Below are 72,089 nucleotides of genomic sequence, written 5' to 3' on the forward strand. Positions count from 1 at the left end.
GGCATTCAATCACAAATGATAATTATTGAGTAAGTCCCCACAAGGATGGTAACACATGTTCAAGACCCCACAAGGATGGTTCTGTGCGCAAGATTAAAAAACAATATTTTTGCAAATTTGAAGCAGGATCCTGTTTTATGAATTTTTTCTTAATATATTTCTGTTATTGGCATATTTTTAAACCATTGGGAAAGGTTAGTCCCCACAAGGCAGGTGTTCACACATAGTCCCCACAAGGATGGTAACACGTGTATGTGTGTGCAAGCTGGCTCAGGCATGGAGGCCATTTTGCAAAGACGTGACAAACTCTGTTCCAAAATTCCTGCCCATGCATCCACATGCATGCCTCAACAGCCATCTGGAAAAGGCTTTGGCCATACATTGTACAAAAGCAAACAAACACTGCCAGACCTAATAGATCAGTTCAAGGACCTTAAAGGTGAGCCCTACTTGCTTTGACAATGCTTGTTTCATCTTACCTTCAGTATTTTTTAAATTCTACCTTAACTTTCTTAGGTATGTTCCATGTAATTGGACTGAGTTTACCTGACTGTTATCCTTTGTTGTTATTGTCTTTTATATCTCTTTATCAGGAACATCTCTAACTCCAGCTTCCAGTACCTTGCTGTTTTCCTGACCTTTTCCATAATTTATGTTGGGTATGTGTCATATAGGAGGAGCAGCATGGTGATCTCTGCCAGGTGCTTTTTTCCTGACAGCCTCTCCCACTGGAGAACGCCTAGCCTGGTTGCTCAATGCTGACTGTCTTATAAAAGGACTTCAGAATCATTCAAAATCCAGTCAACTCCTGAAAGGACAAAGCTTTCCCACCATCAGACTTTGAGGCACTTGACTCGAGCTTGAAGTAACAGGTGAGGAAGGTCTGTGTATATATATATATATGTATGTATGTATATATATATGTGTGTGTGTGTGTGTATGCGTGTGTGTGTGTGTGTGTGTATATATAAATATATATATTTATATACATATATATTTTTTAAATCGATATCATATTGTAGTAATGGACTTTACTGTGGATTAATTGACTAGAAAGACAGCACAACTTCTTGATCGAAGCAAGGACAGCTATCCAATTTGCCAGGCAGTTTTCTGGGAGTGCTTGGACTTTAAGTACTTTGCATTTAGAACGTGCTGCCTATGAGGAGATCAATTTGGCTTCAACTTTACCCCCGACTGCGTGATGGACAAATAACAGCTTTTAACGCTCTGAGCAGAGGGCAATAATTCTGAAGGAGATTATTCTCTCTCACCCTCTCTCTCTCTCTCTCCTCTCTCTCTCACTCTATATATATATATATGAGAAAGTAAATATATAAACTAAAGTCCTATAGGCCATAACAGTCGGCTGTGTACTGCTTCCCACTTGAGCACTAGGACTCAGTTCAGCCAGTCAAGATGTTGTGATGCTCCTGAAAGTGGGTCAAACTTGTTCAGCCGTATTGAAGTTTAGCAGCACATTTCCGCACCGCTAGCTATTTTACTAAACTGGCAAGAACATTTTATATTAAATGTTGTAGTTATTGAAATGTGTGTTGACTGGCGCTGCGATGACCGGGGAGCAGCAGTCGGCTGCTGCGCTGCAGGGAAGGTGTGGCCGGCAGGCCTAGGAATAAAGCACTCAGGACAAGTGGCTTAGGGGCATATTAACAAGCGGCAGCGATACGCATCGCTGGCCGCTCTCAGCGTGAGTAATTTTATCACCTGCTATCGCAGGAAATTATCGCCATGCTAGCGTTGTATTAACAACGCATAGCGCAATGGCGATAATTTCCCAGTGATAGCGATGTTTTCCATAGAACATCGCTGGATGTTCCATGGAAAACAGCGATAACCTTGCTGATACGACCCTGTGTTCGTATCAGCATAATCCACCCCCAAAGGTAAGTATAGCTAAGTCTGCATTTTAGCAGATGTTAGTTTTTGGAGAAAACAGCTGTGTTCTCCCAAAACTAACGTCTGCTAAAACGCGTGGGCAGCCTTGTGAATATCGCGATGTGTACATCAGCGATATTTAGAAGGTTGTACGGCCCAGTGACGCCCACTTTGCATCTCATTAGAGATGCAAAGGGAGGCGTCGGGTAAAAGGGTGCTAACATGCGCTAATGCATGTTATCACCCTCTTGTAAATAAGGAGATATTTTTATCTCTGCTTTTTTGGCTTTAAAAGCCAAAAAAGCGGAGATATGGCCCTTGTAAATATGCCCCTTGGTTTTTAGCAGTGGTGGTGCAGGTGGTTCTAAACTGGCCCCACTTGCCCGCGCCCACATGTATTACTTGTGACCCACGCGGTACGCGAGACCGCACCACCACACCCCCGGGCCGAGTAACATATTTAGGACACACATGCTGCACACGGGTGCGTCCTTTGACTACATTCTACCAGTTATCTCACTAGCGGAACATTACAAAAGGGATGGTGAATCAGGTGTGGGGATTGTTCGTTTTTTGTTTTTCATAAACAAATTGGAGGTTTGTGAGTTTGTTTCTGAATAACAAAATAAAATGTTTGTGAAGGGACGGGAAATCTGATGAGGGCTGTCTAGCAAACACCTGCACACTAAAAGGAACCATTGTACGGTAATGACCGCAGGGACAGCATGCCTCTCTAAATTTGGCAGAAGGCAGTTCATCAGGGTGGGAGGCACCCTGACGTGTTATCTTTCATCCGTAAAACGCACAATCAGACCCTTCGAGGGGCCTTTACAGGGCCCGTGGAGTTGCAGTGGGTTTCGCATGATTATATATTTGTAGCATTTGCCACGTAATCCATCATCGACTACATAATCTGCAGAGTTTACCAAAAAATGTTTTCTTTCAAGCGCAAACACATAAATAATTTCAAAAATTATGGAGAGTTGGGTTCCTGCACACCGGAACCTTTCTCACAAAGGTTGGCTGGTAATCTTGAGTTTACTTATTGCTGTATTTGGGAGTTTAATTTTTACTAATATGGTGAACTCTTTTCCTAGGCATTATAACCACGTGTAAAAATGACAAAATAATGAACTAATACTACTACAAAAATGTGCGGCATTATGTTGTATAACTATCTTTTTCTTGTTGCTTAATGTGTTTAACACTGCCACATAATTTGGTCCTCCTCTGCCGCATAATTCGAGTGTCCCTGCCTATAAAGAGAAGGTGTAGAAGTGGGTGTGTTAAGGTATGCCAGTGGTTATATTCAGGGCTTGGCAGAATGTGAATGCATACCTGCCAACGCACATGGTGCCACCGTGTGTCACACGACATTGGCTCCCATCACACGGTCCCGCAGTGAGGAGCCGATATCACAAGGAAGCAGGAACAAGCTGAAAACTACTTTAAATAGTGTTTTTGCAGCTCATTTTCCGAGGCTTTGAACTGCTGATGTCCATGAAGGTGTGGAACAAAAACCCAGGACACTGGCACCAGCCTCAGCAAGATGTTTTTTATTGTTTCGGAGGAGGGGGCTTGGCGATGGGGTGCGGAGCCTCGTAGGTATTTCTTGGCATGAGGCCCGCCCCTTTCAAGGTTCCACCCCCTCCTCAAACAGTGAGATTTTTCTGCAAGTTGGCAGGTATGAGAATGAGGCAGGTGCCAGCTCTGATGCAACATTAGTTCCTGCAGAGTGAAAGCTGGGATACCTGATGACGAGTCTGGAACCTGTATTGCAGCTGGGTTTCGTCTTCACCCTTGGCATCCACATATGCAAATCGTGGGTATGTATAGGACGCTGATGTGTATGTCATCCTGGTATTAATACATCTGTTTGACTAAGATTTGTCCTCCTTGTAACACATGGGCATGGTATGTTAGGAAGCCTCTTACATCATAACATTAGGTATGACACAAATACATCCCATTTCAAAGGAAGCTCTTGTGTGCCACTCTGCTATCAGTAAAAAGTGTATCTTTGATTGTTTGTCTTTGTAACACGTGGCTCCTGCCCATATGCAATTCTGTGTGGAATAATATTTAGTAACATCATGCAGAAGTTATTCTAAAATCAGGACAAGGGAATGTGTGTCTCTATTATTTCACATACTATGTGGAAGATTCGGTACATGTATGAGAAGTAACCCCAGCCTCTGTATTAGTGTAGGTGGTAGCGCAGATTGCAGGGCATCCATCAATATGTAGATATGCCGTTAAAGGTTCTCCTAATCCACCCTCGTACTCCTACAGAAGCTCTTAGCTACCAAAGGGCTGCGATTCTGGATGACGTCATGCTGGCAGGAAACAGAAGAGGCCCCGGCCTGCATTGCAGTCTCATGCTCCATTTCTATGCTATATATGAACAATGGCCTATAGATTCACATTCCAACATCTCCTAAAGTGGTAGAAATGTGAATCTTATCTTTGACATATAGGGGCCCTAAAGACATTTACTTTTCTGTGCAGTTCCCAGATGTGAAGTGAACATTGGGGTACATCTGGCGGCGTCAGCAGCCCTCCTCACCAGAACTGATGCATTGCTGGACACTGGGTGCAGGCATGGATGGCCAAGGCGGAAATGAGAGTGCAATAGACACTCGCTCCCTGACCCTTCTTCTACCTGCAGGTCCCCTTCTAGAAGTAGGGCCTGTTGCCTTTGAAACTTCAGCTGAACCTTAGCAATGGACTAGATGGCCCCTGCTGCAAACCACTAGCCATAGACTCATGAATCAGGGCCTACGACCTCTCAGTAGTTTTCAGAATCAAGCTGCATACCTCCTAGTCTCCTCACAGAAATGCAGGCTGTCCCTGAAGTTGTACTTTAGTCTGTGCAGCCTGAAGACATTATAAACAGCTGTCAACAAAAATGACCACTGTCGAGGACATCAAAGACTCCAGTGGATCTGGCCACCTTAATTACCCCTGCAGTGCAAGCCCACATCATACGAGAACATTAGGCCAGTTAGAATATTCCCTAGAATGCTGGGTATTTCTGTGACAGTGCAGTGAAGGGTACCATCTTGCCACCTGTACCCAACCTCAACTGTTTAAAATTTACAACTTTGCTCTCCTATTTTCCTGTCTCCGTTAGAACAATCCCAGCAGAGGTACAACAGCTGACCTTCAGGAAATCCATGGATCCCAGAAAGTGTATCTTGCTTGTGGCAGGTCTTCTGTGCCTGGAGATCTCTAGCCCTGTGGAGGCTTGCACATGTATCCCTTCAGTTCTACAGAACAGTTACTGCTATACAGATGCTATTGGTGAGTTGAAAAAAATAAAAGAAAATGAAATTCTTTACTTCTGTTTTTTAAGAAATTGTTGCTTTTTAATGTCTGGCATTAGGCAAGACCCTTTGATTTTACTAAAATTATATATTTAATATAGTTCTACTTAGGGGTTCTCAGCCAGAGCTCTTCACCCATTCATCTGCTGTTGTGTCCTTCACATGTTTCTTATATATTTAATATACTTCTACTTAGGGGTTCTCAGACAGAACTCTTCATCCATTCATCTGCTGTTGTGTCCTTCACATGTTTCTTATATATTTAATATACTTCTATATAGGGGTTCTCAGACAGAACTCTTCATCCATTCATCTGCTGTTGTGTCCTTCACATGTTTCTTATATATTTAATATACTTCTATATAGGGGTTCTCAGACAGAACTCTTCATCCATTCATCTGCTGTTGTGTCCTTCACATGTTTCTTATATATTTAATATACTTCTATATAGGGGTTCTCAGACAGAACTCTTCATCCATTCATCTGCTGTTGTGTCCTTCACATGTTTCTTATATATTTAATATACTTCTATATAGGGGTTCTCAGACAGAACTCTTCATCCATTCATCTGCTGTTGTGTCCTTCACATGTTTCTTATATATTTAATATACTTCTACTTAGGGGTTCTCAGACAGAACTCTTCATCCATTCATCTGCTGTTGTGTCCTTCACATGTTTCTTATATATTTAATATACTTCTATATAGGGGTTCTCAGACAGAACTCTTCATCCATTCATCTGCTGTTGTGTCCTTCACATGTTTCTTATATATTTAATATACTTCTATATAGGGGTTCTCAGACAGAACTCTTCATCCATTCATCTGCTGTTGTGTCATTCACATGTTTCTTCTTTTAACATGCAGCACAGTGCAATGGGCAAGCCCACTTCATTCACTGATTAACATCACCGTGAGTGACATCAGCTGGCTCTTTCACAAGGAGCACATCCATACACAAAGTAGTTCCTTTCAGTGCCAGGGACCACTATGTTAAAGTGTGTGCATTTTGAGACCCCAACAATATATTTTTGCTGTTCACCACTGTTTTGTTTAGGTAGAGCTAATCGGACAGCACAGCTGTTCCAAGCTTACCAAGAGCCCATCTGTGGTTTTAGCCTGCTCATTGCTTACCACTGGTTAGCTTTAATGCCACTCATATTGCTTACTTCTTATTCAATGGCTTTCCGTATTGTAGCTTTTCAATCTTGTGTTTGTCACTCCACTGGGGCATAGCATCTCAAGCAACTGTCTGAGTGACTGGCATGTTATCAATCAATCAATCAATCAATCAATCAATCAATCAATCATTCTATCGGGGATTTATAGAGTGCAAGGCTACTCACAGAGTGTCCTGGTGCTAAAAAGGATTATGTTCAACTGAACCCTCTCACACTAGTGTCCTCACTGAAAAGCTGCATTGAAGAAGCAGGTTTTGAATGATGCCTTAACCCCTTCGGTGCCACGCCCTTTCCCCCTCCTGTGCCGGGCGTTGCATACGCGGGTGGGGTTCATGACGAGATAGTCTCGTAATGGGCACTGCGCGACCGTGCTCCATGACAAGACTATCTCGTCATGGGCACAGAAGAGGTTAAGCAATTTTCCTCCCTCGATGCACTCTTGGATGAAGGGCATTCCACTCCAGTGCAGCAAGGTGGGAGAAAGATGAACAACCGCATTTGTTTCTGACTAGCACTACATGTCCCAATATGAGGGAAGGGAGCCAAACAACAAGATCTCTGTATTCTGGCATTAAATTGTAAATTACTAGCCCACATCCACTGAAAACAGCCACCAGACAGTTCTTAAATGTCTTCGGTCCTTCAGGACAGTTGTTTCTATGGAAAGAAAAAGTAGTGTGTCATCAGCAGATGACACTATCCAGACCCCAAAGAACTCAACTAAGGAGGCCAAAGGAGCCATCTACATGTTAAACAGAGTTGGGCTTAGAGCAGATCCTTGTGGGACCCCAAAATTGGTTACTTTACGGTTGGAAGCATACAGAGCCATCCAGAAACACTGGTTTCTATTGGTGAGAAAAGAGCCAAACCATGCCAGAACAGAACCTCTGACTTCGATGTCTTTCTTTCAGCCTGTTGTGCATGATCAAGTACCAACTTGATGGAACCTGTTAACTCCACTAGTACTGATTCGGTCTAAATCTTGACTGTGAGTAGTGTAACAGCTGCCCCTGTTCAAAGCTTTTGGAGAGCTGCCCATTCATGAGCTTCTCCAATATCTTTGACACCGCAGGTAAAAGGGAAATCTGCCTGAAATTACCAAGCACTGTACTGTCTGCCAACAGTGTTTTTTTAGTAAATGAATTAGTTTGGCCGGTTTCCAGCAAGTTGACAGTGGCTGATTGGATGAAACTATTGAATAATTGATTCAGAAGCAGATTGATCATCTTCAAGCTAGCAATTAAAACCCATGGAGGGCATGGATCATTCGGTGAACCAAAAGCGATTTATAAATTCCACGGCTGACTTTTAGCAACCGTTTTTTTCTTTTATCTTAAGCACTTCATGAGTGTGAGTGTCTTTTTCATCTGTCTCGTCTGCTTCTCTTCCTCCACCCCCACTTATGTTGCTTTCTCTTGCCTGTATACAATGCCTCAGTTATGGACTTGTAAATACTGGAGCTGACACTATTAAAGGTTGCGGTGCCAAATACAAAGACTGTGGAGTATTGATTACCCCTCATGCTTCTTTATTCTGAGGCATGAGAGAGGCAATTGGCCAGGCAATGCCTGACCTTTATCTCAGTCTTGAGGGTTCTTTTTTATTCCTCAATTCTCCCATTGTCTCTATTTTTCCATCTTTCTCTACCTTCTTTTTTCATCCTTTTGTATTTTGTATTTCCTGCTCCGCTCTGGATCAAAGTTTTATAAGGAAAAAATAAGTGCCAGTGGGCCCCACCTGCAACCTGCAGCTCAAGTTAAGCACTGCCCAAATATTTCTCCCCCACCTTCCCCAGCATTCCACTTTTCCACTGTTCTCTGGTTGCTTCTCTGCCCACCCTCCTTGTGCTTCTATGACCCTAGCTCTCTGTGTTACTTTCCCCACCCTCCATATTGCTTCCCCTGTTTATCTTCCTCCATGCAACATTACCATGTGTTGCTACCCCAATCGCTCCTCCTTGAAAAGAAGCCTTTGCACTATTTGTTTTTTAATTTGCTGATCCATTGTGAATTGGTAAATAAAAAGAAAAGTAAAGGCCTATGTTTTGTTAAATAAAAATAAAAATAAGGGCAAATGTACCTACAAAATAACACATCCACTGCAGTTATATGATCACACCTATTTTTAGGTATGCTGCACATTATCAGTGATGCTATACGGCATAGCTAAAAACATTGACAAAGCCCACAGGTCCCAAAGGTGAGACCTACTGGGTTTGCCAGTGATTGCTTTTATGTTGGTGAAAGCCAGGATGCAACCATTTTAGATTTATTCCTTGCATATATGAATGACCTAGACATCCAAATAAATTATTCAAAATCCTATATTATGACTTGAGGTCACCCATTCACTAAGCCCAAGCTTTTTAAAAACTTAGTAAAGGTGAAAGATTTTAATTATTTATGAATTATTTTTATTCAGTCACTTAGTTGGACATCACTTTTAACATTAAATCTTCAGTCCTTCAGTAGGAACATTGAGGCCATATTTAGATTTGCTCAAAAGTCAAAAGCAAACCAACCATAGAAATGCTGAGTTTGTATAGGAGCCACATATCATGGTGAGAACATATGGTGCCGGGCTATGGGGCTACAGTAAAACTGGTATTCTTCAAAGAGTAGAAAATCATTTTACTCGCTATTGTAAGTACCGGAAGGCACAGGCGGTTAAATATGCTAGAAGGAACTCAGGATAACACACGTGGAGGATCTGATTGATTTGGCCCCTTTACTACTCCGGGTCAAAATCTGGGAGTCACCCGAGGCCCGCCTATCTAGCACATGCATTACTGACTGACTGTCACTTGAAAGAATTGAAAGAATAATTTAAAAAAACGAGGTTTACTTAAACCATAAGAAAATCCCTGTATAATTGGGCCAGAACATAAGCTATGCATCAATGAATGCATCTTGGAACACCCTATGAATATTCATCTAGAAAGGCTCAGACTTAAGAAACAATTGTCAAATATTCCCAAGTCTCAACAACACGCAGTAGAGAGCGTTATTTAGGGTGGATTAAAACCCTACATATTGCTGTTGGCTAACTCTCTTTAGACTGCGCATATTCCACTTTAAATTTGCCTTTTCCATGTCGGGGTCATGGAAGCAAGATTTACCGCCTTCTGTATACGATTATGCCTCACAGCACTACACTAGTCACTTAACTTTGTTCTGTACGTTGAACACAGGGCATGAGACACTCTTTCCTGGCTCCGATTTTGCATGAATCAAACCTGAGACACATAAAGGAAGGATTAATATGTCAGTCTTTAGGATCCCCAGAAATTTGTTATGCGTTATTAAATTTTATCAAATTTGCATTTTGCATTAGTAAACGATATAGACCATAATAACACATAATTTGATGGAATGACTCAATTGACAGATATGTATCTTCTTAACTTTCTTTTATTGTTAAAATGACAATGGTCTCGGATCTTAGTGCAATCAAAGAAGGGCTTGTTTTCAATCTGCTGGGAAAATTATTTTTAAAAGTGCATCATGATTAAATTTTAATATATGGGTTTTAATGCTGACATTTTTAAATGTATTTTATTTCTTTTGCTATGCTTTTATGGCTCCGACCGCATAAAGACTTGTTTGACTTACTGAGTAGGGTGTTAACCCCCTAAGCAACCGCCACAATCCCTGCCAGGGTGAACCACAACAATCAATAAATTAACTTGTGTTTAACCCTCTGTTAGCTTGGCACAAAAGCAGTCAGGCTTATCTTAGTGGAAATGTGCAAAGTATTATGCAGCACTTGAATAGAAATAAAGTAAAAACACAACACAAGAAAAATCCCACAGCAATTAAAAAACTAGAGTAAATTTAAATAATTTTTTTGACACCAAAATGATAAAAATTCAATTAGTAAATCCAGAGCTATGAATTTTTAAAGCTGCCTGCCTGAACAATGCAGGGGTGACAAGTCCTTCTGGTGAAGGCAAAGCACAGCCTATTTAGTTATTTAGTTACAAGTGGGGCTGCACCCAGCTCTGTCCCACCACCCTGCCAGTTGATAGCCCATCCAGGCAGTTCAAATCCCTCTATTTCGTAACTGTCTCGGAGGAATAAACAAAGTTCAACTGCCAACTACACCTAGTCAAGTTACCCAGTAACAGGCTGCAGGCCCCAACTAGTTAGGGCAGGAAAATGCCAACTTTCTAAAAGTGGCATCGTAAAACTTGTAACTTAAAATCCTATTTTACCATTAAAGAGGATTTTTTGTTGCAATTTCTCAAACACCAAACATGGAAAGTTCACTTCCCAATCAAAAAATTGCAGTTATTAAATATAATAAGGCAACCAAATGTTATCCTATGAGAGAGGTAGGCCTCACAGTAGTAAACTTAAAAGTGCATCTCCAACCTTTTAATTATAATGCACCGGGGAACAACCTTTACAACGCAACTTTTACAACGCACTACCTTTACAACGCATTTTTTACAACGCATAATCCTTTACAACGCATGATATTACAACGCATGACACTACAACGCATTTTTAAAAACTACCTTTACAACGCATTCCATTACAACGCATACTACCATTACAACGCATACCATTACAACGCATAATATTACACTACACTATCCAACACTTACCCTACTGTTGCACCCCCTGGAGTTAGAATAGTAATTTTTACCCCTATACTATCCAACACTTACCCTACTGTTGCACCCCCTGGAGTTAGAATAGTAATTTTTACCCCTATACTATCCAACACTTACCCTACTGTTGCACCCCCTGGAGTTAGAATAGTAATTTTTACCCCTATACTATCCAACACTTACCCTACTGTTGCACCCCCTGGAGTTAGAATAGTAATTTTTACCCCTATACTATCCAACACTTACCCTACTGTTGCACCCCCTTGAGTTAGAATAGTAATTTTTACCCCTATACTATCCAACACTTACCCTACTGTTGCACCCCCTGGAGTTAGAATAGTAATTTTTACCCCTATACTATCCAACACTTACCCTACTGTTGCACCCCCTGGAGTTAGAATAGTAATTTTTACCCCTATACTATCCAACACTTACCCTACTGTTGCACCCCCTGGAGTTAGAATAGTAATTTTTACCCCTATACTATCCAACACTTACCCTACTGTTGCACCCCCTGGAGTTAGAATAGTAATTTTTACCCCTATACTATCCAACACTTACCCTACTGTTGCACCCCCTGGAGTTAGAATAGTAATTTTTACCCCTATACTATCCAACACTTACTCTACTGTTGCACCCCCTGGAGTTAGAATAGTAATTTTTACCCCTATACTATCCAACACTTACCCTACTGTTGCACCCTCTGGAGTTAGAATAGTAATTTTTACCCCTATACTATCCAACACTTACCCTACTGTTGCACCCCCTGGAGTTAGAATAGTAACTTTTACCCCTATACTATCCAACACTTACCCTACTGTTGCACCCCCTGGAGTTAGAAAAGTAATTTTAACCCCTATACTATCTAATACTTACCTTAAATGCAATTTAATATTATGCGTTGTAATGGTATGCGTTGTAAAGGTAGTATGCGTTGTAATGGTAATGCGTTGTAAAGGTATTTTTTTAAAATGCGTTGTAGTGTCATGCGTTGTAATGTCATGCGTTGTAATGGATTATGCGTTGTAAAAAATGCGTTGTAAAAGTGTTGCGTTGTAAAAGTGTGCGTTGTAACGTCATACATCCTAATGCACCCTGTCCTATGGCCTACCTTAAGGGTGACATATCCAATAAAAGGGGAATTTAAGGCTTGGCAATGGGGTTATGTTACCAAGTCAAATTTGCAGTTTAAAATTGCATTCAGGCTCCAATGGCAGACCGGGAACATATTTTAAGGAGCTATTTAAGTGGGTGGCACAATATGTGCTGCAGGACCACTAGTAGCATTTAATTTACAGTTCCTGGGTGTATGTCATACAATCCTACAAAGGTCTTATAAGTAAATTAAATATGTCATTCATGTGTAAGCCAATTTTTCCATGCTCAAATGAGAGAGCATAAAAACGTTAGCACTGGTTGGCAGTGGTAAAGTGCACAGAGTCCTAAAGCCAACAAAAACAAATTCTGAAAAATAGGAGGGGTAAAGGCAATATTTTGGAGATGGTCCTGCAGAGAGGGCCAAGTCCAACAGTGCTTCACACACTATGCACTTGCAAAACAAAGTTAGCTTACTGGGTCAGTTCACATGTCCCTTTAAAGCATACTCTGGATAAGTCCAAGTATGGCTTCCTGCACAAGAGATGCGAACTAAGGGGCCAGTATGGCTTTTGATAATAGACAAATTACATATATTTAATAGTCTAGGATCTTCACATGTGAGCATCGATAGAGACTAACAATGAGAACATTCCAAAACGAATACATATGTGTAATGCCATTATAACATGTCCTAATTCTCAAGACCCACCAGAATCAAGGTAAAGAAACCCCTCTCCAAAGGTATAGACATCTTAAAACGTATTAAGTCAGTTCAGGCTGAATGCAATGGAGCAAGGGCCAGATATAGGAGCCATGCAAGGCCTGCTGAACAAATGGAATGGCATGGTGAGCAAAAAAATGATGGATTTAGGCCCAGATCTCTGTACTGGGGTGAATGTATGACATTGTTCTGCATTCTGTCCATCAATTTTTGTTTTTGCAGTTGTCACCCCGAGTGGGAAGGGTATGCTCAGACGTGAGTCCCTTGCTCTCCATGCCACTGGAATCAAGCTATCCTGGCTGACGAGGGCTGAAAGCCCGAAACCGGTCCTAGGATGCTTGTTTCCAGTCCAGGGAGGACCTGGCTTGGCAGTTCGGGCTGGACTGTTCCCATGGGGCACAGGGTCAAGACTGATTTGCATATGGCTGGGTTCAAACTGGAATGGCATGGTGAGCAAAAAAACGATGGATTTAGGCCCAGATCTCTGTACTGGGGTGAATGTATGACATTGTTCTGCATTCTGTCCATCAATTTTTGTTTTTGCATTTGTCACCCCGAGTGGGAAGGGTATGCTCAGACGTGAGTCCCTTGCTCTCCATGCCACTGGAATCAAGCTATCCTGGCTGACGAGGGCTGAAAGCCCGAAACCGGTCCTAGGATGCTTGTTTCCAGTCCAGGGAGGACCTGGCTTGGCAGTTCGGGCTGGACTGTTCCCATGGGGCACAGGGTCAAGACTGATTTGCATATGGCTGGGTTCAAACTGGAATGGCATGGTGAGCAAAAAAACGATGGATTTAGGCCCAGATCTCTGTACTGGGGTGAATGTATGACATTGTTCTGCATTCTGTCCATCAATTTTTGTTTTTGCATTTGTCACCCCGAGTGGGAAGGGTATGCTCAGACGTGAGTCCCTTGCTCTCCATGCCACTGGAATCAAGCTATCCTGGCTGACGAGGGCTGAAAGCCCGAAACCGGTCCTAGGATGCTTGTTTCCAGTCCAGGGAGGACCTGGCTTGGCAGTTCGGGCTGGACTGTTCCCATGGGGCACAGGGTCAAGACTGATTTGCATATGGCTGGGTTCAAACTGGAATGGCATGGTGAGCAAAAAAACGATGGATTTAGGCCCAGATCTCTGTACTGGGGTGAATGTATGACATTGTTCTGCATTCTGTCCATCAATTTTTGTTTTTGCATTTGTCACCCCGAGTGGGAAGGGTATGCTCAGACGTGAGTCCCTTGCTCTCCATGCCACTGGAATCAAGCTATCCTGGCTGACGAGGGCTGAAAGCCCGAAACCGGTCCTAGGATGCTTGTTTCCAGTCCAGGGAGGACCTGGCTTGGCAGTTTGGGCTGGACTGTTCCCATGGGGCACAGGGTCAAGACTGATTTGCATATGGCTGGGTTCAAACTGGAATGGCATGGTGAGCAAAAAAACGATGGATTTAGGCCCAGATCTCTGTACTGGGGTGAATGTATGACATTGTTCTGCATTCTGTCCATCAATTTTTGTTTTTGCTGCTGAACAAATGTACCTTGATCCCAGTCGCACCAACAAGATGTGGGGTGCAGCAGGGCAATGCATTGGTGTTGATGTCACAGTCAAGGTGATGTGTCAATGTTCTCAATGCAATGATGGTGATGCGCCGGTTCCGAAGACAAAGCGATGGGTCTGTGATGTATAAAATATAATAGGGTAATTCCAATGTTATGCTATGGGAGAGATAGGCATTACAGAAGTTTAAAATGAATTTTGGAATTTTTCACTACCAGGACGTGTAAAACTCAAAAGTATATGTCCTACTTTTTAAATATGCTGCACTTTGCTCTTGGGGCTATCCAGGGTCTTTCTTATGGGTGACATATATTTATTAAACATGAAGGTTTAGGCCTGGCAAGGGGTTGAGCTTGCCAGGTTGAGATGGCACTTTAAAACTGCCACACGACCTCTGCAGTGGCAGGCCTGAGACATGATTAAGGCCCACTTAAGTGGGTGGCACAATCAGTGCTGCAGGTCCACTAGCAGCATTTAACTTGCAGGCCCTGAGCATATGTAGTGAACTTTAGTAGGAACTTATATGCACATTGAATATACCATTTTGGGATGAACCAATGTTGCTATGTTTAGAGAAGAGAGAACATGCACTTTAGCACTGGTTAGCAATGGTAAAGTGCTCAGAGTCCTAAAGTCATCAAAAACGAGTTTAAAAAAAGAGGAGAAGGAAGGCAACATGTTTGGGGTGGCCATTCAAAGAGGGCCATTTTTCAACAAGAGAACATGTAGCCATGAAACGAGCAGTGGTGGTTGCGGAGATGGAACTTCATGCTGGCTCGTGAGCTAACTGATGTCTCAAAGGTCAGTTTGTTGGCTTACATAACATCAGAACTACAGGAGGGACCAGATGTTACTCAAATGACTGCTGAGACCATCGTATGATATGAGAGCATGTCATCAGGCTTGATACATCTCAGGAGAGGCTCAAAGAACATATAATTGAGGATGCAGGCACCATACAGACTACCTACGTAGGGGTTTACCCACCAGCCCTGACTGTTGCACTGGAGAGGCATTCCCTCATGTTTTGAATTTTTAAATGGCAGCTGCAAACCCGTTGCCCTAGTAGCCTGGGTGGGGGTTGGCTCTTTGTTTATCAGGGTTTACTGTTTATCTTGTGTCTGGGTCAGCACACAATGAGCACTTAAGCAGGAATCAAAGAAACAAAGGGTGTGTGAAAAGGTAGTGCTCAAACGAGCATAAGAGGTGGATTCGTCCTCCTCTAATCAGTACATATATAAACAAAGGGATCCACCCTTATAAACAGGAAAAGTAGTATTCTTACAGATATGTGTGTCTCCTACGATGGTGGAAAGCACTCAGCTGTGTTAAAATACCCCTCACCCATCAAAAGGACCCTTGGTGGCATGCTTCATCATCGGGGTTTATAGTCAGACAGTTATCAAGGTTACCTCCTCGCCTGGCAACTACCTCCTCATGGCTTCACAGAACTGCAAGGAGGTAGTTGCCAGGTGAGGAGGTAACCTTGATAACTGTCTGACAATAGGTGCTCCTTCCCTCTCGTTTTTCAGGCTCATGAGGCATTTAACGGGCTAATAAAAAAGCCATACCAGTCAAAATACCATAGGGTCTGGTATACAGTGCATGTAGATTTTTATATGCATCACTTAGTACTTACTTTGAATTTTCACACATTAATCTTACAATTTAGAGTGTAGAAGGGATATCCTTTAGGTCCTGGTGAGAAGCCAGGGGAGGGCTTCAAAACATGTTGACACAGGAAGCACTGCCCATTAAAGCTAAGTACTTCTGTCCTATTCCCCACTTTTAACAAAATCAAAAAGTTTTTGGGTTTCCGCAGAGCCAGGTATTGTTTAATCGTACACCACTGTCACATACTTCTGACCCTCCCATTCACACTCCTACAACACACATAGTATTGTTACAAAACCAGTGCTCCCACGTAGTCGTAGGTTGCAGCACGCCCCGCAGCAGGACGGGAAGACCCCGATGATGAAGCGTGCCACCAAGGATCCTTTTGGTGGGTGAGGGGTATTTTAACAAAGCTGTGTGCTTTCCACCATTGTAGGAGACACACATATCTGGAGGAACCATACTTTTCTTGTTTATAAGGATGGATCCCTTTGTTTATATATGTACTTAAGCAGGAATATCATGATATCATGGGGTAACACAGCAGACCCCTTCCCCACCGTTCTGGGAAGTACTCCTCGCCGCTAACACACCCAATGGTGACGGACAAGAAGAGGTGGGGAGGTTAAATTTGTGTACTTCTTACTAAAAATATGCTATGGTTTCCTGATTTGGATAGTACCCTGGTTACCCTTTACTGTTATGTGCTCTGGCTGGTAGTGCTTTACACCCCAACACAGCACCCTCCCTATGAGTAGGGGACTTCTTCAAGGTGCATTAGACCGATTGACTCCCCCTTTATGGGACACCTATGCGATATAGGCCTCCAGAAACCAGTAAAAATGGGCCATGCATACTCAAGAAGTTGAGCAGTGGCGGACACACCACCTAGAGAATAGAGCCTTCTTTTTCAAATCAGATTTACATGACCTGCATAACAGTATTGATTTATTCTAATGCAAAATGGAGGCAGGGTGGAGAGTGATGGATGGGGAATATCTGGAATGCACACTGTCAGGTCAAAATCCCCTAACACGTTCATTCTTTTGGGGTCCCACCATGCTCACATACACCCAAATGCACCAAAATCCAGAGGCACTGAAGGATCAAGGTTTTCAGGAGGTAGTGGGGATACACAATGCTCAAAACTTTGCTAAGAATGAGGGCACTGCCTCAGACGCCAGAATGGAATGGGACGCCTTCATGGCGGTTGTCAGAGGCCCATTCCTCAAGGCCACATTTGGGCAAGTTAAGTGACTGTAGAAGGTCTTACAGGGAACTTCCTCACAAACTAAGCCATATCGACTATATGGAATATATATTATGTTAAAACAGGGAGGGCGACAGAGCAGGCAGACTATTGGCTTGGCTACTCAACTTGGAACAAACTAAATTCCCATCAGAGTCATCCACACACACCAGGGAGATCAAGACAGCACCCAAGAGGGTATTAATGCAATCTTGATAGTGCCCTGAACTCTGCCCCAGAAGACACAAAGACGTTTTAGAGTATTACTGCCCTGGCTCCTAAAATGCAGGGCTTTGTTCTCGAGAAACCAACCTTCCTAGAGGAAAATAAACAGTTGCTTAAACAAATGGCCAAAGGTAAGACTCTGGGCAACGACAGCGTACTTGTTGAATTCCATGTGGCATACGCCTCACATATAGCACAGCTGTTGCTATTAGTTGCTATTAGTACTAGAACAGTCAACACTTAGACGTCTCCTGCCTGCCCTCCTGTATGAGAGAGGCCTTGCTAGTAGTCCTCTCAAATCTTAAAGGGACTCCCCTATAGGTCAGATACTACCGCCCACTGTCTTTACTAAACCTAGAGTGCAAGACATTGGGAAAGTTTCTGGCAAACCGGTTCATGCCTATCATATACGTCTTGGTGCAAAATGGTCAGAACGGCTTCACATGGGGCACAAATCATTTAACTTATAAATGCTCTTCATATTCATAGACTGAGCCAAGGTTGAGAACCAAGACCACTGGGCGCTCTCCTTAAACACACCTAAGGCCTTTTATACGCATATCTGGCCTTTCCTGATGCAGGTACTTCCAGAAAAAGGGTAGGCCAGGGGTTGGATGTGTCTCTTCTATGCGCAGCCATTGACACGGATCAGCACTGGGTAAGTGGTCTCTGATAATATCCCTATTGAAGGGGGAATATACAGGGTTGTTGACTCTCGCAGTTTGTTTCTCCTCCGGCAATGGAGTCCTAGCACGCCTGCTACAGAGCTAGAATCTGGATTGGGGTCTGTAAATTGTGAATCAATGGAATGTAATCTCACTGTATGTCAACAATTCTCTAGTGTGCCTCCACAGTGAACACCACAATTTACTACTCTTGATGGCCTCCATGAATGAGTTTGGAGAACTATCAGGCCTTCCTATGAGCTGAGGGAAATTATGCTTATTCCAGATCCCACCTCTGATGGAAAGGCAAATGTGCTCTATACCAATGGTAGAGTGCAATGGTGATTTGACACATTTAAATAGCTGGGAGTTACCACGAGGAGTGCGACCTACTTGATGGTAATCTGGACAGGGCATTGGGGACGATGTGATGCTCAACTCCCTTCTGGCACTCCCCGCCTCTATCACCAATGGGTAGAGTCGATATCGCCAAGATGCTCATTCTTCCTGTTATATATTTGTTTGCAGCTCTGCCGGTGGTGATCCAACAACCATTTTTCAGGGGACTGTGCTCTCTGATGACAAAATAAATATATATTTTACTATGTCAAAAGGGGGTAGGCCCAAATGCTGGCAACCATGCAACTCGCCAGGCGCCCTCTGTCCTGCAGTTCAGCCCCTCAATAACATTTGTTTTTCAAAAACAAACTTCCAAAGGTGTGCAAATAAAAACACTAATACATCCGACACCTTCCGATATTGTTTTTCAGGGTTTGGTGGCCATTTGTGCTTTTTTTCTGTGCAGGATCACAAGGCTTTTCCAAGCAAGAATCTAGCCTTCCTGGATATATTTGAAAACACATCTCCTACCAAACCAATTTTTGAGAAGCATTCATGTTGTATACAGCCATCTTCCAATGTTTTGAAATTTCACATGATCAAGGGGAGAGAATTTGAAAGATGGCCATCCAGGGAACAATGTCACAATACATCTCAAACCCCAAGATGACATCATCAAACAAGATAACATTCTAGAATGCTTATCGTGGTGTATGTTTGAAAGATGGAAGACTGGACAAAGAGGACTCTTGCCTCTTGCACTTCCACACAATCAGGCCAGGTTCTAGTAGTTCTTCCCAAAGCCAGTACAGAACAAAGCCAGAAAGCTAGATGAAATTGGCATCGTTTTTCCCCTAGTCTTTCAGGTAGTAATAGAAATCTTCCTTGGGACGGTAATACTTCCTTACTTAATAGATTTTGGGATGGTAATTGGGTGCTCATTGTCTCTTTTTTTGTCTGACAGTACTCCAACTTAAATTCTTGGAACCCTCCCAGAAGAACGGATCCAGCCCTACGGATATGGTGGAGGGCTTTAAAGTTCAAATCGAAAAGGTAATATGTTTTTTTCTTTTTCACATTATTTTGACAGTATGGCTTTCATTAGTAGAGGGAAAACAAAACAAAAGCAGACCATTTCCCTGTTGTTTGAGCCGGGGACCAGTAGCAGCCTCACGGCTGATCACAAACCCAAACACCACCGTTAACCTCCAACTGAACATTGTTGTAATCTGGTTAAGAATACTGCTGAGCAGAACTATGGTATGTCATAGAATGTTGTCCTCTAGAAGGAGTCATATTATTACACACATCTTCACTAATCTCCCACTTAGATGAATTTGAAGAATATATCTGACTAAATATCTTAGTTAGAAGAAGGAAGCCCTGTATTTGACTGGGGTACACATAGAATGGAAAACTAAGGGCTCAATTGAAATTTTGGCAATCCGGTTGTCCTGCGCCATGGCAACAAAGTAAACTACTCCATCGCCCTGGCGGAGGACCTGACTGCCAAACTTTGAAATGCTGATCGGACCGACAGATGTTTCTGTCATTCCCAGGAACATCTGCCAAGGAGGTTTCTGTAAAAGCGTTGGAACTTTGTCCTACGGCAAACAACGAGCTCCTTAGGGATAAAGGGTTTGCCTGGTGGTGATGGACAGTAAAAAAGACCCAACATTTATATCAGGCCCTTATTTTGGAGGATGTAAAGCACCGCATGAAGGCCATTTTATTCTGTCATTAACAGCACATAAAACAGGCTTTAGCAGACACAATACATCTTGGCTTTAAAAGGCCAAGTTATTGACTTTGGAAGTGATTTGTGCCAATCGCTAGATGCATGCACACTCTAGACTAGCGATCTTGCAATGGGTTTCTCATAAAGAAAACTCATTCTGAGTCGGATACTGATGCACATGCCTGTGTAGACACATGCACAAACATGGGGCATGAAGATTGCATACACATGCAGTGTGAAGCATGGTTGCCATTTTTAATGCGTTGATGGAATGTGGCAACTTTAGTACAGTACAGAAAAAACGAAAAAAACAGGTATGTATGGTGGCACTTTGCAGTTTCTTAGACTTTATGTAAAATAAAAAATGTAAACAAAAAAATTACAAATTTCACTTGAAAAGTGGTATGGAGGGAAGGGGTGGCAGTGAGGTTGTGGTCCGAGAAGCTGCGATGGGGGGACGGAAAGGAGAGGAACTGGTAGGGTGTTAAGGTAGAGGAAAACGCAGGGTAGAATGTAGGAAAACATATGTTCTCCAATGGAGTGCTGCTTAATAAATAAACACTGGCGAAGACACTAGATGTGGCCATAACTGGATAGCTTTGTATTATTTCCACCTTGAAGGTGTTAAATACAGTGAACACAGAGTTTCTTTTGAGGTGTGACCGCCATCTTTTGACTTTTAATGTTTGGGTTAAAAGACAAGACCAAATGACGTTACTGCATGAGAGATCGCCTTAGAGACAAATGGGAAAAGGGTAATGGGAAGGGAGAAGAGAATGAAAGAGAAAGGGGATAGTGAGAGAAAGTAAATAGTAGAAGCAAGCAAGGGGAAAAGGGGAAGGGGAGAAAAAGAAAAAAGAAGGGAAAGAAATTGAACAAAGTTGAAATGAGATAAAGTAGAGGAAAGCGAAAGAAGAAGAGTAGAGAAGAGGCAGAGAGAAAGAAAATCAAAAAAGAGCAGGGAGAAAAAGAAAAGCATAAGAAGAAAATAGCCAACCAGAAAGGTATACATTGAAAAGTACAGAATTGAAAGAACCCTGAGGCATATCTACAAGGCGGCGATATAAAATTATCGCCGCTTTTGCGGCCGTTTTCGTCCGAAAAGTGGCGATAATTTTATCGCTATATCAGCAAGGTCACGCTATCGCGTGAAACCTTGCCTTAGCGCCTGAATTCCTAACGCCCATCTTTGCATCTCTAATGAGATGCAAAGTGGGCGTTCCTCCCCATGATAACGGGAGGAATGTCGCTAAGCGACATTTCACCTATTATCAAGCCTCACGCAAAGCAGCATAGCGACAAGAAAAGTAGCGATAACCTCTGTTATCGCTACTTTCCTTACGCCTGCTTTGAAACTGACTTAGCCATGATATCCTATGGAAGGTGGATATCATGGCTAAGTATGTGAGGCCCTATCAGCAAGCTATCGCCAAACTTCGTGGGATTATCGCTGGGTTTCCAGCGATAATCTCACATTTGGCAGTTAGGGCTAGGATTTTTATCGCTTTTGAGATAAGCGTTGCTAATAGCACGCTATCTCAGCGATAAAAATCCACACTAGCCGGCGATAATTATCCTAGCGCTAAGTGCGCTTAGCGATAATTATCGTCGGTTGTTGCTGATATGCCCTCCTGAGAGTAAGTGAAAAATGAATAGGGAGTAAACGAGACAGAACATGTAATGAGGGAAGGGAATATGAAGTAAAGCGAAGTATCCTTAAAAAGAAGAGGATTGAGATTTATGTAAATTGTGGAGAGGAGAAAGAATGCAAACACGAAAGATGGATTTCTAAAAGAGAAGGAAAATAAAGCCGAGAAAGAAATTGCAACAGGATGTTTGAGAATTAATGTAGATCCTAAGCGTGCTGGTAGAATACAGGTTGCTTGCTACTAGCGAGCCTCTGAATTACCTTTACCACAATTTCTATTAACAAGCATTGGCAAAACCAATTGGTCTGGCCTTGGCAAGCAGTTTCAATGGTTACTTTTTTTTCCCTACATTTTGCATTGCAAGCTTATGGCAGAGCAATACAAAGAGAATAAAAGACATGGCAGGGAAATGCGTCCTATAAAATTAGAAATAAAAAAATTACCATTTTAATGAATGTCAGAGGAAAATATGGTTCTTATTGGTTTAGAGTAAATATGTTATTGGTTTATAATTATGTTAACATGAAGGCATAGTTTAAACACACATGGATGACAACATAATTCAAGCTATGGCAAAAAAATGGAAAGAATAAAAAAAATAAAAAAATTAAGTATTGGCCCGCCAGCACTGACACTGAAACGCATTTCTTTTGGGTGAATGTACACACACATGTGTGCGAGTGACAGTGACAAATATCGTCGCTCACAGTGTCTGACAAGAGCCAATTGGGAAAGTTAATTTTAATTTTCTTTTTTCTCTTCAATGTGAGAGATAATTCACCCCCGCAAGGCGAGTTTAAATGATACAATAAATAGACCTGTCGATCCGAAATTTAATAGGAAAGACTCCTTACAAAAAATACACGTGGCATCTACCCACTCCCGACCCTGTGGTAAGCTTTTGTCAAATAGCTATCTGGCAACGGAGGGCCAAAATCTACATAATTCTATTTCGATCTCAATAATGAAATGAGCAGAAAAAAATTCTGCAATTAGAGCAGATGAATTAAATCTCTTCGAGAAACAAGTGTATCATTTTAAAGCATGATTATTCTCTTGATAAAATCTAACAAGACATATTCTTCGTTCGAAAATGTCATTAATCTTGTGGTATATAATTCTTCTTCTTATCTTTTTTAGAGGAGTCCAGAATATATGAAAGGTGCTTTAAACGTTTTGTAATTGTAAATGCATATATAGCGCCTACCACCCCTGACGTTGTTGAAATGCTCTGCACCAGAACCCAAGGATAGTGGTCAGTTCATAATTATTGGGATTACCCTTGTGTGGATGTATGACATTACAAGTACAACGCGGGTTTTTACCACGCGTGCAGTTACATCGCATGCATTACAACGCATGCGATGTTACAACGCTATGCCATTCCAACGCAAGTCTTTACATCGACTTGCGCTAGATGGCGTGCTAACATTAAAAAAGTGTAATTAACTATTCCAACTCCAGTCCACTTAACAGTAGGGAAGGTGTTGGGATAGTAAACTACACTATTTGTAATGTTAGCACGCCATCTAGCGCAAGTCGATGTACAGACTTGCATTGTAATGGCATAGCGTTGTAACATCGCATGCGTTGTAACGCATGCGATGTAACTGCACTGCGTGGTAAAAACCGCGTTGTAATGGCTGTTCCCCGCCTTGTGTGCTCAAGTAACCCATACCATGCATTCGCTCCAGTTTCTATGTGGTAGGTTAAATTAATAGGAGTTTGTTGTGATCATTAGTGGGGGAGCTGTATGTAGGTTCATGTAGATGTTGCCATCAATACCACACATATCCAGCCCAACGCTTTACTTTTGATAAGCATGACTAGTTCTTTAAAAATGTAGGTCAGGGAAATGCAAACTTATCATGCAAATGCCTAAAAAGCATCCTGCAATCAGTGCCAGCTTGCAAAGGAACAGGAAAGCCATCTTGAAGTTGGTGTTGCACTTTATTGTGCTTTTGGGCTTTGCTATACTTCTGACTCACAAGTAACACGCCTCAATGCCTTACAAAACCAATCAGAGGATGGAAACTGTTCCAGAGCATCTTACAACTGCTGAGTGTGTGCACTGCATTTAGCAGAACATTGTGTCTGAAAACATATACATCGTAAATGCAAGACAGTACTTCCTTTAATTAGCCGTGTGCCAGGTTCAAGGGCTTATAAGAGGTAGCCAATTCCTGATAATGCCACAGATCTAGTTGTGATTAATCAGCGCATTTTGGCACACCATCTATGGTTTGTTGCACTTTATCATGTTTTGCACATTTTACTTGTTCATTAATTGTTTATACCGGTTGCGTTTAGTCATTTTTAGGTCAAGCCTAAGTGAAGCGCGCATGCGCCGCTCACTCTGCGAGTCATGCTAAATTAGGGTATGTACTGGAAGCCCCGCCCACTCTCCACCCCTATTTTTAATTGGCTTGCGTCATTGTACTTGGTAAAGGCTGGCTTCCCATTCGTTATTAGGCTTGTTAGTCCCTCCTGAGTACCACCCTGCTTTCTGTTGTTGCCTTGCATTAGGAATGGCCCTTTTACTGGTGTCCTAAATCGGGTGCTTTCTTTAGCAATCCCAAGGACTATTCCCTTTATTATTTTACACCGAACTTAAATGATGCCAGCCTCAGCTATGGCAGCTGCTTCCTAACACAGTTTGCACGTGTATTTCTTTCTCCGATAAGCAAATCAAGCACAACTGATGGCTGCTTGCATTTTCCCGAGATGCTATCTATTTATTTTTAATAAAGAGATCCAGGCAGGAGATAAAAATTACCGCCCACACCTAGGCTCAAACCCTGTTCTCCAGCTCCTAAATTAGCAGTCTTGGATGGGAAGCCACCTCCTCGGTGGAAGGCATTGTGCTTTTTTCAGAGGGTTTATCTTGGTTTCCCTCACTGAGTCACCCTCCCATCATGCACTCACCCTTAACCCCTTCCTCCCTTTTGCTTCCCTGAGCTCCCCCAGGAGTGCATGGGAAGTGGCCTCGCTCCCTTCATTACACAAAGGTGTACAACAAGCACTTTCACTTTCACTTTAAATTTTAAAGAGCCTCACGTCGATTCTCTCTTCCAGAGCCCCTCCCTGCCAGCCCTCACAACATCCACACACCACGCTTTAGAGGGAGTAAATTTTAGTTGCTTTCTGCCCAGCCCGCCATTCGGAAATGATTGCTTTGGTGCTTTTTAGATCTCGCCTAAGCTGCGCATGGGTCTCATGTAATCGATTCTGTTTTTGCCCTAAAAATGTGCATGCGTTGGATTGCTTTGAATAGCAATGCGTGCAAGTTTGGTGATTCCCTTGTGGGAGCGAGCGGCGCCATATGGTAGCAATTAGCGTGCTCGCTCACGCAAGGGAAAAGCTGTGCGTTCCTGCTCTCGGCCGCACTCCCCCCACTTGTTTTTTTGGTATCTTAGACTCCAGCTTGTTTAGGACTTGTGCCCTGGTCACAGCAGTTCAATTTTGCTCGCGAGAAAGTCACTCATTGATAGTGGTTGAAATGTCACTCAGAAGTACACCGAACTTCTGAAATTGGCGCACATAAGCAGTCTGATGCCTTGGCAGCCATGTTCCGTTGCTTCAGCTTTGTGAGGAAAAACGGACACCGTGAGATTGCAAAGACAAAGCCAGGTCTTTAAATGTTTTTTTTAGAAATCCGTGGACTTGAATGTTTGCGTACCGAGCTTGCATTCGCTGGCCTCCTCCCTGCTGACAGAAAGCATCTACCGGTAGCCACTAATTCACCCCGACCCGTGGCACCAGGCACTTCTGTGAAAGGAGGAAGTCTGCAAAAAACTAAGTCTGAATGTCAGCTTGAAGTGGAATCAAGTGGCGGAGTGTTGAGACTCAGCCGCATTTCAGTTGCCAGCTGCATTACTTCCAGCCCCGGGCCTACCACGGAGAGTCGGTGAGAAATTCACGTCGCTGTAACTCTTCCCGGAAGTAGCGCCATTCAAAACAGTGTTATTTCAGAGAACCGTGACACGGCCGGAGCCCGCCAATGCCTGAATAATGGTGTCATTTAACTATAACAAGCAGGGCCTCGCTGATATGGCAAGTTCTTTTATCAACATTACATCGTGCTGGTTCAATCATGTAAATGATGTGAGTCCTCCAATATTCCTAGAGAGATGACTAGTCTCTGCGCGCTCATTCCCGACCGATACAAGGCAGTTTTTTCGCAGGCAGTTCGCTTAACAATTTGTATTCCTGGAGTGCTCCATGCTTCTACAGGCCGGTAAAGGCCCGTAGAGCAACATTCCAATGTTTTACAAAAGCCTCTCGAAGCTCGAGGGGATATAAATCTCCTCGAGCTTCTAGAAGCCTTTGTTTAATTTATTAGAACATTCTGCCCTCTAGTGGCAGAATGTTCTAATAGCCTTATAGCCCTTCGCAGCAGGGCTATACCGCTATTAAAGTCCCGCTGCTTTTGTTAAATTCCCTCGCCTTCAGCTCGGGCCTTTAACGCTGCAGCGGGCCTTTAATAGCCGGTTTAGCCCGCTACGGCGGGCTAAAAGGCTATATTAGAGCATTGGAATGTTGGTAGCTCCATTGAAAACAATGGAGTGCTCCGGGCTTATAATGACTGGTATAAGCCCGGAGCTCCAACATGCCAATGTGTCTTTGTTCACAGCTCTGGCTGTGAACAAAGGCTTCAGGGAGCCTGAGGGGATTTCAATCCCCTCGCGCTCCCTGAAGGCTTTGTTTTATTTGTTAGAACATTCTGCCCTCTAGTGGCAGAATGTTCTAATAGCCTTATAGCCCTTCATAGCAGGGCTATACCGGCTTTTAAAGTCCCTCTGCTTTGTTAAGGTCCCTCGCCTTCGGCTCAGGCCTTTAACGCTGCAGCGGGCCTTTAATAGCCGGTATAGCCCGCTATGGCGGGCTATAAGGCTATAATAAAGACAAAGCTTATTATGCAGTGACGCACATTAACACCTTTATTTAACAAGCTTCAGAGGATATTGTTTTCTGCCGCTGCCCGTATTTTATTGTTATGTGCGTATGTGGCTTAATGGCTAGAGCGGCCGATTATGAAGCAGGGGAACCAGGTTCGAGTCTGGCGGGAGGCCCAAACATCTTGTGATTCTGGGCAAATTACTTAATCTCCCCCTGCCTAAAAACAATGATACATGTATGTGTCAGACTGTAATGCAACTGGTGCTCATGTAAAGCACTTTAATACCTTGTGGTCGAGTTCGTGCTATATAAAACTGCCAAAAAAGCTCAATGGCTATCTTTAAAAATTGGGGAACGATCGAAATTAGCACAAATCCTCCGCCAAAATGACCTGCTACTATGGATCCGTATTCTTGTGCCTAAGAGGTAGCACTCCTTTTAAGGAAAGGGCACTAAAGCAGAGTGAAGATAGGAAAGGTTAGAACCTGCAGAAATCCACTGGGGAGAATTTTTACAGTTTTTGACGCAGTATAAGCATTTTTGTCATGCACTCACTATCCACCAAGTATTGGGTTATTTTCCACATTTACCTTTTTCTTTACGAGACCTAGGGGTAGATTTATGAGGCCCGTTGCGCCATCGGAACGTCACTTTTTGTGACGTTCCGTGGCGCAGAAGCCTGCGTGATATTTATCAGGCAGCACTGAGCCACTTTTTTTGGCTTAATGCTGCCTCATAAATATCAGTCCCTTTAATGCAGTGTTCTGCGTTAAAGAGGCGTGCAATGGGTGCTGCTGGGGGCGTTCCCAGCAACATCCATGGCCTTTTGACACTGCCCCAGATTTACGAGAAATCGTAAATCTGAGGCAGCGCCAAAAGCTTCCGCCTCCCCAGGGGAGGCGTAAGGGAGGCGCAACGGGGAGAAATATCTTTATTTCTCCTTGTTTTTCCTTTTTCTATGTGTGCTGCATTCTGCAGCACCCATACAAAGAGGAAAAACCTCTTGTGATTATTTTTGTACAGAAAGGTTTCCCTTCCTGTACAAAAATATTCATCTCCGCAACGCAGGCACCCTTGCACCATGGTGCAGAGGTGCCTGCGTTGGCGCAGGGGAAAAGGACAGGAATGCGCCGCATTTTATAGATACGGCATATCCCTGCCCTTTTCTTTTGCCGTAGGGAAGCGCAGCAGGAAGGCCTGCTGCGCTTCCCTACGGCAAAACCTCATAAATCGGCCCCCTAGTATTTTAATAAGCACGTCATTATTTTTCATTTACATCTTATTGCTAAACAATCTCCTAGCTCTTAACAGAAGAGTACACTGAAATGTGCAAAAAGCTGTCCTTTACAGCCCACCTTAGAGCTCCACACCCTATGCAGTCAGGCTATGCTGCAATTGAAGCATGATATGCAACATTGCTGCATTTATTTGTGCTGGCATATGCTTTGTACAGTAGCAGGCACTAAAGCATACTTTAATACTCTTACAGTTAGGGGTGTCTGATGTTGGCTAACAAGAGGCCTAGGGATGGCAATTTCCTAGGATTTCCTCTATGTGAATCATTCTGTTTTGGGATTCATTGTACATGTATCTCATATGAATAGCCTGAAACTCCGGCCTGGCTCCGCCTTTTGTGGACCAACGGGGGACAGTCCTCGGGAGGGCGCGTACTTTCTCTTTATCATGTTTTTATAACTTCCAAAAGTTACTCTTTTCTATCATGAGATCCTTGGAAAAGTTACTGCAGAGTTTTTTAGAACCCATAGCCTAGACAGTCTAAGTTGAAACTGTTGAAGCAGAAGCTCCTTAATGTTTGTGAAGCATGTCCTACATTCGATCATACCGCCCCTGACTGGACACTCTGAGATTATGACCTCTCGCTGCACTCAGCACAGAGAGGGGCACTTGGGAATACTAAAATAACAATCTTGGCATTATCCATCATCCATAATCTAGGTGAAATCAGGATTAGGAAAAATACACAAGACATCACAATAATCTAAATGCTCCAATCAGGAGAGCTAGCAATCTCTCTTACTATAAAGGTTAAAAAACAGTAGATTAAACTTTTAACTAGATGTACTGTACCCACCGCTGCCCGAGGGTATTGCCATTAGGTTTTTACTACACAAAGCATTCCTTCAGACCCCCCCCCAACCCCAACACACACCACTGCCCTACATCCGATCAACCAGTATCAAAAAACCCCAGGCCTAACTGCACCTCAGCACCAAACGACTTCGAGAGCCGCCATTGTGACTGAACCAACACTCCTGAGTCGGGCAAGAAAACAACTCTTAGCCTGTGCAACTCACAAAGGGCTGGGTGTTCTGGACAGTCAACAGCCAGCCAGGCGGTGGCCTCCTTGTCAGGGAGGGGCGTCTGTGCTTCAGGGGTGTGGGGAGGAGCCAAGATCCAAGCGCGGAGTCCTGTGCGGCGAGCAGGAACGAAGAGACCAGCCCGCCACGTCACAGATCCTTTCAAGGGGCATGTACATCACCCCGTGACACTGTAAGCAATTAAGTGGTTCCGGGGCATTGCCTAGGTGGCTAACTCTCGCCCAAGGTCAACCCCTGGCCCAGGGTGAGTGATGTGGCCTCACACCTGTCCCCCGGCTCCCCGCCATAGTTGGGAGAGACTTGGTTAATTCCAACAACCTCTCTTGACATGCCCCTGATAGAGATCTGGGTATCTAAAATGTTCCCACTACCACGGATAGAGTGATTGCACAGTTACACGCACATACATTCATCATACGCTAGGGCCCATTTCACTAACATACATTCAAAACTCTACCAGCAATAAACCTGTGGGAAGAAAACCTCCTGATCACCCAGCATCTATATCGAGGTCGATAAGACCTTGGTTTAGTGACTATCTTTGCACAATCTATACAACATGTACAATAATGATCAAAAATATAAACCCAATAATTGACAAAAATGAATAATCAACACCATGTTTAAAATTATATTGCTTTATCTAAAATTAGTCAAAAGTAAATCAATCAGAGTAAATCATTTCTCATAGTTACCTATTCTAACTAAATGTCAGAACGGGTCAGGACCAGTCTCTCGGTAAAGTCTTTAAGACGAAGTCCCTCAGCATCGATCCTCAGCAACGCAAGTTCATGCAGCAAAGGTAAAATGGCAAGTGGCAAAAAACCCTCCCTAGGCTAACATTCTTATAGTAAAAACTACAATGGAAATACACATAACAGTTTGTAGCATCCGCCGAATCACTAAGCAAAGCGAGAAGGAAGGAATGTATCATTGCTACATCTGAAAATCTTCGCTCAGGAAAAGTTCACAAAATATAAAACTACGGAACAGGAACCAAGAACTACAATGTATTTAATAAGTTCCGTCTCTCCTCGGCAATCGAGCCACAGTTCACAAACTTTCTCCAAGGCTCCTTTGTTTTACTGAAATCACCAAGGACGTTCCGTTTCTTTTGGAGATCCTCCAAACTGCTGATGTCCTCATGGAAAATTACACAACAGGGTCCATGGTTAGCTGACTTCCAGCAGAGGTCTCTCTTGTCACATCACAGAATATGCCACAGCCACCAAGCTTCAAAATTCAGCTATTTCTTGTACAGGCCTCCATAGGCCGCAATAGACCATCTTAATTAAAGAGACAAAATAAACGTTACTACAGCATAATGATTAAACAGTGTTAACCCCACTAATACCCTTATGTGTATATATTTATCTAGCTTCGCAACATAAAGAGCATTAATTCGACAAGCGTTTTTGTGCTAAAAAATAAACAGCACACAGCAACGTTTAAACATGAAAACTTGCACGTTATTATTATTAACAGAAACAGCACACGCATGCTAACCCTCGTGTAACTTTCTCTTATGTTAAGTCAAACAGATTGATTAGTAAAAACACACTTGCACAATACAAATAATTAATTGTTAATTATTAATAAATTAATAAAACGCATAGACATGCTAGAGCTTCAAAAGGCCCTGAATTTTCTAAATGAAAACTCTGCTCCAGCAATCCCCCCTTTGGTGATTTTATCACCAAATAAACCCAAAAAAAAAGTTAGTGAAAATTTAGTCCCATTTTAGGAGAAATCAGAAATGTCTCTTCCCCTTACACAACATTACACACCAGTCACTCTTTCATCATCCCTCTTTGTCTCCAAATAAACACTCTCCCTCAATTCTTCCAATTCAATTTCTTGTGGTTCTCTTTTCAACCTTTTATTTTTCTTTTCTTTATTCACTTTCTTTTTCCCTCCCCTGTTTTTACAACACACACACACTAATCTCAGTATCAACAAAGCAACAATCATACAAGACAGAGGAAACAATATTCTACCTATAATAGTACTACCTATTTTTGCAATAAAATCCTTAACAGCTATCATCTTATTAGCTATTTTAGTCCACAAATTCCCAGCTTCAAGTGGTACTAATTCTTCATGCAAATCAGTAATATTTTTGATATAGACCTTCAGGTCTTTACTTTCGTCAGGAATGAAAGTGCAACAATGTTGAACTTTCAGCATTCCACAGACTCCACCCTCCTTGGCCAATAGAATATCAAGGGCAAGTCGGTTTTGCATAGACATAGCACGTACGGCACTTAATTCCGTATTCACCAAAAGAAACCCTCCTGCGGTATTTGTCGATAAGCGATCAACCACTGTGGACAGCTTCCGAATTCCATAAGCATTTAAAGAAATTCCCACTGCTGGAATCAAAACCCCAAAAATGTCACCCACAATTTCAGACCAAGTTTCTCTCTTAAAGCGTGTTAATATATTAATATCTTCTACATCTCTTATTTTATCTGTATGAAAAATCTTAGGAAAAACTAGGCCCACATAACACGTGCCATACCAATGGTCAGGCAACTTGTAATAAGCCTTGTTCCCACAAACATAGTACACTCCTGGAAAAACTGTATCTTCTCCACCTCTAAAACCCCAACCTGTTGCAATGAAGTATGTATCATGGCACTCACTAGTTCCAACAAAATATGTATCATATTGGGATTTCCTTCTGGTAATGCAAAGTTTACCCTTCTGTGGTGTATCCAAAGCTAGTGTTGGACTAACCCCATTTTTCAACTCTTTTCCCATCTCAATGTCCCAAATTGTCTCACTCACTTTATATTTCCCTGCTTTCTCATGCATGTTCAATCTCCTTTCTTCTACCATATCCAGAAAAGCTCTCTCCTCTTCTTTCAAACTGCAAGTTAAATTATTCTTAAAAATGTAATCTAATGTTAATCCTTTTTCTTCAATAAAAATCTCACCAAAAGTGTTAGCTTCTTTAGCTGGATTCAGCTCTTTGTTCATTGGCAAGTGCCCAAAAATACTATCTCTGTTAGACATCTTATAATCTACTTTCCTTAACAAATAAAAAACACTACTTAAAATACTACAAGAAATGCCATATGTAGCTGGCAAATGGTGATAAGTAACACCCTCTGAAACAGATGCAGGTAATTGCATGCAAATATAGCAATCCCTTACTTCCATTGTCTTCACATATTCATATAACAACTTTGAAAAAACATTACTAGAAAAATTATTAATTGACCTATCTTTGTGTATGTAAGTATTACTCATTCCAATTGGAACTACTTTTTGTGAATTCTTCTCTACATTAGTCATATTCTCTGTGTTCATCTCAAATTCTACTTTGAAAGTAACTAATAAAATTAAAACACCCCATAGAAGCATTAATAATCCAGTACAACAGCAGCACATCCTACACCACCTTTTAAAGAAGGCACATCTATTTTGATTATTCTCTATGTTAGCCATTTTTACTATTTTGCTTTAACCTCTACTAATTCTTTAGCGTTTGTTCCAAACTCTTCAGTTTCTCCAAAGATCTTTCCGTTCACTCAATCCAAGTGAATCCTTCTTTTACTCAGTTTGGATATTCATCATTTTTCACTCCAATTTCTTCAACATCAAACTGTATTAGATCTCCAGTATCACAATCCCCAGTCTCTGACTCTTCTCCAATATCAGTCAAGAGTACTTTCAGGATTTCACCAGTATCTTCCTCAACCACTTTTCTCAAGACCACTTCCGGATTATCTCGAGTCACTGTTTCTTCTTTTCCTTCTTCAGACAGTGTCACATAAGACCATTCCGGTGATCTGTACTTTTGGTTAGGTCTTTTTACTCTTTTTATTTCTACTGGTTCTTTTGATTTCTTTGATTCTTCTCCTTCAGCTTTTGAAGTTTGACTTGATACTTCATTCACTTGTTCAGCTTTCGATGTATTTTCTCTTATTATCCTGTATCTCAGTCTTTTAACTCCATTATTAGGCCATCGATCTCCTTTCACAACCTTTTTCTGTTTCGGCCTTACTTCTTTCTTATTCTTCTCTTCAATCCAAGTTCTCTTTCTCAGAACTCGACCTTCTGTTTGTTCATTTTCATCATCCAATTCTGTCTCAAGTGCCTTTTGTTTTCGTTTCACAGCAGTTTTCTTTTTCTCCACAGATTTTTCCACCACTATTTGAGACTTCCCTACTTCTTTCCCTCCTCGGGTCTCCGACACGCAATCTTCTTGCTGTCTACTTGTCCCTTCACCTAGCTCCTCATGAATGTTCCCTACACCTCCTCGGGGGTCTTCCGCAATCTGTCCCTCTCTATCTTCTTCTGACCCTGCTTCTTCAAGTACAATCTCAAGTGGTTCTTCAATCTTCTCCTCTTCTGATTCAGGAGTAATCTCTGTGTGATTTCTCTTTTCTTTTCTTTTTCCTCCACTGCTGCTTGAAACTTCAGGCTCTTTTACAGAATCCGATCTTCTCTCTGATACTCGCAGTGAATCTCTTGAAGCTCTCTCTGCTTCTTTTCTCACTGATTCTGTATCTTCAGTATCTTCACCATCACTGGAATCTGACTCTTCAAAATACTCTTCACCAGTCCCTTCTTTTGGATTTGGAACTCTCAGAGTATGACTTGCATGTACCCAGTGCTTCACTCCAGCACACTTTACTGCAGTCGTCGTAGTCAGAATAACTTGTCTTGGCCTTCCCCACCTTGGAATCAAGCAATTTCTTCTTCTGTGCACCTTAATCCTCACCCAGTCTCCTGGACTTAGATCATGGGCCTGCTTCTTCTCAAGTGTGGTAGCTTCTTCTCCAACCTGGTGAAACACAGAATGGACTGCGTCAGCCAGGCCTTTACAGTAATCCAAAATCATGTCATCAGTTATTGTCACCAACTTATTCACAGGCACAAATGCATGGCGCATTGCACGTCCCATGATTATCTCATGCGGGCTCAAACCTGTGGTTCTATCTGGAGTAGATCTCATAGTCATCAGAACTAGAGGTAAAACATCTGGCCATTTCATGCCAGTGGCGAAACACATCTTTCCAATTCTATTCTTGATTGTGCCATTGATCTGCTCAACCACACCAGAAGCCTCTGGTCGGTATGCACAATGTAGCTTCTGTTGTATTTTCAATGCTTCACAAATCAAACCTATGAGTTCATTTTGAAAGTGCCTACCTCGGTCAGACTCAACTGTAACTGGAAACCCGTACCTAGGAATCAACTCCCTCAACAGTAACTTTGCCACTGTTAATCCATCATTTCTTCTAGTCGGGTAAGCTTCCACCCACCTTGAAAACAAACAAACTACCACTAGAACATACCTCAGTCTGTTCACTTGGGGCATTTCAATAAAATCAATCTGCATTCTCGTAAAAGGACCTCCTTCTCTGCCTATTGTCCCTAGACTCACCACTGTCTTTTTCCCAGTGTTAAATTGCTGACAAATTAAACACCTTTGACAGATGCTCTCTGCAATTGTCCTGAACTTTGCATTGTACCAGGTTTGTTTAAAGGACCTTACCATCGCATCCCTCCCCAGATGTCCCTGGCCATGATACATCCTTGCCATTGACGACAAGATAGAGTTTGGCATTACTGGTCTGCCATCTCTGTAGACCCAAACATGGTCTGTTTCTCTTGGAGCACACCCTGCTTTAATCCAATCTTCTTTCTCTTCCTTTCCTGCCTCATCTTGTAACTGCTTTACTTCATCCCATGTTTCTAAGACATTAGTAAACAACACAGAAAGAAAAGACATTTCCTCCATTCTATCCCGATTAATGGATTGATTTGTCTTAGCACAATACTGCGCCACATCGTTGGCGTAACGGTTTCCAACCGTGATAAAATCATCTCCTGGACCATGGGCAGCACATTTTACAACTGCCAATTCCTTAGGCAGCTGTATCGCCTCAAGCAATTTGCCAATCAATTCAGCATTCTTTATTGGAGTTCCACCCGATGTCAAGAAACCTCTTTGTAGCCAAAGTTGACCAAAGTCATGCACAACTCCAAATCCATACTGACTATCAGTCATCACAGTCGTCCTCAAATCTTTCCCAATTTCACAAGCTTTTGTCAATGCCACCAATTCAGCAACTTGCGCAGATTTCACTCCTTTCAATGGTGACGCTTCCATGACCTCTGAAACTTTGCACACTGCATATGCTGCACATAACACACCATTATCATTTCTCAGGCATGATCCATCCACAAACAACACATGGTCATTTTCAGGTAAGGGAATATCCCTTATGTCTGGTCTTGGTTTTGTGCAGTACTCCAGTACATCCAAACAATCATGATCATCTTCCATTTTCACACCTACGTTTTCAATATCCGGCAAAAGTGTCGCTGGATTCACATTCACACATCTCTCAAGAGTCACATTTGATGCTCCCAGAATCACCTTTTCATATTTGGTCAAACGACTATGTGACATGTACTGAGTTCTGCTTCTTGTCAAAAGAATCGCCACATTGTGAGGTACGAATACCCTTACAGGATATCCCATTATGATTCCCTCACTTTGTTCCAGGCTTCTGCATGTTGCAGCCACAGCTTTCAGACAACCTGGTAACCCCACAGCTACAGGGTCAAGTGTCGATGAGAAGTACGCAATAGGCCTTCTCAGTAATCCATGCTTCTGAATTAACACTGAAAGTGCACATCCATTCCTCTCACTGCAGTACAATTCAAACTCTTTCTCATAATCAGGCATACCCAAAGCTGGAGCCTCACACATTCTATTTTTGAGCTCTTCAAATGCTGCCAATTGTTCTGCATCCAGATTTAATGGATCTGTCATTTCACTTTTTGTCAATTTAATCAGTGGCTTCGCAATCAGTGAAAAATTAATTATCCACTGACGACAATATCCCACCATACCCAGGAACATTCTCACTTCCCTCTGGGTTTTTGGAGCTTTCATTTCTCTTATTATTCTGATCCTGTCATTGGTCACTTTTCTCAGACCCTTTTCAATATTGTGTCCAAGACAATGCACTTCTTTCTTGCAAAATTGCAATTTGGCTGGAGATACCTTTAACCCTCCATCTGCCAGATGATTCAGTAAAGCTATGGTATCCACTTCACAAGCTTCACGTGTCTTTGATGCCACCAATAGGTCATCAATATATTGAACTAGCACTGAACTCTCGGGCATGATCAAACTTTCCAACAATTTCTTCAATAACTGATTGAATATCGAAGGACTCTCCGTATACCCCTGTGGGATACGACACCATGCTAAAATACGCTGGCCAAACCTAAATGCAAAAATCGGCTGGCTATCATGATGCAATGGAATTGAAAAGAACGCATGACACAAATCAATCACTGTATACCACTCAGCATCATGTGGAATTTGATACAGAATCACTGATGGATTTGGCACAATCGGACAACATGCCACCACAATTTGATTAACTTTTCTCAAATCCTGCACAATCCTAAATTTACCATTGGGCTTTTTTAGTCCCATTATCGGTGAATTACATGGACTACTCAGCAGTTCTCTCAAGACTCCTTGCTGAATCATTTTCTCAATTATAGGAGTTATTCCTTCAATTATTTCTGGTGTCATTTTGTACTGAGGAATGTTAGGATATGTGATTCCCTCTTTCACTGCAATTTTCACTGGATCTACATTATTCATCAATCCCACATCCTCTCCTGTGAAATCCCACACTGCCCTTTTCACTGTGTCTCTTAGTTCTTGAGGCAAATCCTCCGGATCAAACACAGCAAATGCACCAATTAACTCACTTTCTCTATTTTCTAGAGTCATTCGGTACAAAACATCCTCATCTGGTGTCTCAAAAGCTATTCCATCCGGTGTACAAAAAATTGTGCAGTTCATCTTGCACAACAAGTCCCTACCTAACAAGTTCACTGGACTCGTGTCACAGACAATAAATCTGTGCATGTCTGAAAATTTCCCTATCTGTACTCTTACTGGTTCAGTAAGACGTGTTCTGATCTGTGTATTGGCTACACCAACTACTTGGATTGCTTCATCCGAGAGAGGAAGATTTTTAACATCTGTTGACCTGACAGTTGATCTTGTCGCACCTGTGTCTACCAAAAAAGTAACACTCTCCTCATTTATTTTCCCATCCACAAATGGTCCTGCCTGGTCTATTTCTAGAGTTGCACCAAGTATGCACTCTTCCTCCTCTCTTCGGCACCGTCAATAATCACCCTCAGACTCACTCCCTTCACTCTTTAACAGGCACTGCTGTACTTTGTTAGTACGTTTTTGTTTGTTTACCTGCTCATCATTGTAGAATCCCGAGTCCTGATTATATTTTTGTACCCCTCTATTCTGCGGCAATGGCGGTTTTGGCTCCTGATTCTGCTGCCTCACAACTTTCTGTTGTTGCTGTTGATTATTCCCTTCATCCTGCACCTGTTGATTTAAAAATGTATTATCATTATTCACTAATGGTGGATTAGGACATTCCGACCTCCAATGTCCCAGTTGGCCACAGTTGTGATATGGGAACTTTTTTTTCGCTTCTTCCAGACTTCCTTTCCCTTTCCCTGCAAATCTAGGTCTATTCCCCACATTATTTCCTGGATTATTCGCTTGTTCCACTAACTGTGCTTCTTGTCTCTCCGCAACCTTTACTTGTGCCCACATCGCTTTCTCTTTCAGCTTTCTTTGTTTCGCTTCAATCTCATCACTGAAGTATTTTGCATGTCTCAGAATCTCATCTACTTTTTTACTCTGCCAATCCACTGTGTGTTCACGAATTCTCTCACTAATTTCAGGTCTGAGACCATATACAAACCTGTATACAAAATGACTCAAATCTTTGTCACCCAGGTGTTCATCTCCACTGAATTGTTTAAATGCTAGTATCAGCCTTTCGTAAAAAGCATGAACTGATTCTTTTGCTTCCTGTTGCGTTCGATCTATTTTAACCCAGTCTGTCTCTTTTGGAGGAACTTTACTCTTCAGGTATACCATCACCTGATCGTACTTTCTCATTACTTCTGGATCTGGTGCCCCTGTTCTTTGATCTCTTGGATATTCCTCAGTAGGCCAACTCACAACTATTTTACACTCAGTCCACAAGTCTGCTGGAACAATTATATCAAACAGACTATTCAGATCAACCCACAGCACTTTTGACAATTTCACAAACCTATCTACCTGCCTATACCACTCGACGGGCTTTTCTCTCAATCGAGGGAAATCATTCGTAAATGATAATATATCCTGTCTGGTCCATGGAACATGTACATATCCTCCTCCAGGTATTTCTCTCATGGGATAATTACTCACTGGTTTCTCCTTCTCTCTCACTGGAAATGCTGAATAAGTCGTTCTATCTTCAGATTCCTCTCTTTTCTTGTACCACCTATCCTTCCACTTTTCTACATCACCCCATCTTCGCAATAATGCCACCATTTCTTTAATCTGTCCTGTTCTACCAGAAGCATTCAAATTTTCTATGTCCTTTTCTGTAAAATCCATCCTGTAGGTTTTTTGTAAAGCCTTCACTTTATCAATGTCAACTCCTAACTCATTTGCTATTGTTCTTAGTCTGTCATGTGTATGTCTTGCTCTCCATGTTATGCTTTTACACATAAACATCAGCTCACCATCATGATGACTCTTCAGGATTTCTGTTGGAACTGTTCCTGTAACAAGCTCTTCTAATTCTACACGCAATTTAGCCACATCAATTGTTTGTAAGTCTTTATCCTTTTTCTGAAGAACTTTCATCCAATCATTCAAATCATCAACTGTTATTTCAGCAGTTTTTCTCACTGGAACCACTCTCTTTTGCGGCTCTAAAATCGGCATCCCTGAACAACTAGGTTCACTAGCATCCAGTATTTCACTACACATGTCATGTCCAGATCGTCTCAGGTCACTTCTTTCCGTCCTCTTACCCGAGTCTCCTGAAGGACCAACTGCATTTGTCAAATCATTCCAAACATATGGAATCACCAGTCCATTTTCACCTGTCCTCTGTTTGTCAAACACAGGCATAACCGGACCTATAGTTACAGGCACCGTAACATCTTCCAAATTTTTCGTTAACTCCCTAATTTTCTCAGTCAGCTCTGTTGTAGTTCTGGCTAATTGTCTGGCATTTTCGTCATTACCTCGATTACTACCTCTAGCTTCAGGTGTCACCTTCTCTGTCCCAATAGTACAAACTGTATCTCTTATCGGAGAAACAACTGGTGTACTCTCATCTGGTTCTGGTCTATATGGAGGTGGTCTTTTGTAAATCATATCATTCAAGACCTCATCTTCATACTCTCCATATCTTCTCATATCTGACTCAGGAACTTTCTCTGCTCCTCCTTCAACTGTTCTCATCGGATATAACCCTTCTGTCATACTAGCATCTCGCCACCTTTTCATCCGATCATGATGAGTCTCACGATCATATCTTCTCCCAAACATGTGTCTGTACTGACCTCCAGATCTTTGTCTTTCTTGATTATGTACTTCTTCTTCCCATTCCACTAAAGCCTCGAACTGTGTAGGTCTTGGCTTCGGGTCCAGACATAACATCTTTTCCCGTAGATTTCTCAACACGGCTAGATTAAATGAACCATGTTCTGGAAATGCTAGAACACCATCTTCTTTAGTATACCTAATCCAATTCTCTAACCATATACAAGTATGTAACCCATATCTTGCAGCCATGAAGGATGCAGGTGTTTTCGCTGGAGGTAACAACTCACCCTCTCTTGTTTTAACCTCTTTATCCTTGCTAAACCACTTTTTAACTTTTCCAAAAAACGTTTTTTTCTTTTTCTCTTCTTGGTAATACATTTTAGCGCTTACCAAACTCTCTACTTTTTCTCCGTATTATAAATATACAATACGAATTTTCAACCAATAGCAGCGCGACTCACACTAACGCACCAATCCTGGAACGTCTACGTCACTAAACAGCTCTTCCAATCCCTGCGCGACTCACACTAACGCACCAATCCTAGCGCGAACCCTATTCTGATCCACTATCCAATCAGAGCGCGGTCTTTCTGACGTCAGCAGTCGCTGCAGTTGCTTGTCTCCTGTTTTCTGTCACTCGTCTACCCCTCCTTTACAAAATCTCCTCAGTAGACTTCGTATCACAATTTCTACAAATCTATTAGTTACAACATAAAAACATCTCCATTGTCTGCTTCGCTAACCACAGAATAGTAAAAGAGTCTATTTCTCAAGAATCAACAACTTTCATACATCTCCTAACTGTTTCCTCCAGGACTTATCCAAAGAGTCTTACAGTCAATAAATGTATATGCATCCACGCACATTCATACAAGAAAAATATAGTACATACACACAGAATCCTGCTTCCCGAGAACAATCCGTCCTGCTACAGAATTATAACATACATCAACTAAGCAGCTTACCTCTGCCCAGTTCCTCAAACAAGCTCAGAGAATACCTATTACTCCTCCTGCGATAAGCTTTAACGGTAATCTTTACAGATCCCTGGGACTTAAGACCAGAGTTTCACAGATAACCTTCACTATCATACACACTCCTTATATACTAGAAATATATTCTAATAGTAACATACAATAATGTCACTGATTCCGAACCCAGACAATGTGACGCGCAACTTCAATTGTCACACGTTATTCCTTACAATTCCGTCTTTCCCGAGAGCAGCATATACTTCCCTCTGCTCTACTACGAAACTGTTACCAGCTTCCAAATTCCAGAAGCACTACATATAACTCAACATTACGAATCCAACATATAGTATTAGTACATATACCAACATTAACCAAAAATCATCAATAATCAATAAGCAAATGTACAAACAATCTTATCAGATCAAGATAGCCATCTAAACCATCCTCTGCTACCAGGAAATTGATAGAGATCTGGGTATCTAAAATGTTCCCACTACCACGGATAGAGTGATTGCACAGTTACACGCACATACATTCATCATACGCTAGGGCCCATTTCACTAACATACATTCAAAACTCTACCAGCAATAAACCTGTGGGAAGAAAACCTCCTGATCACCCAGCATCTATATCGAGGTCGATAAGACCTTGGTTTAGTGACTATCTTTGCACAATCTATACAACATGTACAATAATGATCAAAAATATAAACCCAATAATTGACAAAAATGAATAATCAACACCATGTTTAAAATTATATTGCTTTATCTAAAATTAGTCAAAAGTAAATCAATCAGAGTAAATCATTTCTCATAGTTACCTATTCTAACTAAATGTCAGAACGGGTCAGGACCAGTCTCTCGGTAAAGTCTTTAAGACGAAGTCCCTCAGCATCGATCCTCAGCAACGCAAGTTCATGCAGCAAAGGTAAAATGGCAAGTGGCAAAAAACCCTCCCTAGGCTAACATTCTTATAGTAAAAACTACAATGGAAATACACATAACAGTTTGTAGCATCCGCCGAATCACTAAGCAAAGCGAGAAGGAAGGAATGTATCATTGCTACATCTGAAAATCTTCGCTCAGGAAAAGTTCACAAAATATAAAACTACGGAACGGGAACCAAGAACTACAATGTATTTAATAAGTTCCGTCTCTCCTCGGCAATCGAGCCACAGTTCACAAACTTTCTCCAAGGCTCCTTTGTTTTACTGAAATCACCAAGGACGTTCCGTTTCTTTTGGAGATCCTCCAAACTGCTGATGTCCTCATGGAAAATTACACAACAGGGTCCATGGTTAGCTGACTTCCAGCAGAGGTCTCTCTTGTCACATCACAGAATATGCCACAGCCACCAAGCTTCAGAATTCAGCTATTTCTTGTACAGGCCTCCATAGGCCGCAATAGACCATCTTAATTAAAGAGACAAAATAAACGTTACTACAGCATAATGATTAAACAGTGTTAACCCCACTAATACCCTTATGTGTATATATTTATCTAGCTTCGCAACATAAAGAGCATTAATTCGACAAGCGTTTTTGTGCTAAAAAATAAACAGCACACAGCAACGTTTAAACATGAAAACTTGCACGTTATTATTATTAACAGAAACAGCACACGCATGCTAACCCTCGTGTAACTTTCTCTTATGTTAAGTCAAACAGATTGATTAGTAAAAACACACTTGCACAATACAAATAATTAATTGTTAATTATTAATAAATTAATAAAACGCATAGACATGCTAGAGCTTCAAAAGGCCCTGAATTTTCTAAATGAAAACTCTGCTCCAGCACCCCCATTACACGTGCTCCCACCCATTCGCCTTGCAAGAATTTCTTTTTTTCCTAAACCATGATTGTGACGATGTGCATACTGACTCTGATATCACTCCTTTCTTTCTCTGAGCGCCTTTAGGTCAAACCTTTTTTCCATGGTTCTCTTTATCCACACAGCAGCGGTGCATGGCACCCTTCCCTTCAACATGAACAAGCATTGGCATAGCCAATAGGTCTCGCCTTTGGGGACTTATAAGTATTTAGTTATGCAGCACAATATCCTTCCTGCAACAACATCAACTGTTGCATGGCTAAAGACTTATAAGGTCCCAAAGGCGAGACCTGCCAATGCTTGTTTAACTAGGACTTGTGTGAACACTTTTTTTGTTCTTGTTTTTCATTGCCTGCATTTCTTTGTACCTGTACAACATTGGCTCCGCTTCCGGTACCTTTACAGTACTGCCTTTTAAATGCTGTACGTTTGAGCAGTGTCTCTGGTTGTGGAAATGTGCTTTCCTCTTTGAACATCCTGGTATAAAATGCCAGCTCAGTTGTGTTGGTTAACGCCCCGAAAACGTTACCTGTCTGAAAGCATCAGGTGCTTTAAAAAAAAAACATGCACCCAAATTTATTTACCCTTCTATAAAATACCAGCCATGACCAAACAAGGAAGAGTTTACTCTTTTCCACTCCAACCGGCTGTATAAAGCCAGAGTGGCGCGTGCATGTGCAGAGTCCATTTGCTCCCTGGAAACACCTCAGTGCTGCTGCACTTCCCTGTGCTCTGGAGAGTTTTCACAAACACCACGGGGCATATCAGCAACAGACGGCGATAAATATCGGAAAGTGCGCTTAGCGCTTTTATATTCATCGCCATCTATCTCTGGAATTTATCGCCCGGTTAGCGCGTTATGAACAACGCGTTAGTCCAGGGCGATAAAATTCCAGAGATATCCAGGGAAATGGGCCAACATCGCTGGAAAACCAGCAATGTTGTGCTCAAAATGGCGATAGCCTTGGTGATATGAACCTGTGGTCGTATAACCATAATCCACCTCCCATGTTAGGTATTCCTTAGTCAGGAATTTAACAGACGTTAAATTCCTGCGTTTAGGCATAGTTAACGTGATGATTATTATCGCTAATGCTCTTTGCTGATATCACGAAGCTGCCTTAGCGATAATTTCCCATGTTGTTTTCCCAGCCACGCCTACTTTGCATCTCATTAGCGATGTTTATCGCTGAGATGCCAGGCATTGGGAATTCGGCAGCTAACATGTGCTAATGCATGTTAGCGCCGCCTTGATTATAGGGCAATAGGAATATTGCCGCTTTAGCGGCAAAAAGTGCCGCAAAGCGACGATAATGCTCTTGATGGTATGCCCCAACATCCTTTATGCCAAGGGCCGTTGGGGGTTGGAGGGGTGCACGGAGCTCACTGAACAGAAGACTGGCCTTTGGAGCCTGGTCTGTTGTGTCTGTGAAATGTGTTAATCGGAAATCACTGCTGTGTTCAGGCAATTGTGTTCTTTGTCTGCATTGGCTGATTTGAAGAGGGTCAGGAGTTGGTATGTTTAGGGAAGTGATTGCCCTATGTCCTCCCTCTTCTCGTGCATTTTCATGCAGGAATGTCTGCTGGGCACCAACCAGGTCTGAAGAAGAGTTTTCAGTACAGTGTTGCCGATGGCTCTCTGATGCGAAAAGGGAATACTTACTTTTTTGGCTACGTCGGTATTAGCATACTGTGCCACTCAGCTTGTGTGATGCTGATGAGAAGTGATTCACAACTTTACTTTCTACTTTCCACAGAAGTAAACGTTTGCTGCCATGTTTGAGGAGTGTAGTTTGGAAGTGTACCTCCTTTAAAAGAGTATCCATTTTATTCTCGTGATCCGAGGCAGCAAAGATTCTGTAATTGAAATTATACTAGGTGGATCTAAAGTTAGTGAAAGACGGCCATATAATTATTCCGTTTTTTTGCTAAACTACCTTGCATTACAACAGTACACATTAAGACCGAAATCGGAACGCAAACCCAAGCAGCCTGAAACTGCAATAATAGGCTGATAAGGCAACCAGAAGTGCTCTTGCTACATCCTATGTTTACCGGGAAAAGAGCGCAAGTACTAACCAATGGAATGCGTAACTACTTTGGCATTGTTCTGTCATCGGCAAGAACAACCTAACCACTTATAACAAGCTTTTGCAATGCAATAGGACTCGTATTTACGTGAGTTTGAGCTGTTGGCATGGTAAATGACAATGATTTTTTTTTATGTTTTGGTTTTTAAAATGTAAATAAAAGGCATTGTCATTGCAAATGTATGTTTATTCGGTTATTTTTACTTTTATGGCTTTGCCTGTGTGAGACTGGTGTTCATTGTATCTTGGCCTCTATACACGATCTTGGTTACTATTTTAATTGGCACGTGTTTTATCCCAGAAAGTTCTTATTTGTATTATAATGTGTGTGCTTTTATGGTTTTTGAGCAAGAAACCAAATAAAGATAAAGATTGATTGATTGATAAAACCACATAAATCCTACTTCTGGTGGAGAATGACATGAACAATTTAAAGAAGTGATCATCAAGCTTTGGATGCAACAAGAATTGAATCAGGTAGACAGGAGACTTATGGAGGGGGCACTTTGGAGGTGTGAGTATTGAGGGAGACGTTTGGAGATGGTGAGTGGTTGACTACTAAGCCTCTATAGCCAGGGCAAGGGTTTATGAAATTATATTGCAACATGTTGAGGTGTGTCCAGAGGAAGGAGTCAGTGTTGCTGTCTGTTCTACTACTTTTGCCCTCAAACCACTGGAACAACGCATATGTCTCAATAATCAAATAAAGGTAATTAAAACTGGGCAAAAGACATTTATGACTTTATTGTCTGCAAACAATGTGTTAATGTATACAGTTAATCTGCAGATGACCCCAACCTTATTATTCACTTCTCATGCTAGGTACTGAGAGGCGATCAGGCATGGAAGAATGAGACGTTTATCGATTCATGGAGCAGGAGCAGCTGCAAATACTATCACGATCCCAAGGGGTTCAACGTTGACTACTTGATCGCAGGTCAGACATCTCTGGTGGGCGCTGAAGAATGTAGCGTTAAGCAGTTTTTAACAGGGTACATTTTACTTACTGCAACTGTTCTATTGGGCTGTTCCCCAGAAGCCACTCTGAAACCTCTTCACCCATCAGGTACACCCCTGTGCATCCCTGACCACACACCTCTCACGTTCACCCAACATGCATAAAGGTTTGCCAGCACCACTAATAACATATGTGTAACACAGAGCTTACTAAAGTGTTATTAGTAGACTGAATGACCACCAGTGTATGATTTGGAGACACAGGGGTCTAAGCTGCAATACAGTTCTCTAGTCTAGAGGGCATGTGGTCCAAGAGTTGTCTCATGTGCATCAACAATTCAGATAATTCCCGCTTTATGTTACAAGGGAGGAAAGATAAATGCATTGTCACTGCAGCTAAATAAATGTATCTAGCCACCATCCACAGCTTTATTAAGATGTTAGCATTGTAAAGGTCTTATATATAGCTATATGTCAGAACTTCAGAAGATTAGTGTCAGAAAAATCACAGAATTGAACGCAGGAAATAGCCCACTTTCAGTCCCCGCCTGCATTAAATGGCAAGTGCTCTAATGCTTGCAAAGAAGCACAGGCTGAAATCTCTGCATTTAAATTTCACAGTCTTGGTCCGAAATTCACAAATCCCAATATTCACAACAAAGGCTATGTTTGGCACAATATTCATGTGACAGCATCATTTACAGAGGCTTTCAATGTGTTCCTCCTCCTCAAGTGTGTAAGAAAACTCTTCTATTGCAAAGGGAAATGTGCTGTTGCATTTCTAGTCCTTACTTATACTGTAGACTGCTCTAACCCTGTCCTTCTGGGCCACAAGGGAACAATACAGTGCTCAGCTAGAGTCTAGAGTCTGAACTCTTGACTTGTGGTGTGACTAGGATTCTACAAGGACCAAACATGTTGACCCACAATTGCAAACTGGTTCCTCTGAGAAACACCAGAATCATCCTTGGAAGCTTGGAAGAAAATGCCTTTTCCAGAGAAAATGCATTCCTAAAACTGGTACATGTACAAATCAAATCAAATCCGGAAATTGGCCTAATGCTGATACCTTTAATAGAGAACTTAAGAGACCTAAACCTCATTAGATAAAAACACCAACAACCAATTAGAAAAAAGTCACAAAATATAGAGAATTGGATGTCATATATAAAAAATTGTAAAAAAGTACTACAAAGGAAAACATAGAAAAAAGTCCCTCAACGTTATCAAATTGGAAATGAAGAATATTTTGAAAACATGACACCCACTGCGACTGACCCGCTAGTAAACAGGGTCAGGGAGAAGCTGGCGGGAGGTCCCATTGGAAGGTTTTACCATTCAACTTGGTCATATTTTTTAAGCATGGCAAGTTGTCATGTGAAAACACTCTGCAAAAGCGGCTACTTGCCGGGCAGCCCAGAAGCACATGTTTCCCACCAGAAAAGAACAGAGAATGAAAAGTTCAAATTGAAGCTGCCGAATGGGCATTTCTTTCCAGTAGGTTTGGTAGGTTGACCCAGTCTTCCAGTAGTAACAGGTCTATAGTTTTATCCCAAGTTCTGCATCACTGCCTTATCGAAGAAGAGCTCTCCATGTCCAGGACTGGTATTTTAGGCTCCTGTTAACCGCTTACAGTTTTAAGAGTTCCCCCAACTCAGCTTTAATTTTACCAAAAGTCCAAAATCCCATTTCTAACGGAGCCACTGGAATTCTTCCTCTGAAGGTAGCATGCTCTTCCTCAGGACATTCTATACATACCAGCTCCTGGAGGAAAGTTTCCTATTGACATTCAAACTTATCTTGAAATCCCTAAACCCCATTTAGTAGAGCCACGCACATCAGCAGAAGACTGGTGCCACCAGTCCTGAAGCCAGTTATCTCTTTTCAGGGAGCGCAGGACTGAGTATTAAGTGATGAAGCAGTCAGTCTTTGTTAGTGACACCTAGCTAATCCCAAATTCATTCCCAGACATGCCAGTTCCAGTATTTTGGCAGAGGGTAGCTCTTCATTAACTGAGTACACACGTCATGGCAGCAATAATTTCAGTGTTGCATGCACCCATAATCCATCATTGAGAGTTTCTTCCTCAGCTCTGCACCCCACTGAAATACAGATGAGATCTCCACCTCTGAGCCATGAGTTGGTTCAGGCCACCTGCACAGGCTGTCTTATCTGAGTGTTCTGAAAACCCATTCACTGGATTAGGAAGGAGCCACAGAATCAGTTCACTCACATATGTGACAATCCCCAGGGGTTTACTCCCTCTCATGTTAAGCATTGTGCTGCCAGTAATGTTAAAGGCAAGCTGGCAGAAAGTGCCAACAAGAGATGCAAATTCATTATGATATCTTTCCAAAAGTCTGTCTCATGGTATGAACTTCACCTGAGTTCAGGAGTTAGCTGGAGAAATCATCAGATCTGCAGAATAACCATGGACTTGTTCCTATTTCTGCTGAAATTCATAGGTAGGTAGAGCGGGGAATTGGGTGTCGCTGGTACATGACTATATGTAATATAAGACATCAGCTGGACTCATAGCTATGTAATCCTCATTGCTAGAGTTGGAGCCCAAGTAGCATTTCTGAGGTTACAGGTGAAAAAACACAGGGAGACTGAACTGAAGTAGTTATATTGTTCTGCTGTCATATGAGTTGTTTTTGTATAAGTCCAGTATTTGTATAGCGCAAACAATTATCCAAGGGTGTCAAGGTACTGTGGAAGATTAAGCAAGCTATTGCCCAGAGTCACATGGCGCTGGGCTGATCTGCCGCCAGTGCCGGGGATCGAACTGTGAACCCCCAGATTCCAGAGTCAGCTGCCCTGGCCACTGTGCCACACCTCTTCCCTTTTAAAAAAGACTGCTCGGTACTGTTGTTGGTGTACTCAGTGTCTGTATGCTTGTGGAGTGGAGTTTGCCCTCTCACCTTAAGCAGTAGAGCCCACAGCCGGATTTCATTCATATCGTTTTCCCTGGTTGTATTGGTCCTCACAAGAGTGCGAATGAATTACTAACGTGGCAAATATACCAGATTACTCTTCACAGCTAATGTTGGCCAGCAACTGCATGTGAATCCCTGCAGGATGTTAGTAGCTGCACCATGGATCCAGATGTCCAACTGCTCACGTGTAGGAAACGTCATGTGTTCGCAACGAGTGGAGAAGCCCTGTGCTAACCAGAGGAAGCAATGTATCAGGGTACTTCCACTGAAGTAGTCTTAATACATTGAATTCCACCTGCAATTAAATGCATTGAAGAAACTGTGATTTCAAGTGGGGGGACACTGTTAGTAAGAGGGTTTACTATAACAAATGCTAATGGTAGTTTTTTGTTTTTTTTCCGCTCTCTCTGACCAGCTTCCAACAGCAATGGCCTCCTCAGAGTGATTAGCTGCAGCTACAAGGCGCGCTGGAGTGCGCTGTCTTCCAAGCAAATCCAAGGTGTAAATGGAGCCTACCTCAAAGGATGTAACTGTAACGTAAGTGTGCCCTGGGTCATGGGTCCTAACCAGGCTACAAAATAAGTAGCATAGCAAAATGGAGTCTTACCCGAGAAGGGACCAGGGGACAAAAAGTGAGTAGCAAAAGGAATATGGAGGGGGAACAGAACACCTGGATTGAGAAATAATCAGGGAAAGAGAATAGACTAGGAGGACAAGACCTGGGACACTCGAGAGAATGTTCTGAGTAAAATGCATATCTCTTTACCTCAATTTTTTCGAATATCAATAATGTGATTCTCTTCCCTTGACCAGAAAAATTTCCCTATAGTATCTTTTAATATTTTAATCATTGCTGAAATCTGGCTCTGGATCCATTCTAGTCAGCTGAATTTGTCTGCACTTTAGAAAATATCCCTAAGAGTATATACAAGAGGAATCAAGTATCTATATGGTTTCCAGAGGAAACTGTAATACTTTGACAATCTCACAGTAATACCTCATGCAGCTTTAGTAGATTAAAGGAAAGCTTTGATGTCTGTTTGAATAATATTCCTGCAATATCCTAATCACCACAGAACTCTGTGTCATAATCACAACTGTGGGCCTCTTTGTCCAATGTTTACACTTGGGAGTAAATTACGGCTGTAAAATACTCCATAGAGGAAATATTATTTGTGATGGGAGGTACCTGTTATTTGCAGCACATTTACACCTGGGAGTATAAAAAAGGCGACTTTTGCATCCATTGGATATATAAACACTGCCTCACAGTGTTTTCCACCAGTAGGTATCACAATGAAAATCTAGTGGGTAACTGCCCAGGAAGACACAGGAAAGAATGGAATTAATGCTCATCTCCAAATGGGAATACATGCAAACATGGGCTAGAGCTTTTCAACAATTGTTCATAGCTGTACGTGATCTCCTGGCACTTTGAAAATGAATCACATTATTTCAGAGCCAGTACTCCATTGCACATGTCTTAGTTGTTGAACTTAATTAGCTCTTTTTTTTAGGTGAATTATTAGGTAAATTATCTCAACAGTCATGTCTTGATTCCTTTATGTGTGGGCACTTGTACTAAAGATCAGCTCCAGGTCTTTTGATCACCTCATTTTGTAGAGGGAGGACACATTTTGTTACATGTTCTAATGAGACAAAATATTTATTTTTTAATATTCTAATTAAAGCCAACTTTGGTATTAACTATGCTTGAAGTTTTTTTCATCAATCTGCTATAAAGTACATTTTAAAACCTGAACACTGCTGGTGGCTACTTTTGTGCTTGTTTGGTGACCAGGCTTTTGTTTTTTATATCTTCAACAGATCGTCACATGCTATTCTCAACCCTGCACACCAGCACCAAAGACATGCATACTTGAGCGGTATGAAGGCGGCGATGCTGAGAACCAGATAAAGAACAAGGTCTGCGTCCCGAAGACCAGTGCTGAATGCGTATGGAAGGATATTGAATAGGACAAGCTGACCAAAGAAGCCATCTCGATGTCAACAACCCATAGATGGTTGAAGCCCTTCTACACCATCCATCTTGTAGATGACTAATAGTCAGGAAAAAAAGCAGAGCACTTACATTTGAGTAAAGTAGTCACTAGAAATTGGACACAATACTCTTCAGGAAGCCCTTAGTAATATACCTTTGTACTTTGCAGATTGTTTGCTACTTTTCTGATCCTTTAAAGACCTGCATGCATTTACTGTCCACAGTTCACATTGCATGTTACCACAGTCTCACTTTTTATCTATGCATCTTGTTTCATAAAGCACTTTGGGTCCTGGTCGACACTCCATAAATGCTCCAGTAAAATAAAACAGTCTTTTGGAACCAACACACGAGTCACTCGTTATAATTAATCAACATAGGACTGATGAGCCTCATTTAGAGTTTGGCAAACAGGATAGACCGACAAAAAAGGTAGTGGACTACCCTGTGTGCCAAACCGACGGTCCGCCCACTCTACTTAGAGTCAGGTGGACCGTCATGTTTCCATCAGTGGAGCCCTTACTGGCTCTGCTAGCGGAAAACTTACACGGGGGCCCATATAAACATGCTGCCTATTTTGAGCAGGTGTTCTAAGGTATTCTTGTTCTGTTCCGGACTGTCAAGAAAAACCTAGTGGTCTCAAACAGAAAAATGGAAATTTGACTTCACACCCTGGGAAAAAACATCCAGGATATAACGGTCATTACAGGTTTTTATTTATTTAAATATTTTTGTTTTAATAGAAGTCTGGATGAAACTTGATGGCTAACCTCTAAATCTGTCAGGGTGGGAGAGGTTATAACATGTGCCCCCCTGTCAGATGGCAAACAGCCTGCCATATCTCTATTAAGAACCCAACAGCCACATGCACTAAGGCTTTCTCCTACTGGCACAGAGCAGGTAAAACCCATTCATGCATCTGACTCTGAGTCTTTTACATAGTCCATTGTCTTGGTTATTTTTTGCCAAACTGAATTGCCCTTTTACAATGAGTTCATGTGTGTTAATATAATAACTCTACAGCAATTGAAAGAGCAAGAAATATGAAGGTGCTCATTCCCTGCTCAGCCTCAAGCACTCCATTGTAACAGCATATGCCAATATTTAGGCTTGTGCGGCCATACATGGTACCCCATTAAAGCAAATGAAGGTTTCATAATACCTAAATTAATTTAAGAGACAGTTCAGTTCATTTTAAACCAGAGGGAGGATACTCTCCTGGCCAACAGCGCTCTCTACAAATCTACATAACAAAACAAACCAATACAGCCATGTGAGAAATTGGGGCAGTGGTTAAGTTAGGTGTTATCCCTGGTTAAGCGTCAGGCACAATCATTGTCAAGGTGAACCACAAAGGTCTCTAAATTGACCTGTGCCTAACCCTTTGGTAGCTTGGCAAAAAAGCAATGAGGCTTAACTGGGAGGCAATGTGTAGAGCATTACACAAGAAAAATCCCACATCAATTTAGAAAAACTGAGTGAATTAAAAACAATAATTTGAACAAAATGACAAAACTCTATTTGGCAGAACCACAGTTATGAGTTTTTAAAGCTGAAGGTAAAAAACTAGAACCTAAAAGATCAAAGCACCAATTGGAGACATCTTGTTGAATGAGAGCGGGCCAAAAAATATGGTGTACCGCGATGGACCTCCTGTTGGATACAAGAAGTGGCTTTGGCCAAGTCGGTGCTTACATTTAGACTTGGAAGAAATTTGATGAAAAATGTTCTGAGAAGGTAAAGTTCAGCAGGGCAAGGTTGCAGGTGTTGTCTGAGAAGAGAGTGTCATTGTCGGGGTGCTGTTGAGCGATATCACAATGAAGATTTCTTTGATTGGACTTAGTCACTTTTTTGGAAGTCAAAATCTCCAGCGGGATAAGGCTGGATGCTGTAGCTGATGAAAGTTCCATGAGGCTGGATCACCTTTTAGCGAAGGTCCACTTAACAGGACTTGCTGCAAGGAGAAGAATGAAGTGGGACCTGCGGCAAAGTCAGGCAGACTGGCTATGTATCTTGGGTGGATATATAAACAGGATGTTTTTGGCCTCCGCTTGGATTTTCAAAGCAGTTTTTAGCCAAAATATTTTAAGTCCCAAGTTTCGGATTTTGGCTGTCCAACCCAGGATTGGGCACCACTTGGACACACTCAGCCTGGGTCCAGGTGCTGGCTTAAATGGTTATGGCCTTTTCTTTCACCAGGACTCTGATTAGGAGGCCAGCCAACTAGCCCTTGGAGTCGCTCTGGCGGTCTTGGGTTCAAGTGGTGAAACAGGAATCAAAGAGCGGGCCACGCCACCGAGGGCTCAAGACAGACTCCAGGCAGCAAACCAGTCCTTCCTGATGCAGCAAAGCAGTCTTGTGGAGTACATAGCAGGCCACAGCAGCAGGCAGGTGGTCCTCTGACAGTCCTTCTACAGGTCCAGAAAGTGAACTAAATTTTGAGTCTAAGTACCCTTTTTTATACCTGGAGCCTTCTTTGAAGTAGAAGAAGTTTCAACAGATTTCCCTTTGAAGTTTTAGTTGTTTCCTGCCTCCAACGCTCTGGCTCTAAGGTATCTTCATGAACAATGCAGTTATGACAAATCCTTTGTGTGAAGGAAGAGCACAGCCAGTTCAGTTGCAAGTGAGTCTGTGTGCAGTTCTGCCCCCTCTTTCTGACAGTTGATGGCCCATCCATGCAAACACAATCTCTCTATTGTGTGGCGGTCTGGGAGGAATAAACAAAGTCAAACTGCCAACTGCACCTGGTCATGTGACCTAGAAACAGCATCAAATATTTAGGGAAGGAAATGCCAACTTTCTAAGTTTGGCCTGGACTGGGTCTCCTGCTCTCCATGTCACTGGAGTCAAGCTAGCCGGGCTGATGTGGAGTGATGCCCTGAAACCGGTCCCAGGACGCTTGTTTCCAGTCCAGGGAGGACCTGAGCTGGTTGTTCAGGCTGGACTGTTCTCATGGGGAGCAAGGTCAAGACTGATATGCATATGGCTGGGTCAGAACTGAAATGGCATGGGGAGCAAAAGAACGATGGATTTAGGCCCAGATCGCTGTACTGGGGTGAATGTTAGACATTGTGCTGCATTCTGTCCGTCAATTGTTGTTTTAACGTTCTAAAAGTAGCATTTTCAAAATGGCAACTTAGAATCCGACTTTATCATTAAAGAGGATTATTAATTACAATTTCCCAGACACCAAACATGGAATGTTTAGCTGTTACCAATCACACGTTAGCACTAATTACATTTAATATGGCAACCCTCTGGGGCAGGTAGGCCTCACAGTTGTGAAAAACAAAAGAGTTTTTCACTACCAGGACAAGGTATGTCTTAAAAGCACATGTATAACCTTTCAGTTACTGTGCACCATGCCCTATGGGCTATCTAGGGCCTACTTTATGGGTGAATTATATGTGATAAAAGGGACGTTTACGGGCTTGGCAAGGGGGTTGTAAGGCCAAGTCGAGCTGACAGTTTAAAACTTCATTCAGATTGCAAAGGCAAACCTGGGACATGTTTTAGGGGCTACTTAAGTGGGTGTCAAAATGAGTGCTGCAGGCCCACTGGTAGCAGTTTATTTACAGGCCCTGGGTATATGGTATAACACTCTACAAGGGACTTATAAGTAAATTAAATATGCCAATCAGGTGTAAGTCAATTTTTTCTATGTTTAAAGGAGAGAGCACAAGCACTTTAGCACTGGTTAGCAGGTCCTGGAGTCAACAAAAACTGATTTCAGCAAAAAGTGGAGGGTAAAGGCAAAATGTGTGGGATCACCCGGCAAAATGTGTGGGATCACCCTGCAAAGAGGGCCACATTCAATAATCCTCAACCAACTGCACACAGCCTGCAAGCAAGACACAACCTTTGTTATTCAGAATGTGTTTTGCTGTCAGTGAATATCTTTGTTGCCTTGCTCCTCATTTTCAGGAAAAACTTTTTGAGGAACAGATGGAAGTTTTACAGGCAACATATCAGCAACTTTGTCACATGCTGGGAAGTAGACATCACTAGATAGCACTTCATACCTTATGTGATCCTTTGATCCTTGACATGTTTGCAATCTGCAAGCACACGAAATGTTTAACTACTTGCTGTAGTAAAAAAAAAAAAAAATCAAATAGGTTTATTCGATTTTTTTAAAAAAAAACATAAAAGCATACAGTTTTAAAAGGCAAAACACATATTGCAAAGTATTATAAAATTTGATTAAGAAAACAATAATCCTCAGAGCGTAGTATAATAAAATCCATTAACACTTTGTGCAAATCAGTTACATTGAGCAAGTTCGTATTACAAATAGTTTTCTGCACTTAATTGTGCTTTTAAGAAATAGTGCAATAGGTCCTGAAAAACATTCACTTTCTAGTATTTGTAATGCCAAGAATGCAGGTCGGCATTGCATCAGACACCAAAATTTTAAAATAGGTTTAATCCACCTTTTCCTTGTGCAATGTAAAATTTACAGAATAGAACTACATGCATTGACGATTGTGTAGATACTTCGTCACACATACATTGACTTAATATATTCAACCAATCATTTATTGTGGGAAAGCTGACAAAGCAATGGAAAATGCCAATTCTGAGCCGAGTCAGAACAAATCTGTCATACCCACTTGCTGTGTGAAATAGGTAGGGCTGCATGCCCGGGGTTGTTAGTATCAGTTAATTGGCTCGTACTGATGGTCTTGATACCTCCTTGGCAAATCTAATAGCCTCCAAATGCGCCTTACAATATGTCTTAGAAACCTTTCTGGCAATAGAACCCATAGGCACAGGATCATCATAGTATTCCGATCAGTCATGAAAACTTTTGTGTATTTTTCACAGCTGGTCCCTAAACCTCGATCTAAATTGAGACTGTCTTTTATAATGTTACGATTAAGGAGGTTTCAGTTGAAGTCCAGACCCGATGCCATAGAAGAAGAGGTTGAACTTTAATTACATCCGCGATATAGGGAATCCCCATTTCTGCATGGCAGGTGTGTATTGAGGTACTGCGCAGAACTGCCAGAAGAAATCTGAAGAAGGTGTTCTCGACCTGCTGTATGGGTTTTACATCACAAAATCCCCAAATTACGACACCGTATATGGCTATGCTCACACATTTAGTCCGGTACATGTGTAGCATGTCAGCTGGGGATCTTCTTCCTAATTTATTTGCGAAATTAGGCAGTGCCGCCGTAGCTTTCATGAAGAGCAGTTTTCTATTCTTCACGGCCTGGGACCATGATCCCCTGCACTCAAATTTTATGCCTAGGTAGGGGAATGTAGTGTTGGTTTCCACCTTTTTACTGTCAATAAAAATATCTCTACATACCGAGCTGCCTCTCCCACATTTCATTATAAAGGTGTTTTTTTGTGTTTACTCTCAGGCTTAAGTCTTTCATAAATTCAGTGTAATTATTGAGTGCCCGTTGAACGCCCAATTGCATCCGGGCCATTAGTACTACATCGTCCGCTTAGAGAAGAGCATGCAGAGGACAATTGTATATTTGTGGCAGGTCCTGGCATTTCTCTACCATGGTTTGCTCCAAACCAATGGTATATAGTGTGAAAAGAAAGGGTTCCAGGACACAGCCCTGCCTAACCCCCTTCTCCACGCTGAACAGCGCAGTGCATTCTCCCTTGGACCCAAACCGGACCCTGGCTTTTGTATCATTGTACAGGTGTCTTAGAAAGTGAATTAATGGTAGTTCAACCCCCATTTCGACTAGAATAGCCCATAGCTTCGAAGACCACCGTGAGGTCTACGGAGGCCAAATATAATCTTCCATTTTTTGACCGTGTGTACTTTCCCAATAAAATGTTACGGTTCAGTCCTTGTTCAACCGTGCCCAGGCCCTTGCGGAATCCAAACTGTAGATGTGATAAGACATTATTGTCTTCTGCCCAATCCTGGAGGCGATTGAGCACTATTCACCCCACCACCTTCACCAGGGAATCCAGCTATGATATTGGGCGGTAGCATGCTGGAGTTTGCCTGTCGCCTTCTTTATAAATGGGTACCACAATGGAATCCGACCATGTCTTTATGAATCCAGTTGTACCGCAGGCCGCTAAAACCTGCGTTAAAAGTGGACACCGTAGTTCTAGGTTAAATTTAAAAAGATCTATTGGTACCATCTGTCGGGGCCCGGAGCCTTGCCACCCTACTCGATTTTATTGCACGGTTTACCTCATCCAAGATGAAGGCTAGGGCTATAGGGTAGTTTACAGTTAGGGGTGTAGCCTGTGGGGCTGAATAGGAATCTGTGCCCACCTCTGACTGTTTTAATCTGTACATTTCAGAGAAATACTCCACTCATTGCCCTTCATCTATAGCGATCTCTATGGTTGGGTTATCATGAGCTGTAAGGAAAGAAGCTTTCACCACACGCCAAAAAGCTATGCTATCTCTATTCAGACTAGCTTGGTGTAGGTTAGCCGATGGTTTATCTTTTAATTCTCCTTTTCGCTGTTTCAGAATGCAATTATATTCCTTTCTGCATTCCATTATTTCACTTCTATCCCTTACTGGTTAGTGAAGCACTTGTTTTAATGTGCGTCAGCCTTTGTACATCTGAAGTCAAACCACCTCCTTTTTTTCCTATGCACTTTATTTGATACCACCTTCAGGGTGTTCCTTATTTCCCCTGTAATTTGCGCAAAAGCTTCCAGGATCCCAACGTGTGGCGTAGTCTTGTCAGAAAGGTTACGAGTGATTTAGAACTGTTTACCACAACTTTCTTAGTCGGTTCTGTAGGATCTACCTTGTCCCACTTTAGGGAATAGCCATTTACTTTATCTATCTCTCTATTCTCTGCTGCATGCACATATTTGCATTGAGATATATGCACCTTAATAGGGAGGGATAGAGTCACGCTAATAGGAAAATTATCACTCATAACATTCTTGTGTCTTCTATAACCTAACAGTCAAGACTCATATCTATTTGGTATAAAAATGTATAATAATATCAATAATTGTATTCAAGCCTCTCCCATTAAATGTCTGGGTGAATGGGATTGGTGGGGAACATAAAACATTAGCAAAACCTAAATCAAAGGTAAATAGCATCTTGTTTAAAATGTCCCTATAGATTGAATGTGGAAAATGAGGGAAAGTACATTTGTCATCGTCTAATAGGCCAAGAAAGCAAAAGACACACAATTGATGGACGGAATGCAGAACAAATCTAAACATTCACCCCCAGTCAAGAGATCTGGGTTAAATCCATCATTCTTTTGCTCACCATGCCGCCACAGTTTAGACCTGGCTATATGCAAATCAGTCTTGACCATGTGCCTCATGGGAACAGTCCAGCCCAAACTACCAAGCCAGGTCCTCCCTGGACCAGAAACAAGCATCCTAGGACCGGTTTCGGGGTTTCACCCCTCCTCAGCCAGGATAGCTTGATTCCAGTGGCACAGTGAGCCCAGGACTCACGTCTAAGCATACCTGGCGCACTTAGGGCAAGAAAGCAAAAGACACACAATTGATGGACGGAATGCAGAACAAATCTAAACATTCACCCCCAGTCAAGAGATCTGGGTTAAATCCATCATTCTTTGTATCAGCATGCCACCCCAGTTTAGACCTGGCTATATGCAAATCAGTCTTGACCATGTGCCTCATGGGAACAGTCCAGCCCAAACTGCCAAGCCAGGTCCTCCCTGGACCGGAAACATGCATCCTAGGACCGGTTTCGGGGTTTCAACCCTCTTCAGCCAGGATAGCTTGATTCCAGTGGCACAGTGAGCCCAGGACTCATGTCTGAGCATACCTGTCGCACTTAGCGCATGAAAGCAAAGACACACAATTGATGGACGGAATGCAGAACAAATCTAAACATTCACCCCCAGTCAAGAGATCTGGGTTAAATCCATCATTCTTTTGCTCACCATGCCACCCCAGTTTAGACCTGGCTATAGGCAAATCAGTCTTGACCCTGTGCCTCATAGGAACAGTCCAGCCCGACCTGCCAAGCCAGGTCCTCCCTGGACCGGAAACAAGAATCCTAGGACTGGTTTTGGGGTTTCACCCCTCTTCAGCCAGGATAGCTTGATTCCAGTGGCACAGTGAGACCAGGACTCACGTCTGAGCATACCTGGCGCACTTAGCGCATGAAAGCAAAGACACACAATTGATGGACGGAATGCAGAACAAATCTAAACATTCACCCCCAGTCAAGAGATATGGGTTAAATCCATCATTCTTTTGCTCACCATGCCACCCCAGTTTAGACCTGGCTATAGGCAAATCAGTCTTGACCCTGTGCCTCATAGGAACAGTCCAGCCCGACCTGCCAAGCCAGATCCTCCCTGGACCGGAAACAAGAATCCTAGGACCGGTTTCGGGGTTATACCCCTCTTCAGCCAGGATAGCTTGATTCCAGTGGCACAGTGAGCCCAGGACTCAAGTCTGAGCATACCTGGCGCACTTAGTGCAAGAAAGCAAAAGACACACATTTGATGGACGGAATGCAGAACAAATCTAAACATTCACCCCCAGTCAAGAGATCTGGGTTAAATCCATCATTCTTTTGCTTGCCATGACACCCCAGTTTAGACCTGGCTATATGCAAATCAGTCTTGACCCTGTGCCTCATGAGAACAGTCCAGCCCGAACTGCCAAGCCAGGTCCTCCCTGGACCAGAAACAAGCATCCTAGGACTGGTTTCGGGGCTTCACCCCTCTTCAGCCAGGATAGCTTGATTCCAGTGGCACAGTGAGCCCAGGACTCACGTCTGAGCATACCTGGCGCACTTAGGGCAAGAAAGCAAAAGACACACATTTGATGGACGGAATGCAGAACACATCTAAACATTCACCCCCAGTCAACAGATCTGGGTTAAATCCATCAATCTTTTGCTCACCATGCCACCCCAATTTAGACCTGGATATATGCAAATCAATCTTGACACTGTGCCTCATGGGAACAGTCCAGCCCGAACTGCCAAGCCAGGTCCTCCCTGGACCGGAAACAAGCATCCTAGGACCGGTTTTGGGGTTTCACCCCTCTTCAGCCAGGATATGCGTATGAAGTTTGTCACACTTCCACCCCCCAATAAAAGCAGTCCTCGTGTACCTGTTACAAAAATGTGGCAGCTGTTAAGAGTCACTTCGCTGATGTTAATTAAGCACACCCACTCTCTGGGATATTTGCGTCCTCCCTTACCTTGGCTCTAAGCTGTCTGCAGTCCCTTCCGTAATATTGTCTGGGAAAAAAATGGGTATGGGATCCAAAATTAGCTGCAGGACCAAGGGGGGTGGTCCAGCCCAGCCTCCTCCAGACTCTGACAGGCTAAGACGGGCCTGTTTTGGCCCAGTCTTTGCTCATGTTGAGCCTGGGCACGCCCTGCGCGTGTCCCGCACTGCGGGACCCAAGCAGGCTCTTTATGCGCCTCTAGGCACGGGATGATGGTGGAGGCAACAGCCACGAAAGCAGAGGCTCCTGGGGTTGTAGGAAACTGCCCCCTTCCAGGTATGCAAGGAAACGGGCTCCCGCACTGCTGGACCCTTAGCAGGCTCTTTATGCGCCTCCAGGCACGGGATTACAGTGGTGGCAACGGCCGCGAAAGCAGATGATCCTGGGGGTTGTAGGAGCCTGCCCCCTTCCAGGTATGCAAAGAAACAGGCTCCCGCCCAGCGGGACCCGAGCAGGATCTTTATGCGCCTCCAGGCACGGGATGACAGTGGCGACAACGGCCGCAAAAGCAGAGGCTCCATGGGGTTGTAGGAACCTGCCCCCTCCCAGGTATGCAAAGAAACGGGTTCCGGCGCTGCGGGACCCGAGCAGGCTCTTCATGCGCCTCCAGGCACGGGATGACAGTGGCGGCAACGGCCGCGAAAGCAGAGCCTCCTAGGGGTTGAAGGAACCTGCCCCCTTCCAGGTATGCAAAGAAACCGGTCTAAATGTCTACAGAGCCATTACGTTTCTCAAGCAAATGAATACCAATAACAACCGATCACAATATGCATTAAACATGGGTAACTCCAAAGATATCCACAATTAAACTGCTGCGCCGATGCACTAAGTTACAAACCGCACAGCCAAACAAATGTGCTGTAGCATCAACACAGCGTGAATTCAAGTAAACCATCGGAATCCAAAGTAATCTATATTTCTTCATGTTTATTCAACGGTAATCTTCCTTTTTACAGAGGAGGCAATGTAATTCTAAACTTTAAAATGCAGTATAAATGCCCATCCAGACCTTTTAGAATGGCACGTTAGAATCCATTTTACATCCTAGGTAACCTTACACGTGTTCACCTAATGCATTTCGGGAAATGTTCCCTTCCTCAGGGATCCCTGTGATGTGAAAGCAAACCAACAGTGTTCTGGTATACTTGCATGGCATTTGACTATATATTAATGTAAATGGTCAAAGAACAATCCTAAAAACCACTAAATTAAACTATGCATTGGGTGAACATGTGTAAGGTTGCCTAGGATGTGAACTATGGACACTTTGGAAATTGATCATTGACTCTATTGAGTGCTGAAGACTCCCTTTTTGTTTATAAACACATTTACCCGTCTTGGGGTTCTTGTGTTGAGGTTGTACGGTAGCCAACCTTTGTCCTGTAGCACCATTCTAAATAATTGAGTAGCACCTTATTTGGTCATGGATATCTGGTTAGTGCTGTTCATGAGCCTGGCTATCTTCTGTCTTTGAAATGCACCACAACATGTTTTGACTTCTCGTCTTTCTCAAATGGAGTACGAAATCACCATGCGCAACTCCAACTGGAAAAGGACACGCTTCCTAAGCAACAGGGTGAGTGCGTGTCCTTCCATGACTGACAACTCCAATGCAGCCCGAGATGTATATGGAGCAAGAGCCCGGAGGCCAGTGGGAGGTTTTCAATTGAAATTAAAAATGTGCTTGAATGATAATAAAATGAGGTTTCAAACTGCCTGATTAAATCAGAACTTAATTGATAAGAACTGGCAGAACAAAATGACTACAATCCCCACAATGCTACAAACAGTACATAAATCATTATAACCCTCTATGATCAACACTTGAGAAAGATGAGAGGTCGAAATGCGTTGTGGTGCATTACATTTAACTTGCTGTTTATTAATAAAAACAGTCAGCAACATAAGCCTCTTGGGAGTGCAGCGTCTCCATTTGCTGAAAAACATATCACGGAGGTTGTGGTCTTCTCCTAACGCTACACCGGCAGTCAGTGCATACTGCTTGAGGCCGCAATTGTTGGACATAGGCAGTCTATTTTAGAGTGGGTATATCAAAGGCTGTGAGGAGGTGCATCAGAGGATCGCATGGAAGATGTCATCAGTGATGTCATTTGAGGTATCATCAGTGATGACATCAGTGATGTCACTGACCATATCATGAGTGATGTAATATGTGATATCATCAACATTGAATTGCGGGGACGCGAGTTATATGTAGCTCAAATAACTATAACGGCCGAATTTCTCTGGTTTTGTAAGAGTGAAATGTAAAATTAACTATAACATCCCTGAAACCTGTGTTTCAGTGAATTTTTATTGTTTTTTAAATGCTAATTTCTAACTATAACATCCCTGAAACCTATGTTAGTGAATTTCAAAGGTTTTTTAAATGATAATTTCTAACTATAAAGTCCCTGAAACCTATGGTTTTTTCAGTGAATTTCATAGGTTTTTTAAATGCTAATTTCTAATTATAACATCCTGAAACCTATGGATATTTCAGTGAATTTCAAAAGTTTTTTAAATGGTAATTTCTAACTATGGCTACAGTGGTAGAACATGTGCAGAAAGAGGAAGAAAGGCGCAGAAAGAAGCAAGAAAACTGCAGAAAGAGGCAACAGAAGTCCAGAAAGATGAAGACAAGTGCAGAAAGAAGCAATAGATATGCATAAAGAACCAACCGAGGTGCAGAAAGAGGCCTTGTTGCAAAGTCATACTTTGCCCCCAACTTTTTGCTGACTGGTACTGGTGGCGACTGACTCTTACTAACCAGGTCCGGAGCCGGTGCTATGCTGAAAAACACTTAGAATACAGTGAAAACACCTACATACACTAGGATACACTGTGGGTTGGGGTACCCATGTGATTGGCATGACCTCCCTTGTAAAGCCCAAATACATAAAAGGGCAGGGGGATTAAAACTACCTCTAACTCAGAGGTGCAGAAAGAGGCAGGAGAAGTGAAGAAAGAAGCAACAAAGGGCCAAAAGACACAAGAGAGGTGCAGAAAGAAGCAAGTGAAGTGCAGAAAGAGGCAAGAGAGGTGCACAAAGAGGCAAGAGTGGTACAGAAAGAGACAGGAAGGGTGCAGAAAGAAGAAAGAGAAGTGCAGAAAGAGGCAAGAGAATTGCTGAAAGAAGCAACAGAGGTGTAGGAAGAAGCAAGAGAAGTGCAGAAAGTGGGAAGTAAGGTTCAGAAAAAAGCAAGAGCAGCGCAGAATGAACCAACAGAGGTGCAAAAAGAGGCAAGAGGAGTGCAGAAAGAGGTAGGAGAAGTGCACAAGGAGGCAAGAGAGGTACAGAAAGAGGCAGGAGGGGTGCAGAAAGAAAGAATTGCAGAAAGAAGCAATAGAGGTGCTGAAAGAGGTGCGAAGGGTGCACAAGGATCAAGAGAAGTGCAGAAAAAGCAACAGAAGTACAGAATAAGGTTTAGAGAGGTGCAGAAACAGGGAACAGGGGTGCAGAAAGAGGCAAGAGAGGTGTAGAAAGAGATAAGAGGGGTGCAGAGAGAGGCAACAGATCTACAGAAAAAAGCAACAGATGTGCTGAAAGAGGAAAGTGGGGTGCAGAAAGAGGCAAGAGATCTGCATAAAAACAACAGAGTTGCTGAAAGAGGCATGTTAGGTACAGAAAGAAGCAAGAGAGGTGCAGAAACATGCAACATAGGTGCTGAAAGAGGCAACAGAGGTGCAGAACGATGCAAGAGAGATACATAAACAAGCAAAAGAAGTGCAGAAAGAGGCAAGAGAATTGCTGAAAGTGCAACAGAGGTGTAGAAAGAAGCCAGAGAAGTATAGAAAGAGGCAAGTGAGGTGCAGAAAGAAGCAAGAGCAGTGTAGAAAGAACCAACAGAGGTGCAAAAAGAGGCAAGAGGGGTGCAGAAAGAGGTAGGAGAGGTGCCCAAAGAGGCAAAAAAGGTACAGAAAGAGGCAGGAGGGTGTAGAAAGAAGGATGAGAAATGCAGAAAGAGTCAAGAGAATTGCTGAAAGAAGCAACAGAGGTGTAGAAAGAAGCAAGATAAGTGCAGAAAGAGGCATGTGAGGTACAGAATAAGCAAGAGGGGTGCAGAAAGAGGTAGGAGAGGTGCCCAAAGAGGCAAAAAAGGTACAGAAAGAGGCAGGAGGGGTGTAGAAAGAAGGATGAGAAATGCAGAAAGAGGCAAGGGAATTGCTGAAAGAAGCAACAGAGCTGTAGTAAGAAGCAAGATAAATGCAGAAAGAGGCAAGTGAGGTACAGAATAAGCAAGAGTGGTGCAGAAAGAACCACAGAGGTGCAAAAAGAAGCAAGAGGGGTGCAGAAACAGGCAGGGAAGTTGCAGAAACAGGGAACAGGGGTGCAGAAAGAGGCAAGAGAGGTACAGAAAGAGAAAAGAGGAGTTCAGAAAGAGGCAAGAGTTCTGCAGAAAAAAGCAACAGAGGTGCTAATAGAGGCAAGTGAGGTGCAGAAAGAGGCAATAGAAGAGCAGAAAGAAGCAACAGAGGTGCAGAAAGAGGCAACGGGTGCAGAAAGAGGAGAGAGGTGCAGAAAGAAGCAAAAGAGATCCTCAAAGAGGCAAGAGGGATGAAGGAAGAGGCAAGAGCAGTGCAGAATGTACCAAGAGAAGTGCAGAAAGAAGGAAGAGAAGTGCAGAAAGAAGCAACAGAGGTACAGAAAGAGGCAGGAGTGGTGCAAAAAGAGGGAAGAGAGGTGTAGAAAGAGGCAAGAGTTGCACAAAGAGAGAAGGGGATGTGGAAAGAGGCAGGAGGGGTGCAGAACGAAACAACAGAGGTGCTGAAAGAGGCAAGAGAGGTGCAGAAGGAAGAATGCCTTAAAGTTGGGGACTGTGGGGGGAGCCCCAATGCCCCCAGGTACCCCAGGACATTGTAGGAGCTAGCTTGGTGGTGGTCCCCAGGGCCACCGAGGGCTCCAGGAGGGGGGCTGCGCAGCCATCCCTCCCAACTAATTTAAGCCCCAGGGAGGTGGTGAACCCCGGGGGTCTGCAATGGACCCCCACATTCAGAAAAAGAGTGCCACAGGGAGGTGGTGGTCCCTGGGGATGTGGGGGGCCGCGTGCCCCCAGGTTTAATCATCAAAGCCCTGGGGAGGAGGCGGTCCTCGGGGCAGCATGGGGGAAGGAGCTCCCCATGCATTTTATTTGATAAATAACCTACAGGGAGGTGTCTGTCCCCAGGGCTGCGGGGGACTGTGTGCCCCTGGCACATTATGAATAAAGCCCCGGGGAGGTGGCGGATCATGGGCTGCAGAGGCACTCAAAAGGCCCCCATTACAGAATTGGGCACTGCCCCTGGGACCTGGCCCACCCGGGGGCTTAAGGAAAATAAAGTACGAGAGCCCGTGCTTCGTTTATTTTTTTTCTCAGCCAGATTCGCACACCCAGCATGAATTAGGCCGATTTAAAAAAAAAGAAAAATGTTTTTTTTTGCCCTGAGCAGGCCTAGTGGGTCAGGGTGTTTCTACCCTGCCCCCTTTTCTTCATCTTTTACTTTTTTTCCTTTTTCTTGTGACTCGGTTCCCAAGTCACAAGATGGCTGCCAACACATTCTGGTTTGGAGTGTTGGCAGCCAATCAGAAGTCAGCTCGTGCTCGGGAGGAGTTACAGCTCCTCCTCGGTGCTCAGGTATATACGTTTTTATTTTTTTAATTCCTAAGCAACTACTGAACGGATTTATACCATATAAAAAGCGGTTGCTTTCTGGTCCAAGAGCTATCTTTTTGCCAAATTTGGTGTAATTCCTTTCAGCAGTTCGGGCTGTAGCCGTGTCTAAAGTTCCTTTGGAAATGAACATTGGGAAAACACGTTTTGGGCCCCCCTTTTTCTCGGCCCCAGCTTGATGAATAATCCTGAAACTTTCAAGACAGGAGCTGACCTGAGTGAACCATTAATTCTGAAAATTTTTTCGACGAATCATCAAACGGCGCCAAAGATATTGGCAAAAGAAAAATTGCTTTTTGAATAAAAACGAAGTTCTAACTATAACTACCTATATACATATATACATATATATGCAAAACAGGAAACTGAGAACTCTGGGCAGTTCTCATATTTTGGTAGAGAGCAGCTCCTATACAAAGCACCCTGCAACATCAGCAACACTCTGCTTGCCTCCAATGTCTGTTTTTCTAGCAAAACCTTTAAGCATAGGATTAGCACAGTGCCATCCACGCCAAGCTAGAAATGCATAAAGCCTTTTGCCATTTATACACAGGATTAGCAAAGTGCTATCCATGCCGGGTTGTAAAATTACAAAAGTCTTTTACCATTCCAGGCACAGTATTACAGCTTTGGATTGGTAAAATACCATCCAAGCCAAACTGGAATGCATAAATACACATATACATATATATAAAACTAATAAAAATTACAGTTCTTTTCTTTATTTACTTATAAACATGAAAGAAAAAAATGAGACAAAAACAAAAGCTTGAAAGGATTTAATTTACTACTCTAACTCCAATTCAAACGAAAGTAGGACAAGCGTTGACTTTTGAAGAGATTAGATTTACTATTCCCACTCCAATCTAAGCAACAGTAGGGAAAGTGTTGGACTTGGTAAACGTTAGATTTACTAATCCTACTCCTATCAAGAAAATTGAGGGAAAGTGTTGGCTTTTTGAGAGCTTAGATCTCCTATTCCCACTACAAATCAAGCAATAGCAGGGAAACTGTTGAACTCTAGCGGTTTAAATGTACTTTTCCACCCCTACATAATCAAAATCAAGAAACGTGTTGGACTTTGGAGGGGTTGGATTTACTATTTACACTCCAACAGAAGCAATATCAGAGAAAGTGTTGGACTTGAAGAGGTGACGTTTACTATTCCCACTCCATATTAAGTAACAGTAGAGGCAGTGGTGTACAGTATAGTGGTGAGATTTCCTATTTCTACTCCAATCATAGCAGCCCCACCGAACGTTTTAGACTTTGGAGGTGTTAGATTTCATATTTCAGATCCAATTTAATCAACAGAAAGGAAAGCGTTATTCTTTGGAGGAGTTAGATGTACTATTCCCACTCCAATGTATGTAAACGCAGAGAAGGTTTTGAATATAGGAAAGATTAGGTGCACTATTCTAATCATAATACTTTTTCAAAAATATTAAAATACCTAACAAAAACAAAACTATTAAAACAAATTCAAAATAAAAAAAAATGATTCATTATAAATAAATAAAATTAAAAGCAATTAAAAAAGTAATACAAAATAAATGTGACAAATATAAAACAAAAAAAAAAACTTTCATACCAAGAACTCAAAAAAAAACAAATAAAACAATATTAACATAAAATAGTACATAATTAAAACAAATTATGTGAAAACAAATAATAATATAACATTAATTTAAACAGATATATTATAAAATGCAATTACCAAAGAATTAACAATCATTTATAAAACACAACTATTAGACATTGCAAATAATCAAATCGATAAGTCTTTATTTCGATTTAACAAAAATCATAAAAGACATTTACATTTAAAATATTAAAACATACCATCACAACAAGTAATATAAAACTGACACAATAGGAAAATACATCAACTGGTAGTTCCATCCAAAATTACAATCTATACTCAATATAAACCCCATGCGTATTTACAATAGGTGCCACATGTATATGAGTGACTATATAAAATGACCAGGTGTCTACTTTAAAAAGCAAGTTAGTGGAATCGCTTCTTATTGGCACGAATGGCCCACATCCAGTTAAAAACTTGGCAACTGCAATTACTATAGGTTCCGTTGTATCTGTTTTTAGCATCCTAAATGCTTCGCTGTCAGTGTTAATACCCTTCAACAAGCAGATTGCTTTGATCCATTTGTGCCTCGGTTTTTTGTAGGCTGGGCAAATAAATAAGATATGCACTATAGATTCAGTCTGAGTCGGGCAGAATGGACATTTGGTGCAGGTCGTAGAACACCTCTTACCAACAAATGAATTAACTGGGAGTGTGCCCACCCGAAATTGGTGGTAACGTTTCCTGTCTATAGAAACCGTAATAAAATCCCAGTATCCTTCATATTCGGTAACATGTTTTATCTCCATAAACTCCCTCGTCAGAGACGGCCTGGATAGAGACGAATAACGCTTCATGGTAACCATACTCCAGTAGGTCTCCTTAAAATCCTTTCTAGAAGGAAAAACATTGTCTACAGGATTTTCCCACAATCGACTCAACCCCATCGCACTAAAAATAGCCTTTGCCTGCCTCAACCATGGAATTTTGCATGCACTGTCAGCATCCCTTACTTCAAGGAGAGCCTGTGCATACTGGGAAAGCTCAAGGGTAACCCAGAGACTTCCCCAGTAAGCCACTGGTCTCTAACGTGCCACATCCTCGAAAATATGACAACCCAAATCTAAGTAAAGGGGCAAAAGTGGTGTAGATTGTGGAAGTCTAGTTAAACCCCTCAAAAATGTATTTTGAGAAAATGTCAGTGGTGCTATGTTGCTAAAACCCCATAATTCGGCCCCATACAGGACAGAAGCACTAATTTTTGAATAGTAAATTTTTAACGCGGTGGCAAGAGGCTTAGTGTGTGAGAGACGCTGTTCCTTTAATAATGCACCAGACAATTGTGCATGTTTAAGGACCAACTGATCTATATGCGGTTTCCAATTAAGTTTACTACCCAAAGTTACATCCAGGTATGTAAAAACTTGAGTCTGCTCTAAAGTGGCTTCATTCATGGCTACTCTCCCTTTTATGATCTTATGTTTATGTAGCACCATGAACTTGTTCTTATCCACATTGACTTTAAGGCCATAGTCCCGGCAGAACTCCTCAAATCTATCAATCTCCGTCTGCAAACCTTTCTGGGTTTTGGAAATTAACAGAGTATCATCTGCGAACATAACAGGCAGGGAAGTTGCAGAAACAGGGAACAGGGGTGCAGAAAGAGGCAAGAGAGGTACAGAAAGAGAAAAGAGGGGTTCAGAAAGAGGCAAGAGTTCTGCAGAAAAAAGCAACAGAGGTGCTAATAGAGGCAAGTGAGGTGCAGAAAGAGGCAATAGAAGAGCAGAAAGAAGCAACAGAGGTGCAGAAAGAGGCAAAGGGTGCAGAAAGAGGAGAGAGGTGATCTTCATGCCAGCAAGAGTGGGGGCATTGGTTGGATGATTCATAAAATACAGAATCACCCTATTTATATACAAAGAAAAAAGAGTTGGAGCCAAAACACACCCCTGACGAACCCCTCTGGCAATCGGAAACCTATCTGTCAACCTCCCCTGCTGACCCCAACGAACCTGTGCAAAATTAGAAGTGTGAAGTTTGATTAAAAAGGTCAGAAGATCCAAAGGCATGCCCTGTTCCGCAAATACTTTCCACATCTTTGCGCGTGGCACTAGGTGAAAAGCCGCCTTTAGATCTACAAAAGCAGCATATAGTGTGCTGCCTCTTAAGATCACCACGCGCCAGTAAATTAAAACAAACCTAAAAACCTGGTCGATAGTGCTCGTGTCTGAGCAGAACCCAGCCTGCAATGGAGAGAGGATATCATAATCATCTATCCAGACCTGGATACGACTCAACACGAGCCTAGCAGTCACTTTCTGTAGGCAATCAATTAAGCTTATAGGCCTATAATTACCAGGATTTGAACGATCCCCCCTTTTAAATATTGGAAGGATCTCGGCTCCCTGCCATGAGTCTGGTATTGGGGAGCCACTGGCAATAGCATTCGCTAGGGACTGAATATAAATTGCCCATGTAGCCTTATGTTGTAAGAACAGATCAGCAGGTACACAGTCCAACCCAGGCGCTCTACCTCTCTGGACTGTTTTAAGTGCTTGATCTACCTCCTGGCTAGTGAAGTGCAAGGGGGGAATACCTGCTGGAATCAGGTATGGTTCATGATCATGATCTAGATCATGGTCTGCAATAGCAAACTGGGTCTTGAAATGGGATACCCACAATTCAGGTGCTACATGATTACTGGGAATTTGACTTGATTTCCCCTTTCCCCACTTCACTAAATGCCAGAATGTAGCCATATTTCTATCTTTACATTGCAAATAATCAAATATATAGTTTATGTATCTAATTCTGAAGTAAAGATTTAATTAACATAAAAAATTATTTTGTAAAAAACGTTTAATTTAAATAACTTCTGACCCTCTTCTCCTACAATCCTAAGAGCCCACTACTAAATTACGACTTACTAATTAAACAAAAACAAATTAAAATAGCACATCAAAAATCACAAACTAAACTAAGTAAACCCAAGTAATTAAAATAATAATCAATCTATTATATTAAATGTACATTAAAAATTAATTTTAAATAAAATGCAATCATTTTTCATTAAAATACCTTCCCACCCTATGCCCATACAATACCAAAAACCTGTTGCTAAATTATGCATTGGTAAGTAAAGAATAAAAAATGTAAATTATGCATGAAAAATCACAAAGTAGTCTTACATAATTATAATAACAAATAGCCAATCATGTAATTAACATAGTTAATTTCATTTAAATAATGTCCCATCTTATTTCTTTACAAATCCAACAACCCACTCAATTATAAATTACAAATTTATTTTAAAAAGTACACATTTAAAGCTACAAACAATACTAAAACATTATAAAACAATTATAATAATACCATTTGCTAAAATTAATATCATAACTAAGATATGTTACATTAATTAATGTGTAATGATTAATTGTAGATACTCTAAACTGGCTAGGCAATTGCTCTAAATTTATAACATGCAGTACCCTCTAGAAGAGGGCGTAGGCATTGTGCCGTTAGGGTTTTTCTATAGACTCTTACAGTTCACCTCTAGGAACAGGCCAGCCAAATTTATAAGAACTCTTGAAAAGCCCTCTATTCCTCACTTTAATAGGCTTCTTCCTTTGAAAAGTCTGAATAATATCGATTGACTCCCAGATCTTTCTCCCAACTCGGGCAGCAATGTAAATTAGGAACAATCTTCTCAGTTTCTCCCAATTGTAATCTAAATGTCAAAACAGGATTCTGTTCTAAGATTTGCCAGTTGGAATATTGCTGGAATTAAACCTAAACTGTAAGATACAGAATGGTGGAATTTAATTACCCAGTATGACATGGTAATATTGTAGGAAACTTTGGCATTGGAGTTGGTTTTTTAAATGGGCATGAGTGTTTTTGTCTACCAGCTAAAGCTTTTAGAGGGCAGAGCGTCCAAGGGGGTCTAGCTACCTTGATTTGTATCTTAAAAAATGCTGCTGTCCCTGTGAGGCTTGGGGGAATCCAGGTTCTGTGGGTGTTATCTTGTAATTTATGTTTTTCTTTTAGTTATTATTTATAATTATTTATACAACAATGGCTGCCAAATGGAGTCACTGTTCAATGTGATATCTGGATTAGAGGCTAGAGCCTTCTCTAAATTAAAACATTTTAACTTGATGTTCGGTGAGGATTATGGCGCCAAGATAGATACTTGATGATACTGATCCTTTTGAGAGAGATGATACCCCCTTTGGGTCAGAGATTTATTATTAAAGCTCTGGGGCAGACTGATCTTGTTAATTTGGGGTCTATGGAGGAGCTACAGTTTGACCAAAAGACAACTTTTGTGGGATGGGAAAAGGGTCAGCAATTGAATATGTATTTATCTTTAGGCTCCTGGGGAAAGTAGTATAAGCAGGGGGAGTCTTGTAAACCTCCTATAGTGACCATAATCCTATTTTTTTTTATATGTTATTGCCCATAGGTGATTCGAACAAAAATGAACCGGGCTTAACAGGATTGGCAGCAGGACACGGGTAGGTTCTCTACCATACGGAGCATCACTTGATGCTCCTAGTCATGCCAATGTGTGAGCGTCCTAGCCATAACTACAGGGGCCACTAGCCCACACCTCTAGGCTCATCCAGAAGGTACATTGTATGTCTATGTAAATTATATGGCACTACAAGCCAATATCTTAGAGTACAGTACCACATAGACATGCACCTACACCATCCCTACATGAGTAGACAAGGATCTCCCAGTCCTCATGAAATGCCAAGATCCTATTAACTGTAAAAGACATGAAACATGTTGACCCCTCTCACTTCACATACAATAATTTGAGCTTGAGAGGCATAGAATATTCTTCTCTAGCTAGAACTCTTTAGTCTCTTGTTTTTACTAAAGCACAGGAACCCAGCCAATAAAGAACCCTGTGAGATTCCTGAAGCTATTTTTATCTTGCACAAATCTTTTTCTCCACATCTACTCATACCACCCCTAAGCATACGCCCCTCCACCCCGTCCATCTCACATTGCCAAAAAGAAAAGATCTCCGGCAAAGAGCCCCTTGCGGGGCCCATTGGGCATTGCAGCACAAGCCCGACAAGCAGCTGCATGATGATGAAGATTGACACCCCTTGGGGTGTTTGAGGGTCCTTGCCCCTAAAGGAGGAACTCCCCATCTGTCTTTCCTTCTTTGATACCTGGAACCAAAACATCACCCCCACTCCTGTTGCCACAATTAGGAACTGCATACCCTTGTGATTTCTATTGACTGGGTTGAGCACCAAGAATAAAGGTCTCCAAATTAAATGGTGCAGTATCTCAATTTACATCCTGTTTAATTCCCTTTTTGGGGCAAACCAGTGTTT

General features: G+C 42.2%; 1 protein-coding gene across 2 annotated transcripts; it reads left to right on the forward strand.

Moving 5' to 3' along the window:
- Positions 1-779: 779 nt before the first annotated feature.
- Positions 780-50,659, forward strand: LOC146796836 (metalloproteinase inhibitor 1-like). 2 transcript variants are annotated; one of them, XM_085629578.1, is made up of 6 exons: positions 780-872; positions 5,030-5,199; positions 19,444-19,532; positions 45,238-45,352; positions 48,727-48,848; positions 50,139-50,659. In XM_085629578.1, exons 2-6 carry the CDS (start codon positions 5,073-5,075, stop codon positions 50,286-50,288), a joined length of 603 nt encoding a protein of 200 aa, XP_085485704.1. In that variant the 5' UTR covers positions 780-872; positions 5,030-5,072; the 3' UTR covers positions 50,289-50,659. The 2 variants fall into 2 exon arrangements, with proteins under 2 accessions (XP_085485704.1, XP_085485705.1); XM_085629579.1 differs by having other exon boundaries at positions 796-881.
- The last annotated feature ends 21,430 nt before the right edge of the window (positions 50,660-72,089 follow it).

The sequence above is a fragment of the Triturus cristatus genome, chromosome 10, assembly GCF_964204655.1.
Source record: "Triturus cristatus chromosome 10, aTriCri1.1, whole genome shotgun sequence".
Lineage (NCBI taxonomy): Eukaryota > Metazoa > Chordata > Amphibia > Caudata > Salamandridae > Triturus > Triturus cristatus.

Excerpts from the sequence above, each read along its gene's own strand:
- LOC146796836 (XM_085629578.1), top strand. The coding sequence starts at position 5,073 with ATGGATCCCAGAAAGTGTATCTTGCTTGTGGCAGGTCTTCTGTGCCTG. Across the intron at positions 5,200-19,443 it reads CTGCTATACAGATGCTATTG|TACTCCAACTTAAATTCTTG; the intron begins GTGAGTTGAAAA and ends TTTGTCTGACAG. Across the intron at positions 45,353-48,726 it reads CGTTGACTACTTGATCGCAG|CTTCCAACAGCAATGGCCTC; the intron begins GTCAGACATCTC and ends CTCTCTGACCAG.